This window comes from Sciurus vulgaris (genome assembly GCF_902686455.1).
Source record: "Sciurus vulgaris genome assembly, chromosome: 17".
Taxonomy (NCBI): Eukaryota; Metazoa; Chordata; class Mammalia; order Rodentia; family Sciuridae; genus Sciurus; species Sciurus vulgaris.
Window position 1 is genome coordinate 1,215,172 of NC_136478.1, and position 70,269 is coordinate 1,285,440.

The 70,269-nt window shown below is 52.8% G+C and overlaps 1 protein-coding gene across 4 annotated transcripts; it reads right to left on the minus strand.

Moving 5' to 3' along the window:
* Positions 1–2,548: 2,548 nt before the first annotated feature.
* On the minus strand, positions 2,549–52,285 carry ZC3H18 (zinc finger CCCH-type containing 18). Of its 4 annotated transcripts, XM_079119597.1 has the most exons (20): positions 52,110–52,285; positions 50,993–51,114; positions 44,230–44,840; positions 41,367–41,451; positions 40,551–40,622; positions 31,625–31,773; positions 31,206–31,298; positions 30,299–30,456; positions 25,502–25,619; positions 23,917–24,185; positions 11,524–11,715; positions 10,716–10,841; positions 8,144–8,248; positions 7,759–7,902; positions 7,241–7,306; positions 5,872–6,032; positions 5,529–5,728; positions 5,046–5,139; positions 3,660–3,756; positions 2,549–3,381 (listed from the first exon to the last, which is right to left on the minus strand). In XM_079119597.1, the coding sequence occupies exons 3-20, from the start codon at positions 44,824–44,826 to the stop codon at positions 3,183–3,185; spliced, it is 2,925 nt and encodes a 974-aa protein (XP_078975723.1). In that variant the 5' UTR covers positions 44,827–44,840; positions 50,993–51,114; positions 52,110–52,285; the 3' UTR covers positions 2,549–3,182. The 4 variants fall into 4 exon arrangements, with proteins under 4 accessions (XP_078975723.1, XP_078975721.1, XP_078975722.1 ...); XM_079119595.1 differs by lacking the exon at positions 50,993–51,114; XM_079119596.1 differs by lacking the exons at positions 50,993–51,114; positions 52,110–52,285 and adding an exon at positions 49,959–50,773.
* Between the last annotated feature and the right edge of the window lie 17,984 nt (positions 52,286–70,269).

Consider the following 70,269-nt stretch of genomic DNA (forward strand, 5'->3'; position numbering starts at 1 on the left):
GCGGGGAGGGACCCGCCTATTCCCAGCCAGCCTCCAAACCGAAGTCTGGAGCCCAGTGGGACAGAAGCAGGTGGCAGCTGCCCCTGCCCCGCACGGCCATCTCCTGCAGGAGAGGGGAGGGGTGCAGCCTTGTGCTCCTGGGAGAAGACGGACCGCGTGCTCTTGAGGCCCTGGCGGGACCAGGTCAAGTTTGCCGCAGCCTGTGTCCAGCCACCTCATGACCTCGAGTCGCCTGCCCCCACCCCGAGGGGTGTTGCTGCATTTTCCGTTTTTCCCCCGACCGGGGATTGAACTGGGGGCGCTCCACCCTGAGTCACACCCAGTGCTTCCCACTTTCACTTTGAGACAGGGTCTCGCTAATCTGCCCAGGCTGGCCTCGAACTGAATTCTGCTTCAGCCCCACAGCTGGGGTACAGGCGTGCGCCGCCGCGACCGGCTGCATTTTCCGTTTCAACAGCCCGCCGAGTGGGAGCCATCCCTGCGCAGGTGACCCGGGGACAGCGCCCGAGGGCTAGGCTCTCAGGACACTGCCCGAGGGCAAGGGCGCAGGGACAGGGCGCAGGCGGCCTCTTTTCCGTAGCGGAGGCTAGCTCAGAAGTCCGAGGTTGGGCAAGACTGGAGAGGCAGACCGAGGGCGGCAGAGGGGCAGCGGCCGGTCAGACCCCACCCACCCCAATCAGGCTCCGCCCAAGAGACCCGCCCCAAACTGGCCCAGCGCGCCAGGCGGGCAAGGCGTGGGGAAGACGCGCGGTAGGGCCGCGCTCCAGTCGGAGGAGAGCGGAGTGGTCTCCTTTTTTTCTTTTCGTGGGCCCGACTAGGGCAGGCTCCGCCCACCGGGGCAGGGGTCCCGGCGGCCTGTCCACCGGGCCTAGGTTGGGGCTGCACCTCCCGCTGGGCCTGGGTTCCTGCCAGAAACGCAGGACGCTTAAAGGGTGCAGGCGACGTCAGGCACAGCTGGCCTGTCACTTGGAGCACCGCACGCCCTGGAGCCCCACCTTCCCTCCAGAGGCCCCCTGTCCCAGTGCCCGCCTGGAATGTTCTACTTAGATGGGTGGGACGGTGAGGTCAGGGTACGGCCTTCGTGCTTCCTGGACCTCCATAGGCCACCCCACCCTGGCCCGAGGAGGTTGGACACCCAGAGCAGAGGTAGCTGCCACTGGCAGCAAGCTCAAACCCGGTTCTGGTCTAAGGGGACCTGACCATGGCTCCCAGGAACAGGGCGGGGTGGGGGCCCTGAGCAGAGGGGTCCTCTCCTGGTCTGCTGCAGGCTCTGGGTCCAGGTGTCCCCGGGCTGCGGCTCAGTGTTCTGAAAGCCATCCCTGCTGCTGGGTAGGCTGGGCAGAAGGATCTCGAGTTCAAAGCCAGCCTCAGCGATTTAGCAAGGCCCTCAACCAACTCACCAAGGCTATCTCTGTATTGAACAAAGGTGGGAAGGTCTGGGGATGTGGCTCAGCGGTTAGGCACACCGGGTACATGTTGGCCGCTGGCACAGAACCACCTCAGGACCTGGGATGTGGACATTAAGTGGAGCAAGTGGGGCAGGTCAGTAAGCAGCAGGCTCCCTGCTTCCAGCTCCACTCCACACCTGAGTGCCCGCATCCTGTGGAAGAGCAGCAGGGTACCTGGGGCCAGGACCTCAGGCCACCAGGCCACTGGGCTTAGGGCCCTGCAGACAAAAACAGGTCTGGAGCCTCCTGGAGGCCACAGGCGGAGCACTGAGCACCATGGGCAGGAAGCAGCAAGCTGCTTGTGACTGATCTCTGCCCTGGAGCGAGGCGAGGCGAGGAGTCACAAGCCTTGCCTGGGCCCCAATCCTGAGTGCACACACCAAGTCACAAAAAAGAAAGCAGGGTGACAACCAGCTTTGTAGCCCGACCTGGTCTACTGTCTCTGTCCATTTCTGGACCACCAGCTCACATCCCGAGGAAGCCCTGCTACAACCCCAGAGGCTGTCGACAGGCTCTTGGCTGGGGTGAGGGAGCAGCCAGCCTCTCCAGGGTGGGTGACCCCAGCAGGAAGAAGGCAGGCTCAGCCTCTGCGCCTGTTGCACCGTGTTCTCCTGCTCCACAGGGCAGGGCACAGGGCACCGGTAGAGCGCAGGGTGCAGAGTGTGGGGGACAGGGCAGAGCACGGGGTGCATGCAGGGCAGAGCATGGAGTGCATGCAGGGCAGAGCGTGGGGTGCAGGGCACAGGGCAGAGCACGGGGTGCATGCAGGGCAGAGTGCGGGGCAGGGCAGAGCAAGGGGTGCATGCAGGGCAGAGTGCGGGGTGCATGCAGGGCAGAGCGCGGGGCAGGGCAGAGCAAGGGGTGCATGCAGGGCAGAGTGCGGGGTGCATGCAGGGCAGAGCGCGGGGTGCAGGGCACAGGGCAGAGCATGGGGTGCATGCAGGGCAGAGCGCGGGGTGCAGGGCACAGGGCAGAGCATGGGGCGCATGCAGGGCAGAGCGCGGGGTGCAGGGCACAGGGCAGAGCGTGGGTGCAGGGTGCCCGCTGGAGGGCAGAGACAGGCAGCCTGGGCATACAAAACACCACGAAGGCCAGGAAACTGCTTATCAAAATATTTTATTTTAGGAGTTCCCTCAAAAAAAGACCCTCCACATTAGACAGACACCCCAATACCCTGGGCCTTTTTTTGGTCTTTTTTTTTTTTTTTTTTCTTTTTTCTTTTTAAATCAACTAAAACAAATTGATGCTTCAAATAAGACAGGAAACCTTTCCCAATCAGACTCCAGTCAAGAATATATATATACTTCTGATCCGGGCGGCAGGGGAGGAAGATGCTGCAGTGCTTCACCAGGTGCTCGCCGTCTGGTCCGGGCAGGTGAGGCGGCCTCCAGGAGGTGGAGCCCAGGCCGGAAGAGTCGCAGCTGGGCCGCGGCTGGCACTTATAATTTACATAAAACCATGCCTCGTCTGGGCGCTGCCCTGTCTGTCTGTCTGTCTGTCTGGTGGGACTTCTGCTCTGGGGAGGGACTGATTCGGTGTGGTGGGGGAGCTGGGGCTCAGCATCTTCTTCATTTTGTGTGTGGCTTCTTTTCCAGCTGAGAAACTTTTTTTTTATTCTTTTTTAATTTTTAAAAAGAATCACAGCCAAAATAAGACATTAACTGCAAAATCCAAAATGGCTGCGCTTACCCTATTGTATAAAAACACGAGTCACTCCAGGGAGCAAGCCGGCTCCTACACCTTCCCAGGGATCTTGGCCCGCTTGCGAGCAATGGCGTCCTCTACCGCCTTGAGCTGCTTCAGGAGCTCCTCCCGCCGGGACAGCGTGCTGGCCTTCCCAGACTTGGTGCTGGCTGCAGCTGTGTCTGTGGCCTTGCCGGGCACGCTGGTCACCTTGCTGGAGCTCTTGGACTGGGGTGACAGCTGGCGCTTCCTGCAGGGGTGGGAAGACAGATGTGTGATGCTTCCTGGCAGCGGGGAGCGTCCTGGGCTGGCCTGGCACACCTGACCATTTTGCTTGTTGTCCACCCTCTGAGATCCACCGCAAGACCTCTCTGTGCCCAGTGCCCTGGGCTTCTTAGGGAGCCAAGATCGGGCACTCCAGCTGCAACTGGGGCTGTGCTGGCTGCCCCTCGCCTCTTTCCTGGTGGCCTCACTCAGCAGCTGCTGGTGGGGCAGGGCAAGGTGCCGTGGGCTCAGGCGGGGACGCACCTGTCTGTGGGGGCCGGGGGGGCTTTGGAGTTCTGGCCTCGCTGCCGCTCTGGCTTTGGGGAGCTCAGCCTCCCGCCTGACTTCCGGTCCCGAGAACCTGGCAAGAAGGAACTGAGTGAGAGCACTACCCTGCTACATAGAGGCTGGCACCGAGGAGGGCCTTGGCACACACCACCTCCATTTTCATCGAGGGTTACACAGAAAGAGCCGAGGGAAAGAGAAGAGCAATTCGAGTGCTGGGCCAGGATGCTGTGGCCTGGGCCTGGAGCTGCTCCCAGCCTTGCCCGACCTTGGCATCTGGGAACACAGGATGGCAAGGAGGCATGCCCGTTTAAACACCGAAAGCAGAACCAGGAGACCGTGAGAGTTCTGTGCCCCTGCCACAGGAGGAAGCCCTGGGCCTGGGGGCTTGAGTAAGACTGCTGGAGGTCAGTGCCTGGCTCAGCCCACAGCGTGAGAATGAACCCAGGTCACACGACCCTAGGCAAGGACAGTGGGGTTGCTCCCATGCCGGCCCTCTGGGGTGTAGTCACCCTGGGTGCTCTGGCAAAGGGGGGCAGTTTCTTCCCCCTGGGCCCCCCAGCTGCAGGTGGCCACCTCCTTCAGAGAGCATGCCTGCATTTTTGGTCTACCCAACAGAACCAGTCGGCAAGACCTCCTCCCTGTGCTCTGCCTAGGCCTGGGCCTCTCAGAGCATGATCTGGGAACGGCTGGGTCCCCGAGACCCGTTAGGTCCCTGTGGTTAAACAGTGACATGGAGACACCATGTCCTTTCCTCACATGTCCCACCAGACTGGAAGTCTGCAAAGGCTACAGGCCAGGTCAGCCAGGGGGACCAAAGCCCCTGTCTTCTGCCAGCTAGGTGGTGCAGAGACTTGCAGAAGAGGAAGATGAAGGCACTCCTTTTTTTTTTTTTGAAGATAGTTGTTTTTCATAAAAAATGGTATTTATGTTAAAAGTTGGTGGTTTATTATTGGTAACTAATCTTTTTGTAGTGCTAGGGGTAGAACCCAGGGCCTCACATAATACTAGACAAACACTCCATCTTGAGCTACACCCCCAGCCCTTTTTAAAAAATTTCATTATTTTTGGTACTGAGGAGTAAACTCGGGCACTTTACCACTGAGCTACAACCCAGCCCTTTTAACTTTATTTCTGAGTCAGAATCTGGCTGCCCAGGCTGGCCTTAGTCTCCTAAGTTGCTGGGCTTAACACCACCTTAGGCCCTATTATTTTAAAGTAAATAAATATTTACAAAAGTTCCTTGTTCCAGTTTCCAGTGCTACACACACTGATGGATATGCCCCACAGTTCTTTGGGGCTCTCCTCGGTGGTTTTCAAGAGAAGATGGGAGCTGGGAACTCCCGGTCAGGGCCTGAGGCTCACCTCGGTCTGGGGATAAGTTGGCCCTCTTGGCTGGCGGACTCTGCCTGTCCTTGTCTGTTGGCTCATACCGCTTCCTGCTTCCTTTATCAGCCGCCTGGAGCAATACAGGACTGTGAGGTGGTAGGGCGAATGCAGCAGGACAGTGGCGGCTGCACCCCGCACATGGCGTGGCCAGTGACCTGCTGTGCCCTGCGTCCCTCTGGGCCCCCCCACCCACATGACGCGTGGCCCCTGCCACTGTCAGGGGACCCTCTGCTCCACGGGAGGTGGCCTGGGCAAAGCCTGGCGTGCCTGATGCTGCTGTGGGAACTGGCTGGCCACAGGGATCCTCAGAGGCCATCTGGGTCGCAGCTCCTGGTGGGTGACCGCCCAGGTGTGTTGCCTGCACAGGTCCAGGCTGCGCTGGTGTGTGCCAGAGGCCATTTGTGGGCCCTCTCTGGGAGTGGGGCAGACCCCTGGCCAGCACCCAGCCTCTGGCCTCACCTTATTCAGCAGTGTCAGCTTGATCTCCTTGTGGGCGACGAAGGAGCCCTGCTGCGGCTGCCCGGGGGCTGCCTGCTGAGGCGCCGAGGGCTGCTGGGAGGACTTCCCACCTGCTGGAGGCTTCGAGGACTTGGGCGGCTGCGTGGACGCTTCCCTTTTCCTCTTTTCTTCCTTAACACTGTCTTCCTTCTTCGATTTTCCTGCCAAGGACACACCCCTCAGTGTCAGGCGTGTCCCACGGGCTCCCATGTGCGCCTTGACCGCCAGGCGCCAGGGGCACCTACACGTGCTTCTCCCAGGCCTGTCCCGGGAGGCACCCCCAGAGCACCAGGGCCCAGCCTACCTCTCTCCTTCTTGGTCTGGGCTGGGGTGGGGGACCGAGAGCTGGCTGAGGACACAGGGCTGGCCAGGTCTGCATACATGTCCTCTGAGTCCACACTGTGCACCGAGCTGCTGCTCGAGGTGGCGCTGGACACTGAGGAGACGCTGCTCACACTCAGAGACCTGGACACAAAGGTACAGCTGTGCCGCACAGCCCCAAGCACAGAGCTGGGCTGCGGGCTGCAGGGAGGGGTGGCAGCAGGTCTCTATGGCCACCCTGACCCACGTTCCCTATTTATGGAAGGTGTACTCATGGAACCTGAGGCTTCAGGAGGACTCTGTGGAGTCAAAGGTGCTACAGTGAAGGGTGGCCACACCACTGTAGCAGGCCTCTGCTCCACTCAGGGTCCACTGTGTGCTGGGGAGAGACAGGGGAGATGGCAGCTGGGAGTAGTGAGCTGCTCAGGAGGCTGACAGAGGACTGCTGGAGAAACACCCATCTCAAAAAAACAAAAACAAAAACAAAAAAAAAAAAACAAACAAAAACCCCAGGAAAAAAAAAAGGAGAAAGGGAGCTGGTTTGAACCTATGGTAAATCAGAAAGGAGGTGGGACCTCACGACTGGGGGCTGGGTATGCATGCCTGTGGGAGCAGGCACAGTGCCTTCAGTGCCACGGTGGCCCCTGTCCTGCCCTGTCCACCACCTAGCACCAACACCGGCCAGGGCTTTCTCAGGGATCAGGCACCACAATGGCACATGGAAAGGAAAAAAGAGACCCAAGTATTTTCCAGCTTCTTCGTTGCTGAGGACTGAATGCAGGGGTGCTTTACCGCTGAGCCACGGTGTCCCCAGCTGTTTCTATTTTTTTATTTTTAATCAGGGTCTTGCTAAGTTGCTGAGGCTGGCTTTGAACCTGATTCTCCTGCCTCAGCCTCCCAAACTGGCTGGGATTGCAGGCGTGGCTGCTATGCCAAGGTTTTTCTTGTTTTCTTAAAGAAAAGGTTAATTCTTTAAAACATTCCAAACATGTTAAGAAAATCTGGACAAACGTACAAACTACCTGCTGCCTGGGAATTGAAAAAAAGGTCTGAGGCGAGGATCCTGAGGACTGGCTGGCTGCCCTTCCCATATGCCCTCACCTCCACTGGGGAGTGGCAGGCCCTGTCCTCAAGAAAGGGGCCTGTGCCAGCCTCCCTCTGCCCCTCTAGGCTGCACACTGGCTGCCTGGCCTCCTAGCCCACGGCCCACCTGGGGCCCACCCCATGCACCCTCGGAGCAGAGGCCTGCCAGGGCTGGGTGAGTCCCTGCACCCTCAGAGGAGCCATGTGGCCAGTGTGCCTGGGAAGGAACAGAGGCAAAGGTTGACAGGGAGTGGGACTGAGCGAGTGACCTGGATCGGGAACTGGAACCGCTGTAGCTGCTGCCGCTGCCGCTGCCGCTGCCGCTGAGCGTCCGCCTGCAACACAAGCCGCAGAGCCACTGCTCAGAGGCAGAGCCCAGTGCGAGGCCGTCACTGCCTGACACCTTTGTGCTGCTCACTTTGCTGCCCTGGAACGGGGTCTGCTTCTACTCTTTTGGCTGCGGCTTTCTTTCCAACTAAGAAACCAAGGATCTACAGACAGCACTTCGCAGCAGCCCCAATACAGTCCTCTCCCCAGGGCCTGGGGACTCTGGGCAGTGGTCACTCCATCCACTTTGCTCCAGGGAAACCGAGGCTCAGCTGGGGCACACGACCAGCCAAAGCCACAAAAGTCAGGGACAGGGTCTCTGGGTTTGGGCTCAGCAGTTGGCTTCTGCTACTTGGCCTGAATGCCCTGGCGCACGGTGGATTTTCATTTGGGCACCTGCTCCGCAGCAGCACCAAGGACACAGAAACCCCCACAAGGAAAACTGAGCCTGAGTGCTCACCTCCGGGGGGGGGTCCTGGCTTGTCGGTCCTTCCTCCTGGCTTCCCGGGGGTCTCCTGGTTTGGCAGGCTCGGGGGCAGGAGCAGTGGTTTTGGTAGCTTGTGGTGGGATGGGGGGTGGAACTGGCTTCTTCACTGACTTCTCTCTGTGTGACAGGAAGGCTCAGGGCAGGTCTGGGGACACAGCTGACGTCCCTGCGAACGCACTCACACCCCAGGACTCTGGCAGACAGAGGACTGAGTCCAGGGTCTGAGCCTTCTGCCTGCACCCAACTTCCAGGGGCCATGCTCGCAGCCGTGCCACACACTACAGCAGACAGCCTGGGAGGGGCGGGTCCCGAGACCTGGGCAGTGCGGACAAAGGGCAAGCCGAGGCTGCGGACTCACCCTGTCTTCCCTGGGGGTGGCGCCGGCTCCCCCTTGGTTCTGATGGGAGGTCTGTGTGGGGAAGGCGTGGGAGATGGGGACGGCGACGAGGAGAAGGACCGGGACCTGGGGAGCAAGGAGGACCATGAGAAGGAGGCCCAGCGCATGGTGTGTTCCTGTCCCAGCTGAGACCCCAGGATACAGCCCCAGTTCTCGCAAAATATCTGAGACTGCAACTTGGTTTCAGGTTACTCCGCTGTTTGTCAGAGACACACTCAGAGCAGAAAGAAGAGTGCTGAGCAGCTGCGTCCAGGAAGGCGTGTGTCTGCACGCAGGATGCGAGGTGCGGGTTGATCCCACAGGCCAGAGACACCAGTGAGACAGGAGCCTGACCTGGTGACCTGGCCACCTAGCCAGGTCTTAATGGGTGAATAGGGCTCTGGGCCTGCGCGGGACCAGAAAGGACAGGGGCGGGAAGTGGCCCAAAGCACCAGGAACAGGTACGGGCAACAGGTCCAGGAGCAGAGCAGGCAGAGGTGAAAGGCACCAGGCAGAGCTGGCAGCCATCTGCCACAAGCATCGGTGTCAGCAGGGTGGACCAGGTGCCCTGGACAGAATTCATGACGGTGCTGTTCGTGAGGGGAGAGGAGGAAGGCTCATGGCTTTCCCTGCTCAGCTGTCCCATGGAAGCCCCAGCACCCCCACAACCACCACTGCCAACAGCACCAGCAGCGACAGTGAGACCCCAGCAGGCTCCTGCACTCCCACCTGCTGCCACTTTTTAAAGACTGGGGTACAGGAAGCTGTCTGCCTATTCCTGTGCCTCACCTGAGGGAGGTCAGCACAGGAGGACCAGGAGGAGGCCCAACTGGAGGGGCCTCCAAGAAGCCCCTGCAGACCCGGCGGCAGCCCTGCCAGCTGCCTTCCAGCCTGGGCTCCCCTCACCAGCACGTGCTGTGCACCAGCAGGGGCTCCAAGCACCTCAGGGCAGCCAGTGCCCGTCAGCACCTAAGACCTTCTTCTGTTTAGTGGTGAGGATGTGAAGGAACGGAGCAGGGCGAGGAGACCACCCACAACGGGGTGTCGCGCCTCTAGGTGGCTGTGATAGACACACCCCCGGTCCCATGGCACTTGGTCAAACAGGTCCAGAGAATAATGGCTCTTCCCTGACAGCTCCATAGCTCCCTGTTTGGCCTGGGAGCCCTGAACTTGGTGTTCGATGTCTCTGCAGGGCTTTCTTCCTGGTACCCTGTTATCGTGGCCAGCTCCCCGCCCAGAGCAAAGATTAAAGATTGCAAAACTCTTCCCGGATGTGACTTCCAATGTCCAAAATTTCTAAAGGGCTCAGCTTGGTCTCAGGGTACGATCTTTCCTCCTCTATAACTCACCAGCCTCTTAATACGGTCCTGCACGTAGTTTCTCCAGTCTCTGAGGCTCTGACTGCCCTTTCCTGTCCTCCCACTCACGGTGAGGCCCTGTGCCAACATGGCTCAGGTGCTGTTGACACCTGAAGCAGGGACCTGCCAAGCCTGTGCCGAGGAGCACAGGGGCACCATGGTTGGCCTTGCAGCACCTCAGGAAGAGGCCCACCTTTCCCTGTCTCAGCTGCTTGCTGTTCTGCACCAGGCTCAAAATCTACAGGAGACAGGCAATATAACTGGCTCCACCTGTTTCCTGGCCCACAAAAAATGCTAACTGTACAGCTTTATGACCTCTTAAGGCCATCTTTTGATCTTCTATGCAGCTGCATCCAAAACTAAGACTCTGCCAGGAAGGGGCACCACTGGGTGGGACCCAGATCACCATAGTATGCACAGGCCAGCCGTCTCCAAGACACCTGGTGACAACGCTTGCCAATGTGGTGGCTGCACACGTGCCAGAGGGGTTCTCTGTCCGATGAATGGGACCAAGGTGCCCCTGTGCACTGGCCCCGGCTGGTCCTGCTGGATTCCATGCTGCTGCCTCTCCCAGAAGACCCCGCAGTGACAATGGTGCATGAAGGTTCATGCAGAGCCGAAGGTTGGTGCTGGCCCACCCACTCCCACTGGCACAGTGCTAGAAGGGGGCTGCACCCTCAGGTTTCCAACAGGCAAGCCGAGCTGGACACAGTACTGTGTATGCTTGTGGAATTTTAGAATCTTGTCTAAAATTCAAAAAGTGCCTGTTTTCAATGGGGAACATACAAAAATAAGCTAAACTTTCTAGAATTTTCTGGGATGGTGGAAGCTTTCCATGTCTGCCATTCAACATAGGTGCCATCAGCAGCATGTGGCCACTGAATACCAGGAATGTGGTGTGTGGTGTGTGGTGTGTGCATGGTCTATCTAGTGGCCTTCTCTGGGGACAGGTGGTTGGAGGACGTGGCTGTGCTCATGGTACCCATGTGACATGTTCATAGGAAAGGTTGCACCAGTTCTCAGACGTGGGTCCAGAAACTGCCAGCATCTTGCTGCACACCATTCTTCAGTCTGCTGACGGGCCCCTGGTCTGTGGGTGCTCAAGACGGCACCCACAGACCTGACTCCATGGCACACACAACTGACTGCTCGAGCTGGTTGCAAACACGTGCCGCCAGCCCAGCAGGAGGACGTACCTGGACCGGCTGCCTGAGAAGGAGCTGTGTCTGGAAGAGCGGCTGGAGTAGGAGCTGTAGGATGAGGACCGGGACCGAGACCGTGATGAGCCAGAGCCCGAGTAGGACGATGACCGTGAGGACGACCTGTGGACCAAGGAGAAGGTAGCCACCCCAGAGGACGCGCACGGCCCCAGTGCAGCTGGGGATATGCAGCTCCACGATGCTCAGAAGCACACATACTCACAGGCAGAGTCACAGACAGACACACACTGCATCCGATCCCCGTCCTGGGAGAGTGCGGCAGAAACCAAGCCTGGGCTCGGGATGCATGGGCAAGCTGCACACAGGCCCTTGCACACACGTGTGCCTTCCGCCTGTGCCCTGGAGCTGACCCCACGCTGGAACCGCCAGTTCCTGTGGAGCACTGTGGTCCACCAGCCCCCACTCTGACTCTTCTCTCGGGGTCACACCCAGAACATGGGTTTGGAGCTGCTGAGGCAAACTCCCTGAGAACCTAGCTGCCTGGGTCACAGGTATGCACAGTTCTGTCTGTAGCCCTAGAGCCTCCCTCCACAGGGACCTGGGTGGCCGACCAGCCAGCCAGCTAGCCAACTAGCCATCCTGGTGTTTGTCTTCCCTTCTGGGTCCTCTAATCTGCCCGCTTCTGCTCGTTCTGGGGGAAGTAAAGACTTACTGAGGTTCTCAGTATCAGTCCTACCTGGTATCCCACTGCCCTGCCCTTGGGCAACAATGACATACACACAGAGGCAGCCTGGCAGTTAATGGATGTTCACTGGCCAGTCAGCTTCCCAGGTTGCCTCTTTACCTGGAGGAGTTGGAGGCAGATGCGGATGAGGCCGAGGTCTTTCGACGCCTTCGTGCCCGGCTGGGGGAGACTGACACCCCGAGCTTCTTTTTGGGAGACTTGGACCGACGCCAAGGGTCCTTCCACTCATCTGCTCGCTTCACCTGTGGCCCCACAGAGGTGGCCTCCTTCTTTGGTGGCTCAGCTTGACGGCTGCAATCACAGAGTGGCAATGCTCAGGCTGCCTGCCTCTCCCCGCAGTGCTGCTTGGGGAGACTGAGGTGAGAGCATTAGAGGAGGGGCAACCTGGGGTGCAGCTGAGAGCAAACATTAGGACAAGGCACCAGGCCTCCACCCACAAGCTCGGCTCTGTAGGGAGAGGCCAAAGCCACGCACAGTGTCCTTCTCAGGGGAACATCAGATTTCCTCTTCACCACAATGGCAATCATCTTTTGCTGAGTATAACCACTTACTTAATTTTTTCCCTCTCTCCCTTTATTTGGGGGGTATGGGTACCGGGGATTGAACTCAGGGGCACTCAACCACTAAGCCACATCCCCAGCCCTATTTTGTATTTTATCTTGAGACAGGGTCTCACTGAGTTGCTTAGTGCCTCACTTCTACTGAGGCTGGCTTTGAACTTGCAATCCTCCTGCCTCAGCCCACCAAGCCCCTGGCATTATAGGTGTGCGCCATTGTGCCTGGCTACTTATTTAATTTCTATCCCCAGTCTACACTGTCAGCTGGGGACTAAATCTGACAGTCCAGAAATGTCTATCTTTAGTACTGGCACATAATAAATAATTATGAGATTAAAGAAACAAACATTACTGTTTTCAAATGCAATAAAAAGCATGTGAATGAACACATCCAGGTCTTAAACATTTTGTCTCTGACTTATGTGTGAAGAGATTGGTTAAAGTGCAGTCAGGGAAATACCCTGACTAAACCTCCAGCAGGTCCTGCAAAGAGTACTGGCTTCAGTTGTTGGGTGGGGCTGTAGCCTGGAGAGGGGATCTTCCTCCAGATCCTGGGGCCATGCACGTGGTCACGAAAGTGGGCACAGAAGGACCAACTAGAAACATGAAAGCCCAGACTCCACAGTGCCTGGCAGGTGGATTGTGGCTCTATCCTGAAGTTTTGACTTCTGCAGCCCTGGCAAGGGCTTGTGCTGGAGAGAAATGAGCAGAGACCCGCAGCCCTCTGCCTGCCGAAGGAAGGCTGGGTTCCCAGTGGGGAAGCCTGGCGCCACAGAAATACCTCACAATTCAAACAGCTTGCTCTGTCAGAAAGACAAAGAACCCAGAGCCTTAGGACTAACAGAAAAGAAGCTTAATTTTAATGATTAGAGAAAACCTGAAAATGTAAGTGCCTAATACAAAGGAATATGATCAGATGGAATCTATGTTTTCAGTAAAGAAATCACATAAGGTCATTTGAAATCTTTGGGATAGCAAAAATAAAAATAAATCCCTGTTGCCAATGTTTAGCACCTCTGTGCATTTCCCCTCAGCCCTGATTTCTTCCTAAGATATCTAGACACACTGTCTCTGAGCCTGCTGGTGGACTCCCCGGTTGGCCCAAGAGGGTTTCCATCTATGTTGAGACCTGGTCTCTGACTGCATGAGAATTCACTGTGAGATTTCTCACACTCTAACCATTTCTATGTTGGAGTTTCTTTTTTAAAAACACAAAAGCTAGTAAATGGCATTTTTAATATAGATCATAATAGCTTTTTTTTTTTTTTTTTAATTTAGGGCAAATTCCTAACAAATGGAATTAGTAGCAATTAGGAGGTTCTGGATTGGGCCCCAGGTACTTTTCCCTGAGGGTAAAGTCACTCACAGGGCTGGCAGCACTGGTCCCTGCACTGTCACTGCCACCACAGCAACACCCAGGTGAAAGCAAGCAAACCGGGAGCTCTCCCTGCAGCCAGGACGTGGCTGGCAACTGGTAAGGCTGGGCTTGCCCCTGAGCCTGGGTGTCTGCACCCTCTGCTGTCTCCAGCTTTGAGCCAGCTCTTCCTCATTGTCCTGTGACACTGGCTGGCTCACTGGGGCTGGGCTCTGGGCCTCGAACTTAGCAGACACTTGGTCAGCCAGTGTGCTTCCCTCCCTCGGGCACCCTTCTGTGCTGAGAAGGCTCCTCTCCGCTCCTCAGTCAAGTTCACCTGCCGTTTTCTTCCCAGCAATCCCCGATCCTCGCCTGTCCTAGGGCACGTTCCACGCTCAGCTGCGTTCCCACGTGTTCTGCGGCACCACCGCAAGGGCCCTCTCTTGCTGGTGCCACCTTTAGTGAATACAGACCCTTCTCTGCAGAGGCTTCTCATGGGCTCTGCTCTTCCACTGACCTGAGTTACTCTTATTTTTTTCTTGGTACTGGGGATAGAACCCAGGAGTGCTTAACCACTGAGCCACACTGCCAGCCTGTTATTTTTATCTTGTATTTTGAGACAGGGTCTCATTAAGTGGCTTGGGGCATAAGCTGCTGAGATTATAGGCATGCACGCTGCGCCCGCACCTTAGCTGCTCTTGTGCTAGAAGTGTGTCTGCACATAGGTCCGTGATATATTCAAAATCCCAAATGCTCTTGATTTTCAGATTTCTTGGTTCATCTTGCTTGTGCTCACCTAGAGAAGACCTTTGGCAGCACTGTGTCATTTATTGCTCTCTGAATCCCACTGGGCTTTGGATTGGAATGTTATAAACTTATTAACAGGTCAGGCGCAGTGACACATGCCTGTAATCACTGACTTGGGAAACTGAGGCAGGAGGTTCATAAGTTCAGGGCCAGTCTGTGCAAGTTTGCCATGCTCTAAGCAGGACTCCGCTTCAAAATGAAAAAGAAAAAAGGGCTGGGGATGTGGCTCAGGGGCAGCTGAGCTCAGGTGGCAGCTTACTTGCCTGGCATGTGCACGACCCTGGGCTCAATCCCAAGGACTTGCGCAACAGAGGAAGGAAGTGTACCTTGTTGGCAGCACCTTGTCATTTATCCTGTGTTTCTTTATGGCTATCAGTGAAGGGTAGCGGTTTTCTTCATAAAAGGTCCTGCCTTTCGCATTTTTACATTTGTAGGTGTCAAATTTGTATTGTTGAAGGAACCTCTACAACCAGCATCTTCTTTGTGCCTGGCATGGCTGTGACCAGCACCTGCCTATGTTATGTGGGAACATGGGAATGGCTGCCTGTGGGTGATCTCAGAACTTCTGTTCAATGACCAGCAGCCAGCAGGCACTGAGCCCACCACCTGTGGAGAAGCCAGGCCAGTCACAACACCCAGCACTTAGAACCTCCTCAAGGACATGCTAACTGAGGCCTAAGTCCCTGTTATCTCAGCCCAGACCTGAGGGCTAGTGTCACATCCACATCCAGGTGCTACCTGGAAAGGAATCCAGGAAGGAAGTGAAAACCTAGCTGCTGATTTCCCCGTGGCAGGCCACCAGGGAGCTGCTTTCACCTTTACACTTCCTGCATGTTCTCATCCTGAAAACAGGACAGGAAATGGAGCACTGTTTACCAAGGCGTGGCGAGGCTGCCTCTTCAGATGCGCTGTGATGGTGCTCGAGGGAAGCCATGGCCGATGCCACCCCCCATTCTCGCCCAGGAAAACCTGCCTGGCCTCTGGAGACGGGACCTCAGTGTCCTGAAGGCTCTCCCCTAGGCTGGGCTGCCATTGGGCCTCGATATCCTCACCACGGCAGGGCAGGCACTGGGCCCTGCATGCAGAGTGCCACGTGGCAAGCCCGTGTCCCAGGCATAGCAGCACAGCACACTCGTTTTTGTTTATGTGCAGCCAGACATTTTAATTTTACTTATTTATTTTTGCAGGACTGGGGATTGAACCACAGAGCTACACTGCCAGCCCTTTATTTTTTTATCTTGAGACAGGCTTTCACTAACTCACCCAGGCTGGCCTGGAACCTACATCCTCCTGCCTGAACCTCCTGAACAGCTGGGATTACAGTCACCATGCCTGGCCCACTTTTTATTGGATCACTCCCATGATTCACTATGGCACATGATTGGTGTTTGCTTTACAGTGATGACCTAAGATTTCCTTTTAAAAGGTATTTAAGTTAAAAAAAAAAAAAAAAAAAAGTGGAAATATTTAAAACATGTAAATAAACATAGATGATATCTGGTGACCTGAGCCACATCTGCCTGGGACTGCGCAGTTCCTCAGACCCGCCTGTGACTACTAAAGACAATGTCAACAAGCGCTAACCCTAACCGTCTCCAGTCCTGGGGGAGTCAGACCATGAAAAAACTGCTTCCAGATGTGGATGCACCACTGAAACCACCAAGGTCAATAGCAGGAGTGGGTCGGCAAAGCAGTCGACAAAGAATGCACAAACCCGCCACGTGGGAGAAAAGCTCCTGTGACACGGAGGGTGAGGCACGACTGTGTGCCCACCCTGGAAGGCGATTGGCACAGGTCATAGGGCCATGTGGCCAGGCAGCTCCTGCTCAGTTTTCTTCATTATTCCTTTTTCTTGTGGTGCTGAAGATTGAACCCACGGGTGCTCTATGACTGAGCCACAGCCCACACCCTTTCTATTTTTTATTTCAAGACAAGGTCTTGCAGAGTTGCCCAGGCTGGCCTCAAACCTGCCATCCTCCTGCCCCAGCCTCCCGAGTTGCTGGGAGTGCCAGCGCACCTGGCAGGGACTACTTTTAGTGACAGGTTCTCATCTCTTGATAGGTCTGTTAAAGGAGAAGAGAGACCCTCCCCGGCCTGGGTGCACACCAGGAGCCAGGATACGGTGCCAGGGAAGGACAGGTGACAGCGTACCTCTAACGACAATACTCCTGCCCCAAGGTGGCCAGATGGCCCTCCTGGGCTGAGGAGGAGACTGCCAAGCTGTACCTTTCCTTCCCAAGACAGCTTGAGAAACTTGAGGCTGAAGCCCTTCCCTCACAAAAGGACAGCCAACCCAGACAACCTGCACAGACCCAGAAAGCCAAGAGGACAAAACAGCAGAACACAGAGCCGCAGCTTTTGCAAGGGGCCTAAGAAAGCCCACTCAGCCACTCCTGACTGGCACTCCTGGAAGCAGCGGCTGGGAGGAAGAACACTGCTTGGAGATGACCTCAAGAAGGGCCAGAACAGGCTGGGATTTGCATACACACTTCGAGAGGAAAAAGTCTGCAGGTGATCTCTGACCGAAGAAGCAACCTTCTCCACAGGGAACACATGCTCTTATCTTCCAGCACTGTCCTTCGTCCAAGGCTGCAAGAGGCCTGAGGGGCAAGGGTTGCTGTGCTGCCCAGACAGTGAAGTTGCAGCATAAGTGGCCCAGGGCAGTACAGTGTTCTATCTGGCTGACACAGGGCTAGTACCAAAGGCGACAAGGCCAGATAAAACTGGTTGGCCATTCTCTTCTAAAATCAAAAGTGCTGAACATCTAATGAAGACAGGGAGGGGAAGATGAAGCCTGTGGTTCCTGCTGTGCACCTGTGCACACCTGTTCTGGAGAACTCCGGAGGCCCCCACCCCGTCTGCCAGCACTGGAGGAGCACTGGCACTCCTCAGGAGCACTGCTCACTGCCTGCCCAGGAAACCCGGAGGCCTGGAGCAGCCATGTGGCTTTTCTGGTCTTTTGCTGGGCCCTCCACCTTGGCCGCCGTGCACATCTGTGTCCTTTCCTTGGTTCCCAACGCCCTCCCTGACCCCCGCCACGACCATACACCTGACCAGGCACAACCTGTGGTGTCCCATGCTGGAGGCTGACTCTTGACAGTCAGGTACTCACCACCTGGCCCTCTCGGGGACCTACACATAAATGCTGCCACTACCAGAAAGCATGTGACATAACAGGTCTGCAACATGACAGAAGGTGAGCAACATGTGCCCAGAGCAAGTCACTCAGAAATCGCTGTCCACGCGCTTGAGGCAGCTGGACGGCCAGAGGTCTGAGTCCGGGTCCCGAACTCGAAGTGCCAGCACGGAACAGGGTTTTTCTAAGGCCTACGGATCCAGAGTCTGCTTAGGAAGGGCTGCCACTGTGATTGGATGGCCCTTCCAAGTGAGAGTCCAGAAGGCGGGGTGAGACAGAGAGGCTTTGCCCAGAGACCCACCGCTTCAATCCGGAGTTCGAAAGGCACTGGAATCTAAGCCTGGGAAACATGCTGTGGTGATGGCACACCCCACCCACTGCTTTCAGCTCCTCATGAACAGACGGAAAACATCCATCCCAACTGTTTCAAGTGGCGGGCAAGCATCCTGGAAGCACGTGTTCTGACCATCAGCACTGCCCTTGGCTCTTTTTACTTCTCTACTCCCCACCTGTGGTCCCCCCTACAGACCAGCTCAAGAGGCTCAGCAATGTGTTCTAACTCACGATGGTATCTGCAATATCTGTATGTACCCAACACCTGCAGATATCAGAGGCCTGTGGTTAGACGGGATAGCCAGTGAGCACTGCACTCATCCGTCAACCATTCACCACAGGGCTGGGCGGCTGCTGGAGCAACTCCCTGGCCGAACAGTCAGGAAGTGAAAAATACACGTTTCCCTGAAGACACTCAGGGCTCAGTGGCTCTCAGAGCCAGGCAGTTAAGCAACCCAGGACAGGTCAGAAAGGTGAGAGGAGGCTCATTAAATCCTCAGGGGAGTTTTTCTGTGACAACAGAAAGATCCATGACAGCATTAGGAGAGATCCCACAAAGACTGGGAAACTCTAACTTTGAGCAATCTCCACCCCTTGGCTCATTAGGAGGCAGCTAAGCGTGGCACAGGGCAGGCATGAGCGGGTGGGTGGCTCCAGAGTGTCACGCACATCCTGCCATCTGCTGACTGCCCGGGTGTTATCATCAGAGGAGACCTGGGCACCAATCATTACAACTCACATGAGCAAGTTCATGAGATCAGTTCCAACCTGCAAGACCTGCTCATCAAAGGGACTGTTCTGAAAGGTAGCAATGGAACCCGGCACATATCAGTACCAGTGCTGGGCAGGACAGCTGGCCTCAAGAACCCAGGGGGGGAAGCTGCTTGAGAGAAATGCAAGAGCTGGCTCTGGCTTGTGTTCTGCAAAGACAGTGGAGCCCAGGGACCAGATGCAGCAAATCTGAGTGACTCACCACACCTCAAAATAACCTGGACAGTAGGCCACAGAGCCTCACCCACACTGTTAAGGGCACGTCTCAGAAAGCCTGCAGTAAATCAGAGCACACACTAAGATCCCTAACCTGACTAGTCCCTTACCAGAAGGACAAAGGAGCACTTCTTGGCTTTTCAGGTCCCAAACGTGGTTCACCTGAAGCCCTGGGACACCTCACAGTGGCACATAAGTGTGAGGCAACCTGGGGGGAGGCAACAGCTGGAGAAGGAGGGCTGGACAAAGCAGTGCATGGGGTGCAGAACAGAGGTGACTGTGACCCTCACCAGGAAAACAGCATGGCTTCCTGAGAGCCAAGATCCAGGATGGTGAGCAGGTCCTTAGGGCAGGCGCTGCCTTGACCGGGCTAGGCCCACCTCCTGGGAACAAGAAGCCTACCAGCTCATGACCAGGGGCACCAACAGTTGCGAAGGTGAATGTGACCCAGCGCAACGCTCCCAAGACAGTGGCAGCCTGGGCAACTGCCACAGGAAGGCCCAATGACTGCTGGCATCTATGACTCTGTGCAGAGGCTGGTCTCAGCTCTGCTAGCTGAGCACACTCACCAGCCTGGCTGTACAGAGCAGTTTGAGGCTGGCAGAGGGATTTCCCCACCTACTCAGATGCATTTTATGGAGCTGGTGGGAAGGCTCTGCTCTAGTCTAAATATAGCCAGGCCCAGAAGTGGGCAAAAGGTCTGAGAGGCCCAGTTATGAAATACCAACATAAATAGTGACGCAAGGCCTGGGAAAAGCCACGCTGCAGCTTGCCAGCAAGGCCTGGAAGGGCTGGTCAGAAGTTCCCGAAGGATTCTGAAGACAGGATGGCCTCAGAGTGCAGAGCTGAGGGTGAGAGGCCACCCCCAAACAGAGACAAGGGCAACAGAGACAAGGGCAGAGCACCACCACCTGAACACCGGGCAGCAGAGCACAGGCTGAGTGGGCCCTGGAGGACTGCTCGGGCCCAGGGCCAGCACTCCTGCAAGAACACTCGCTGCCCTCTTCACGCCCCACACTACTCTGAGGCTAGGCACAGCCTTCCATGGCCTTTCCCTGGATGCAGGTCTGCTGTTCTCCTGTTTCAGGTGAGCAAAGTTCTATGTGATTTTAGGAGGCTGCCCCACTAACAAAAGGGAGGTCACACACAAGTTCTGCTTCCTGGGAGTCACCTCTCTGGAAGAGTAGCTGCACCCAATCTGGCTGGAAAGAAAAGAGAAAAAGGAACTCTGCACTGGGAATTCTGTCTGGATGAGATGCTGGCCTCAGGGGATGGCCAAAGCCAAGACCCTAAGACCTGCAATACCCCAGCACCGGGGAGGCAGAATTGATTCCAGGTGACCAGAGCCCTGGCCTTACTGACAGGGTGCTGGCTGGGGTGACACAGGAGCACAAGCCAGTGTTCTGGGAAGAAAAGAAAGGGACTGCTGGCTAAACTGAATGGGATTAAGCCAGGCAAGAAACAGGACACGGCTCTGTTCAGTCGTGAGGAAAACCACATCTGTTTTGGGATGAATGCCCTGAGTCCCAAGTGTCCTGAGCCTACCTGTGAGTTCAGATAGGCTCGGACAGCATGAATTCTCTTGAGGTCCACTGATGAGAGGATACCTGGGCAAGTCTGGCCTGCTGCCTGGTGGCCACGCCAACTACCTCCCAAGGACCCTGCGACTACCTCATTTTCTTCTGGGGACAGGGGTGCTGGAGACACAAGGCACCATAGCCTTGTACCTGCCTCCTGTCCCAGCTCACAATACCTGGCCACAGCAGACATGCTGCTGACCCCGGAGGGCCCCTGCAGAGCACACTTCACCAGCACACTCCTCTAGAAAAAGCACTGGAGCTGGAAGAGCTCTCAGTTTCTTGGATACCAGTAGGAGCTGTGGAGGGTTGCAGCTAGAGTAAGCACCTGCCTAAGCCACAGAGGTGAACTTCTGAGGAGACTCACGAATCCACAGCTCCACCTGGCACTGTCAAGAGTCCTTCTTGCTTCTGTGCTCCTGAGACCAATGGTCTGGACAGGTGTGAAAACAGCTATTGTATGGCTCCAGAAAGCAGAACAAGCTGGTTCTATCTGCAGAAATCCTTCTATAATTTTATCAGTCCTACAACAGTCAACTGAGTTGTACCAGGCAGAAATACAGGCTGCTACAAATATAAAACTCCTCAAAACATTTGTCAAATGTTAGTACCAGCCTGTCTGGGCCTCAGGATAGGCATTATGCTCCACGGGACAACGAGAAGTCTGTGCTGACACAGTGTCAGGGCACTAAGAGCTCTGGGGAGGGCACAAGTGGGGAGACCTCTCTTAGCAGGAATTTGAGCAAACCCTGCAGGAAGTGAGAGGCCACTGACCCAGGAGAGGGGAAGGCTGCCAGCCATAAAGAGGAGGCCATGGACCTTGTCTTCCCGGCAGTGGTCCAAGGGACTGAGTCTAGGCTGAAAATGCAAATGCGGCACGTTTTAGGAAAAGCAGGGAAACCAGTTTCCATCAAAAAAAAAAAAAAAAAAAAAAAAGGTTCAGGCCAGGCACAGAGGCACATGGCTGTAATGCCAGCTACTCAGGAGGCTAAGGCAAAGCCAGCCTGAGCAACTTAGTAAGACCCTGCCTCAAGATAAAATGAGATAATCACTCTATATACATGCATGAAAAGAATCTTTAAAAATATTTATCACTGTCAAAGAAAAGTTAATGAAAATAAATAAAAGTTAAAAAAAAAAAAAGGCAAACAGAAAAGAGAACACCAACATAAAAAAATAATAAAATAAAATGAGAAAGGCTAGGGATGTAGCTCACTGGTACAGTGCTTGCCAAACATGCAGGGAGCTGGATTCGATTCCCAGTACTGGGGGGAGGGCGGCGAGGGGGAGTCTGAAGCTCTGTGTGGTGCTGTGCACCTATAATTCTAGCTACAGCTAAGGCAGGAGGATTGCTTGAGTCTGGGAGTTTAGGGCCAACCTGGGCACCCAGTGAGAACCTGCCATGGAAAAGGCAGGGAAGTCTTGAGAGGGTCCAACCCCAAAGTCAGCACCAGCTTCTCTGCTAGAATGACTACACAGCCTTCAGAGCCACTTCAAGAATTCCTCAAAGCAGTCTGGAAGAACGAACTCTCGACGCATGAGGAATACGTGATTCATTCTGTATACTCTCTAAGAACGTTACTTGCACTACCACTGGGCAGCCCAGCATGCTAGGGGATCCATCGCTGCGCACTGGAGTGGGTGGTCAGCCTTGGTACCCACTAAGGCACACTGCTGCAATGGGACACAGCAGGGAGGCAAGGGGCCCATTCTTGTCCTTTGATGGAGAGTCAATTCTTCCAGATTCTAAAGGCTAAAAATGGACCTCTCAGAGCCCAAAGAAAGACTGTTATGGCCTGACACTGGGGTGGTGGGTCCTGCTGGGCTGCCCACAACTGTGAGTCCAGGGAGTCCAGCTGTACTGGCATGTGTGGACCAGGATTTGGATGTCTACAATATTTGAGTCAAAGAAAACACATCTGCAGTGCATGGACCTTGGAAGGGCTTGGGCCACCTCCCAAAAAGGAGCTGCTTTGATCCCCTCCCCACATTTTGCCCCCTGTCATGGAAGGGTGTTGACAGCAGCAAAGGATGGGGATGGGAAGGCCGTCATTATTAAGCTTTTTAGAAGAGGTCTTAGGACTCTCAGTATGTTCAACAAATGGTGCAGGGACGACTGCACATCCACACGCAGGAGGATGAGGCTGAACCCCTGCCTCACACTGACTGCAAAATGTACCTTAAGATGTCTCCATGGCTTAAAAATAGAAGCTGAAACTATGACACAAATTTTTAGGACCCTGGATCAGGCAATGTCATCTTTGAATGATACCAAAGCACAAGCCTTCAAAATAAAAACAGATACAAAGGGAAACTTGTGTTTCTGACGACGTCACTGGGACAGGACGACTTGAGGAGCAGGGATGCAGCTGTGAACCAGAGACCCAGTGAGGCTGCAGTGCAGGTGCAAGAGCTCTTACAGCCTAGCAGCACAGACAGCCAAACGGACAGATGGAGGGTCTGAGGAGACACAGCTCCAAAGACACACACGGCCAGTAAGCACAAGACAGGCCTGATGTCTTAGACACCAGGGAAGCACACATGGCCACCGCAGAGAGAGCACACTGTGTCTCGGCACACTCTGGAGGACGACCAAGAGACAGAATGGGTGTGTTGCAGAGTGGGATGGCAGTGCTGCGCCTGGGAAGACAGTCTGCAGACCCTCGTGAAGCAACACAGTTACCAAATGACCTTGCGACTCTTAAGTGCTCAGCCAAGAAGAAAGAAACTTAAGTCCACAAAACACTTGCACACTAGCCAAAAGGTGTAAATGTCCAATGTCCATTAACAGGTGAGTGGACAGAGAAAACGTGGCATGGCTGTGACGCTCACTCAGCTGTAAAACGGAATGAAGGGCTGAAAGAGAAATGCTGAAACATGGATGAACCCAGGATATTCTAGGTGACAGAAGCTAGATGCAGAAGATCACTGCCTGGCTCTGCCTGTTCCACACGTCCTGGACATGCAGACACACACAGGAAGCTGCCTGTGGCTGCCAGGGCTGGCAAGCGGGAGGCGGAGGAAATGGGAGTGACTGCCAGTGGGTAAGAGAGGTAAGAATGCGCTAAAATCATTTGAAGCGATGGCTGCACAACTTTGTGACTATACTAGCAACCACCAATCGTACGTTTTAACAGGTATGCCACAATTACATCAATTTTATCACAATAAAGCTGTAGAAAGTACACACAAACCTTTGCCTAGCTCTCTGATTTTCTACTTTCTTTTCTAGTATCCAAGTATATTCAAAAAAATGTGAGGGGCATCCCAAGTGCAACGCCTGCCCTGCCTCCTGGGCTCTGCCACACCCACACAGCATACACTCCTGCGCTCGCCCAAGCAGGTCTTCAGTCTACTTGCCACACACACAAGAACCCCAGCTGGCTCCGTGGAGAGACCTGTGCTGCTGGCCTTCCAGCTGCTGGAGCACCACATGGCCAGCGACACAGACACCCAGCAAGACTGCTTCCTGTCCCAAGCTCCGGGGGCCAGACTGCTTTGGAGCAGGGAACTCTATGGATTTAGGACAGAGGCGCAGTACACAGTGAGTGCTAAGCAGCAGCTGCCCATCAGAGCGCATCCGCTTCTCTGGCAACTGCAGGCATCGCCACGCCCCACAGCTCAACAGCAGCAGCGGCCATCCCAGCTCTGGGCAGGGGCTGCTGCTCAAGGTCTATGGAGGGATTGGATTCTGGGACCACCGCACAGGCTGGGGCTCCCTGCTCAGGACGGGGTGCCTACCTTGGTGGCTGTGGGGAGCGGGGCTTCGGCTTCTCCTTCTCCTTCTCCCGCTCCTTGTCCCTGTCCCGGTCTCGGTGCTGTCTGTCCTTCTCGTCGCGCTTGGCTCGCTCTCGCTCCCACTCCTCCTTCCTCCTCTGCCGCTCCTTGTCCCGCTCGCGCTCCCGTTCCCGCTCGCGCTCCCTCTGCCGACGCTCGCGCTCTCGGTCACGCTCCCGCTCGCGCTCGCGCTCTCGCTGTCTGTTCTCTCGCTCTCGTTCCCTTTCCCTTTCCTTCATTAAAGAGCCAAACACACACTGTGAGCGGGCAGTTGGATGGAAGCGCAGAGAAAAGTAGGGAGCAAGGCGAGCTTCTTGGAACATGTTAAAAAACAGGCGGTGCTGACCAGAGGTGCACGCTATGCCAGTGAGGCCACCCCAGCCGCCACCTCTAAACGTTGTCACCATAGTCTGGCATGAGCTTTGCATGGCTGGCTCTCCTGCATGTGACCCTGAGGACATGGCTCCATCCTCTGAGGAAGGAGCTCCCATGGCTGCCCATGCCACCAGGCGTCTGGAAGCGGGGCCTCCCTGCACCACCCTCAGTGCCGATTTCTTCACTCGCTCTGATGTTCAATGTCAGCACACCTGACAAGATTCTGGGCTTTTCTCCAGGGACATACTGTGTGCACTGTGGCCTTCCTGCTGCCCTCCACCCACCAGCAGAGGCGGATTGTGGTGGCTGCCCTGTGTAGGGACGGTGCACCAGCAGCCTGCAGCCCAACTCAAGGAGGAAGCTGCTCTGTACGGCAAGTGGGCACCAGAGGGTTGCCAGGAGGGTTTTCTGCATTATGGGGTTCTCTGCACAAGCTCACCATCTGCTGGGCTTCTGGGGTCGTGGCCACCACCCTCTGGTCCTGAGAATTCCTGGCTTTGTCCTGAGTCACAACATAAACCTGACAAGCTGCTTCTGAGGGACCTTTCCTGGAGTAGCCTTTCCGTGTCACCCCAAGAGTCTGGAGCACACAGGTCCATAGACACTGAGCTCTCAGTCAGAATAACTCAGGAGGAAGCACCAATGCAGACCAGTCCTCTGCCAGAACAAGAAGGTATGGTGGTCAGAGGTGCGTCCTCAGTCTGCAGACTAGAGTATGAGAGACGTGGCTAAGGAGACACCCAGAGGAAGCGCTCAGGAGGGCCAGAGTCCCTTGAAAACTGGCATCAATGACCTCATGAACAAGTCTAACTTTACAAACCACAGCAAGAACAGAGTCCAGGAAAGCCCCTGTTCAGGTTACAAGTGTACCCAGGGTACCCAAATCAGTCCTCTATAAACAACCGTATAAGCTTGAATTTAACCCTTTGGTCTCAATTAGCACTTTGTGCTGACAGAATAAGCTCATGTGAAAGTTTGTAAATGATAAGGGTGATCCTGGCCAGGTGCAGTGGTGCATACCTGCAATCCCAATAACTCAGGAGACGGAAGCAAGAGGTTGACAAGTTCCAGGCCAGCCTGGGCAACTGAGGTCCCATCTCATAGGCAGGGGGTGGTGGTGGTTTTAATGGGTAAATCAGTAATGTTCATGTCTGCATATCTGAGTCATACTTACTCGGTAATTATGATACGGCTCTGTTTCTGTATATTGCACCCTGAAATTCTCGTACTGTCCACCACGCCAAAAGCGCTCTATTTCATAATCATAGTAAGGGTCCGCATAAGGCTCCAGTCTGAAAAGAGAGCCAGTAAGAAGCACGTCTCATCACTTGGGAATACCAAAGCAAACAGACTAAGCGAGGCACAGGCAGTAGCACCCAGCAGCACACTACGGAGCAACACGGTGGGATGAACCACGCCAGGACTAGATATCTGCTAAGGTACTGCCACACCCAACAGTAGGCCCAAAGAGAAACCGCACAGAATCATGTTCACAGATGACAAACATCTCTGACAAAAACTCAAAACTCACTCCTGTTGAAAGTACTCAGGAAAATAGGAGCTCTTGGTCTCCTAACAAGATGGACACACACACCAAAGCTGGTATCTCGCTCAGCAGGCAGGCAGGGGCCGGATTTCCCTATACACTATAACAAAAGAGTCACTCTCCATGACCAGCTCACTGCGAGGCACTGCCAGAGGACCTGGGAGACTGCACAACACCATCTTACTCTGTAAGGAACGTGGCAACCTGAACAACCCAGAGAGCTGATGAATAAGGACCTCTGTGAGGCAGAAGATGGAAAGCAAGCACCTGGAAACCAAAGTCCTCGTGCACACAGGTAAGGACTAGTTAGGAGACAGTGAGTGCAGAAATTCATTCACAACACCAAGGAAGAAGAAAATTATTCAGGAACAAGATACGGTTAGCCAGAAATGTGCAAGGCTTATCCTGAAAAACACGAAGAACATACCAACAATGAGAAGCCTGGGGCAGGGCAGCTTGTTGCCCAAGCCAGTTCTTCTGGCACTCACTCATAAGCAGGAGCCCGTACCAGAGAACACCAATGAATTTCTTCATGGGGCTGGATAAGCAGATACCCAGGACACAAGGGAAAACAGACACATAAGCCCAGGCAAGAAAACCCTACAAAAGTGGAGACACCCTCTGAGATACCATAACATCCTAAAGAGCCCCCATTCATGTCATCCTGTGCATGAAAAATGATGGCCGAGGAAAGAAAGCAGGAAGCCCAGAGACAGAACCAAGGACACACACCATGGTGGCTCCTCACTGAAAGAGGACACCTGACAACCCCCTGGGGAGACATCAGATGACAGCACTCAAGAGCAGGCCCTGCCACACCAGCTGGAGGGGAGGCCCACAGCTCTGCTCCTGTCTAGGGGAGGAGCACACGTGGCCCAGATGGATCCTCACTGGCACCTCCAGGACAGCAGGCCACTCTCTGGGAGCTCTCCCCTTTAAGATCTCAAGGGCTATGGCAGAGACTAACCCCAAAAGCTCTGCCAAACACGGCAGAGACTAACCCAAAGGCTCTGTCAAACAACGCCTGCATTATTAATTCCAAATAGCTGACATCACTCAGCACTACATGCATGGTAGTCCTGCACAGCTCGGTAACACTTGGCGGGCCTGTGGTGGTACGCAGGCACTGTGGACACCCTGAAGTGGACCTGGACAGGAGAAAGCCAAGGGTCCCCAGACACCCATCAGGTCTCCAGGACCATGTGTTCTCTGACAGGAGGGCTGCACCAGCAAACCTGTTCTTAGAAAACCCACTAAGCTAAATGCAAAGGCCTCTCTCTTGCAGGGTTTCCTGGGGACATGGGATGGGCCAGTTGGAGACAGCAACAGAATGGGGCGCACACACTTCCTCAGCCGGGCTCTCAGTGGGGGCACGTGAGCACGCTTCTGTTAAGTGCAAGTTTGCTCACAATGAACTCCTCAGGCATTTTCCTGAAAAACGCTGAAAAACACCTGCAATGGACCTGGGAGGATATTTGCTCAATTCATTGATGTAAGACAAGTTCCGCTGAAGAGTACTGTGGTCTCCACAATCATTTTCCAAACTGTGTTCTGGGAAACCTCAATTGTCAATGGGCCTCGCCCATGGTAGGGCAAGGCTGGGCTTGCTGGCTGCACCTGCCAGAGGGGGTCATGCACTCCTGGTCTGTAAAGTCTCTGATTAATCACTGGGCAGTGCAGTGTCCTGCACATCCTCTGGCAGATGGCATAGACGCTCTGCACCACAGGTCCTCTGTGGGCCTGGAGCTCTGGGTGCACATGAGCAGGGGCCCATGGGGTGAAACTGCACCTCCATGCAAAGGAGGACCGAGGTCCTGGTTGAGAAGACTGTGGCAGGGGCAGACGAGGTGGTTTCTATCCGCAGTCCACTTAGAAAGAAGTACGACAATGTGCAAAGCAAAGCTGTTAGAGAATGTATAAGAATTGGAAGTTGAAAGTCACTTCACTTCAAAGACAAAGGCTCAGAAAATAATATTAAGGGTTCTAAAATATGTGCCTCTGCTTTTTATCTCAGGTTATAAAGTATTTCTCAAAGAAACGCAGTGCCTGCACCACCCCCTACATGCTACAGTAGAATAACCTTCCCCCCTGGCGAAGGAGGGCCACCTCAGTCAGGCCAGGAGACAGGAACTTGCTGGGTCCGCTGGCAGCATCCAGCTGCCACAGTTCTCTCCTCCCAGACCTGCCTCACTGTCCACAGGCCAGCTGGCAGCCCCTCAGTGTCAGGGTCCCGCTCCACCAGCCCTTCTTCCTAACTTCTCAGTTCTAGCAGCTTCAACTGGCACTGGCTTCCTCCATTCCATGGTACCCAGTCTCTCCTGGTTTTGCAGCCAAATGGTCAATACATATCCCACTGGCCACTCTTCATTACAGGAAGTGGGTGTCTGGCTGGAACCCTGACTGGCACTATTCCCCCAATGTCCATGATAAGCACTAGGGTGCTTCTGCAGAGGTCCTAATTCACCAAGCCCAAAGGGGCCTGGCACAAAAGCTCCTAGGTCAACTCTGAGCCCAGAAGATGCCAAAAGCCAGCTTGCCGGACGCGGGGGCGCATGCCTATAATCCCAGTGGCTCGGGAGGCTGAGGAAGGAGGACCAAGAGTTAGTTCAAAGCTAGACTTGGCAATGGTGATTTGCTAAGCAACTCAGTGAAACCCTGTCTCTAAATAAAATACAAAATAGGACTGGGGATGTGGCTCAGTGGTCAAGTGCCCTTGAGTTCAATCCCAGTACCGAGAAAAAAAGAAAAGAAAAAAAGGAAAAGCCAGCTCTCAGGTGCTGACAAAAACCTCACCCCACCTGTGGAGCTTCAGCAGCTGAGAGCCTTTCAGCAGACACCTGCAAACACAGGGCACCAAAACACAGGGCAGGACTAGAACCACCTGCTCCCGAACCAAGGCCCACGGCCCCTGTGAAGCGCAGGGTCTGACATCAAACCTTGACAACGGACCCACCTCCAGCCAGCCAGATCTCACAGGTCCCCATTACAGCTAGGGAAATGGAACGGGAAATAGGGTGTTGAAAGCCCTTCTTTCCTCACTCTAAACAAGCACACGTATTTGGAGTGCTCTGTGCTTCTTGAAGTCACACCACCTCCCGAACCCTCACCTACACACTAGAGGTGGGAATGACAATATTATCATGCACACCTTACACAATTTGAAGCTCCTGAGCATCAGACAGCTGGGCCATCCTTGCTTCCAACTCAACAGTCTTTCTGCCATTTGCCATTGTCCACCTGCAGAACTTCACACGCACGTGGTAACTACAGCAGACCTCATCTACAGAGACACCTCCCAAGATGCCCTGCAGGCAGCACTGAAACCACACACAGTTTTTCCTTCATACCTGTGATGCAGCCTAATCTATAAATCAGGCACAGTAAGAGGTTAACATAATAAAGCAGACTATGACCAGAGTTATTTAAAGCTTGTGAACTGTTTACCTCTATAACTTCCAAAATAAATTTTTGACCACAGGAAACAAACTGCATAATGCAAGCTGTAGGTAAGGGGCTGTGTGCCTTTGGTCTCTACCCTGGGGTCCTGAGCATGGGCCCTGCTGGCAGGACTGGTACCACACACAGTCTGGGTCTGCCTTCAAGCTCTGCTGACACTCCAACCAGAAACCACATGAGCATGACTCAGGGCAGATGCAAAAGGAGCACTGCCCCAAGACCAGGCAAAGACAAGTCGGGAGCCACTGGGCGGGGTGACAGTCATTCCGGGGACCCATGCCCTCACCTCACTGCTCTGCAGGCAGAAAGCTGGCTCCTTTCTACCCCATGAGGGTGAGCACTGCCCCTGGGGTAGAAGCCACAGGGGAAGCAGCCCTCTTCAGGCTGCCTGAGTTCTCAGGTCTGCCTCACTCAACACCATGTGCTGTCTCCATCACGAATGTTAAACAGCAGCACTAACTGTGTGGGGGGCAGAAGTGATACAGGCAGGATGGACAGCAAGGAGGCCACAGCCCCCACACTCTTGAACTACAGTGGCAAACCTCACACCTTTCCTGGCTCCTGGTAACCAGCAGAGTAGGGAGACAGACAGACTTCAGGACAGCTGCGAAAGCCCTCAGAGCTGTAGGAGCCACGGGAGGCATGTGACCCAGCCACAGGGCCACAGGCAGAGCTGACACCTGCTCCAGAAGCCAGCAAACACGGGGAGGCGAGTGCAGAGGAATTAGCTCTGGGTTGCATTTCAGCTCCTTCAAGGATGGGTGGCACTGGTGCAAAGGGTGATTTGAGATCACATGTGGCAACTCCCACCTGATCATAGCTCAGCTGAGGGCCACCTGACCACCCGCTCTTTTTAGCTGGGGATCAAACTCAGGGCCTTGTGTTTGCTAGGCTTGCTTTGCCACTAAACTCTCTCCCCAACCTCTTGATTCTCTTGCAAAAGGGAGGAAGAGAGAGAACATTCCTTACGCTGTATCTCTGACATCTCTTGGGACCCGAGAATTCCAATCTCGGAAAACTTCATTTTCTTTGTCAAACTCGCGTTCATCTTCACCAATGGTCACCGTGAACCTTTTCTCTTCAAAATCAGGCTCCTGTTCTTTTCGAATGGTTGCTTTTTTTAAAACCTACCATTGGAGGAAGAAAGAAGTCAAGGTGGAGCGGGAGCACTTGGCCACTGTTAGGAACACAGGAACTGCGACACCCCCCAGGAGCAAGACTGCCGAGGCTGCTGGTGAGGGGCAGACACAGGACCCACAGGACCAGCGCCTCTCTGGGAAGGGCAAGAAAGTGATGCTGTGGCTCGCATATGCTCAAGTGAGACGCCGCAGAGCTTGTCACTTCTGTAAACGGTGCAGGGACAGGACCAGGGAGCTCCAGAGGCCCTCTGATGATGAGGACCGAGTGTGGTGAGCAGGCACAGGTGCTGCAACCTCAGGGGTGCAGAAGGAAGGCTTTGTCTTCCTCTCCTTGGAGAGTGACCCCAACACTGAGTAGGGCCAAGCTGGGCAGCGAGAGGAGCCCTGAGGGAGCAGGCAGTGGGCCTCAGGGGCGTGGGGAATGGGCCCTGGGCAGTGGGTCCCATGGAGAGTGGTGGGGGCTGCCTCACTGGGGAGGTGGCTGGAGTCAGCTCCCAGTCTGCTGGGCCACCCCAACCACCTAAAGATGGCATGCCTGTGTCCTGGGCTTGGACTCCCTGGCCTCCTGTGACCTGACCTGCCTCACAGAGATAATCAGATATCATTTCCCATTCTTTAACTCTTAAAGGAACCACAGCAATATTCCCATAACTTCCAAAGCTCTAACAAGTCTTTGATTCTAGCTCAAAGCAAGCCCACCACAAGAGCCTTTCCTCAGGGTGCTGCTGGACTGTTACCTCCTTGGCATGCCGGAGTCCTCGCTCCCAGGCGCTCTCTGTTGGAGGTTCTGGAGGGGGTGGAGGTAAAATTTCATCAACTACTGGCCCACCCTATTAAAAAATGAGAATGGAAAAGTTGAAAAAGCAAATAAAACTTTGAAATCCAAAAAGATATGGGAGCAAAAACATCAACTGAAATACAAGCTGGTTGCACATGATTGGCTCTCCCGCCCAAGGCTCAAAGCATCCCCCAAAACGTCCAGGGCCAGTCTGGACGTTCAGATGCAGAAGCATCTGAAAGGGCCACTCTATGCCTCTCCCCAGGCAGAAGATGCCTTGTCCATGAGGCATACACTAATTTGTCATAAGCCTGACATTCACAGACAGCCCAGATGTTCAATGTGCTAGCAATTAAAGAAGAAGAGGTGTTCACGCACCCAAGGGTTGGCAGGCATCAATGGGTGAGGTCCAAGAGGCGGGGCACCATTAGGCGGGAAAGGGTCGGCTTTGGTGATTAGGGAGTAGTTCCCCTTGTCGTTCACTCCAGGGTGTATAAACCTACAATTCATTCCCCAGGTACAGTTCCCTATGGAAACAAAAGTCAGGTCAGCAAGGGTGCCAGTAGCCTAACTGCATGGATAGTGGCTGGCATGAGCAGCAGAATGTACTGAAGACCTGAGATGGTCTAAACGGCCAGCTAGTGCTCCAGCGGTCTCTGGATGAGGAGATGGGTGAGCCTGGAGAGGCCCAGAGCCAGGTGGCTGCAGTCAGGGTTACCCGACCTCCCTGCCGCTCTGTAAGCTCCACAGCAGGCAGGCTGGGTGACCTGGGCCCATGGCTCAGCTGAGAACTTCCGAGAGACAGCACTCCCTAGAAGAGGAGAGGGACCCCTGGGCACCAGGGGTCCCCAGGCCCAGTTTCAAAGTCACTCTGTGAGGTTTGCATGCAGTTAAACTCCACATCTGTAGATTCCACATTCATAGTTCTCCAAATGCAGAGTGAAATCATTCTCTGTATCACTACTGAACATTTACAGACTTTTCTCATCATTATTCCCTAAACAATAAGGTATGATAACTGTTTCCATAGCACTCACGCTGTGTTGGGCACTACCAGCAATCTGAGCTGACTGATGATCTAGGAGGGCTGTGTGTGGAGTCTCTGTGAACACTATGCCACTCTATACCAGGACTTGAGCACCTGCAGATGTTGGAATCCATGAGGTCCTGGAGCCAACCCCCTGTGGATACTGAGGGACAACTGTGCATATCAACTATCTGAGCATTAATTAAAACAGAAAATTCTAAGAGCTCTGCAGACTTGGGATTCAGTGCAGAGACACACTGCAGGCTTCAGGCAGCCTCTGTAGGCATACCCTGAATGCTGTTTTGATTCAAAAAACACTCATACTGAAGTAGAAATCAATGGGAAGCACTAACAATTACCAGAGTCCTGCAAGTGTGTCTCAGGGTAATCTTTGCCATCTCCATGCACTTGTACTTCCTTATCAAAATTCTCAAAACCATTCTGGGATATTTCTGAGACTTAAAAATGTGTGACAAATTAAAAACAGACTGATTATAATAAAAGTAGGCTTTTATACTTTGCTCACAAATAATCAAAACTGATTCTCAGCAAAAGAAAGACAGGATTATTAAGGGAAACCAATAGATTTTTCAGCGTAAAATGTATGATGCCTTATCAGTGACTGAACTGCTTTTTTAAAATTTATTTTCTTAACAGGTAGAATATATACAAGGTTCAAAAGCAAATATCGGGGGGCAGCTGGGGAGATAGCTGTCGGCCGAGTGCTTGCCTTGTAAGCACAAGGCCCTGGGTTTGATACCCAGCACCAAAAAAAAAAAAAAAAATTCCAAAAGCAAATATGGCTTATAGCATCTACATAGTTTTATAAAACATTTTTGCTGGGTAACATGTAGCTTGATTTTAAGTAATTTAAAAATATATATTCAATCCTAAACATGATATTCCATTTGAATGTTTCTGTCAACAAATCATATTTTTAATTAAAAAAGAAATAATCATTTGGTATTTAGGAAAAAGCCAAACTTTATTTTTAGGCATTATGAATAAAGCTTGCATTAAAATCAACTGAATACAACATAATAGCATGTTGATCTAAATTAAACATGAAATAAAGTATAGTTAAAATTGCTTCTCTGGAAATAAAAATATGACAAAATAACTTAAAAATTTCTAAAGGTATTTAAGAGAACACAAGTAAGTCAAAAGAGGCTGGAAACATTCTTCTGTAATGCCTGGGGATCCCCAGGCCTCAGAGGGCTCTGAAGCAAGACTGCACAGTCGGGCATGGAAGAGGTCATAAGCACTGTCCACTTCACAATCTGACCGAAAACATCCATGCCACAGTTAATGTTGTTTGTTATTAAAATATAACAAAAGTGCACCATAGAAAAATTTCAAGTACAGAAAAGTATTAACGGTATGAGCCACGCTTTTCTGCAATTTCCTTATTATATACATCTGGGTGGAGGATGAGTAGATATTTGATATTTTTCCATATTCACAAAATTTTCAAAACAAAACAAAAGCACCACCCACAGGCCCACTGCCAAAAGACATCTCATGGCACTCCTGTTGCAGCAAAGAGGAACGGGGTGCCAGAGATGTGAGCGAGCCACAGAGGAAGGTGCAGTGATAGCGTGGTTGCCAGGCTGCCTGCTGCTGGGTGCTAAGCCAGCACCCTGCTGAGAAAGGTGCTGACCCCTGACCACCCAGCAAAGAGGAAAAGGGCTCCAGGAAGAAGGACAGCTGTCCAGCAGAGCATCCCTAAGCCCATCGCCCTTTGACAGCAAAGTCTGGAAGGTGCACACTTAAGTGCTGGGGCTAAGGGAGAGGAAGCCTGATGCTTGAATAGCATATCACTGCCACGATTTAAAAAGCAGTTTGTTTAAAAAAAGACAATGGAAGCAAAACTGCAGATGTTTCAGAATGGTAAGGTCTTCTGCTGTGTTGCTCTGGTTTGCTTTTGCAGCAGTGGGGACTGAACCCAGGGTGCTCTACCACTGAGCCATGCCCAAGCCCGTTTTATTTTTTATTTTGAGGCAGGATCTTACTAAGTGGCACAGGCTGGCCTCAAACTTGCCATCGTCTTGTCTTAGCCTCCAGAGCTGCATTACCGTCTGATCACAGACTGCGCCACCACGCCCAGCTGGTCGTCTGCTTCTAAATGGAACTTCCCGAACACAAAACACGTGAACTGCAATTCTGAGTGCACAAACAAACGCTCACACTTCCTGTGTGAGGACTCTGCAGGTGGACGTGGAGACAAGCTAGAGGGGAGGAGGGCAGAGCTGTCACGGACGGGCCAGCAGCTCCTTTACGCCTCCAGTCTCTAAGTGCCACCCTCGCACACGGGGCATCACAGGGAAGGAGTGTTCTTTTCTCAACTGGAGGGTGGGTACCTTGGCAAATAAATTCTTTTATTTGGCTTTATGCTCCTATAAACAATGTACTACTTTACATATACAAAATGTTTCATGATAAAACAAGCATAGGAATGCTGAATTGAAAAAAAAATACCCACAACTCTAAAAGGCTGTCAGTGAAGTATCCTTCCTACTCCATGCCTTCAGGGTCCTGTGCCAAAGCAGCCCTCAACTTACTGGGACCAACCAACAACTGAATGACGTACACTTCCCAGTTTCCCATGAACACAGTGTATACTGTTGAACCTTGCTTTTTTTTCACCAAATAACACAGCTACAAAAAAGGAACCCATAGCCTTAATAGCAACAGACCCAAACTGCACCAAGGACACAGATACAACGCACATACAAGAACCTACAGCAGGCCCCTCAGCAGAAATCCAGGAAGCTAACTAGGCAACAGGAAGGGGAAGCTATGCCTCTGGCCTGGTAGCTGCTGGCCAGGCTCCCATGTCCAACAACCACGGAGCCCGCTCTCCTAGTGTGAGGGCACCAGGAAGAGCAAACACTGTGTCTGCTGAGTGCGACTGCATGAGAGCGTACGTGTGTTTAGGTCCACCAACTGCTGGATTTTCAGTTTGTGCTTTGTTTTGAACAATCTACCCACCCCCTCTTCAGACCCCCATTCTGTATTTGCAAAGGTCCTGCTAGGACAGCCAAGGGATGCTGCAACGTGTCTGTTCCTACACAAAGTATGTGCTTCATGCTGGGACTGTAAGAAGAGCCTTCAGATGAATTTTCCTCAGTCTTCTTTCCCCTTAGCCTGCATAACTCCAAGCAGGTAATAAACAGAGGTTGTCTGGGTAAAGAAAAGGTCAAAGTGCTTTAGTGGTTTTTATAAAAACACTTCACAAAAGGAAGTCAGAATATACAAAAAACTAAGAACTAAGCTTGAGGGCCAACCAAAGAGCTATGAATCTGCATGTGAGCTGGTCCAAAGCCTGGTGGACTTCTGCACACCGTGTGCACCAGGACAATACGAGGACTCCGGGTCACCCTTCCTCAGCACACAGCAGAGGCAGAGGCTGGCAGATAACCAGTCTGACCCAGTGAGATTCAAGATGTGTGGAACTGAAGAAATACTCACATGGCAGCTGAGAGAACCAGAACAATTTCTCAACTGCTTCTTTAAGGAACATGGACTTGAAACCAGCAGTTCTTTAACTTTTTGGTCTCAGCACCCTAGATGGCCTGTTTATGTGGGTCATTTCTATTGATATTTACTGTATTCAAAACTAAATGAGAGCCCCAAAGATATTTCATTAATCTACTTAAAAATAAATCAAATGTCTGACAACATGAATATTCTATGACAACATTTTTTGGCCACTCGGTGAGAGGAGTGGCATGAGGTCTCTTCTTGTGGCTCCGTCTGCTGACAGCAGGTGCTTCATCTGCTTTTGGGCTTCAGGTGTGGTGCTGGGTGTTTTGGTTGAGGTAGGTGAGCTTGGCTGGCCCCACATAACTGAAGAGATGCCCACTGCTGCACAGATGCTCCTGCTGCTGTCCCCACAGGTTCCACACCTGTGCTATGCGGTGGAACCCAGTACTCATGAAGTCTGTCTTCAACTGAGTGGGACCTCTTCCCTGGCACGATTCTGCAGCACCACCCAGTGGTCAGCTGGAGAATTTACCATGCACTAGGAAGAGGAGCAGTCAGTGGCAGATTCCAATTTCCCCAAGGTCTTAATTTCATTGGAGTGTAGGTTTTAACACTGTTCACAAACCAACCATTGTTCTTTTTGAAATGAGGGGCCCAGCTCCACAATGCTATGGCACATCTGTCTGCCATTCTTTCCAGGCACTGCCCCATCACCTGCCACTCAAGCACTTGAGACTCAAGTGTAGGATGGGGGCTCCTAGGACAGGGGCTCTGTGCACAAGGCCATCCCATTGTACCAAGTACTGAAAAGATGCACACTAAGGGATCTTCTTGGGGTGACGGAAACGTTCTACAACTGGATTGTGGTGAGAGCTGCACAACTTAGCAAATTCACTAAAATTCAACTAACTGTACACTTAAAATGGGTGAATTCTGCGGCATGTAAGCTGTACCTCTATGTTTCTTTTTTCAAAAGACCTTCACTCAAGTGTAAAATGAAACTGAATTATAATGCTTACTGCTATATGAGACATGGAATGAATTGGCATTCTTACATGAGAGCACAGGGTAAATACCTTACCACTAGCACAGCCTTAGTATCAAGGAAACAGTTTTAACCTGTGGGACGTCTCCTGAAAGGGTCTCAAGGACCCCCAGGGGTCCACAGTCCATACTCTGAGGCCTGCTGCTTTAAACACAAAAGAGAATGCAGGGATTTGAAGATGAACAAAAGACATTTCTTAAGGAAAATATACAAATGGCCAAGCACCTAAGTGGCTAAACATACACATTAGGAAAATGCAAATCACAACCACAGACACCATCTTGCACCCACTGGAAATGCTACTACAAAAAGTGAAAACGATACTGTGGAGGGTGCGGAGACACGGGGGCCCTGTGCCCACAATGGTGCGCCCACTGTGGACAGTCTGGCAGTTCCTCAAGACATTAAGAGCAAGACTGTGGTGCTCAGAGGCAGTGCTGCCTGGCATGTACCAGGCCCTGGGTTTGACTGCTAGCTGCACCAAAAAAAAAAGTAGAATTATATGATTTGCAATTCCACTTGTTGTCTATATGCAGAAGAATTAAAAGAAGGGTCTCAAAGAGATATCTGCACACTTGCTCTTGGCATTATCTACAGCACCAAGAGGTGGAAGCAAGACAAATGTGCAATGGTAAGTGAAAACAATGCTTGTTGTTCAGTGAAACATTACTGGTCTTAACAAGGAAGGAAATTTCAGCACATGCTATACACAGATGAACCTGGCAAGTATGCTCTATAAAACCAGCCAGTCACAAAATGACAAATGCTATTGATTCCACTTGCATGAGGTACCCAAAAAAAGTTGGGTCCATGAAGACAAAAAGCAGAATGGTGGTGCCAGGACTGGACCGCAGAACAGGGATTGTGGTCTGTTGGGTACAGTTTTGGTGCTCAGAGCTGACAGTGTCCTAGAGATGCTTGATGGGGAGGTTACACAGCAACTATCTCAGTGACCCTGGACTAAGATGGTAAATTTCACGTCATGTGCATCTTCCACAATAAAAAATACAATAACACGGGCAGAGACAAACGGGCTGGTGCTTGTTCACAGAGGGACGCACTGGAAACCCAAAGCAGGAAAGTTTAAAGAAAGTGCTTCTTGCTGAGTGTGGTGACACACACCTGTAACCAGTGACTTGGGAGGCCGAGACAGGAGGATTGCAAATTCAAGGTTAGTCTCAGCAACCTAGCGAGACCCTGTCTCAAAATAAAAAATAAAAAGGGCTGAAGATGTGGCTCAGTGGTTAAGTACCCCTGTGTTCAATCCCCAGTAGTAAAAAGTAAAAAGAAAAAACGAAACAAAACAAAAAACCAAACAAACCACAAATGCCTCTTATTCCTTTGCGTATGGAACTCTGTGTCCTGATTTTAAGAGGGAAAAACATGCCATACACAAAGGGTCAATTCTTCAAAATGTTTAAAAGCTGTGTTTCTAGTGCACTTTGTTGTCAATGGTCACAAATACCAATGTGTGCTCTGGGCAGTTAAATGATTTATCTATGGATCACAAGTAATCATGGGAACATACCTTGCACACCTGTTAAAAGTGTATGATCTAGTAGTTTTTAGTGTACTCTCCAAACTGAGCAGCCATCACCACCACCAGCTCCAAGGTTCAAGAAGGAAGCCCTACACTCATCCACTCTCAGCTCCCCTCCTCAGCCCGGGGACCTGCTAGCTCTGGACACTGATGTACATGGAGCCACACTGTGCTCTCAGGGGCCATGCATGCTGGCTCTCCTCTGCATGTCCTCAAGTTCCTGCAGGCTGCAGCAGGCACTGTTCTCTTCCCTGAGGTCCTTTCCTCTATGGCTGCAGAGTGTTCCACTGCACGGATGAACTCCTCAGCTATGGGACACCTAGGAGGTGTCCTGTTTGGGAGGTTATGAGTCCCTATGGCATGGCCATACGCCTTCCTCTTGGTCAGACACCCAGGAGCAGCAGTACAGGGTCATGGGGTAACTAACAATGTCCTCTACCTTCTGAGCAGCAGCCAGGATCTGCACCAAAGCAGTGGCACCATCCTACACTCACCCCAGCAGTATCTGAGGGTGTCGGCACACTCGTGTCCTTGCCCACAGAGCTTTGTTACACTTTCAAAGTAACTTCTCTTGTTCCTGAAGGTAAACTAACTCATCTCAATTCAACACCACACTTACAAACTGCAGGCAAGCAAAACACCTACATCCAAATACATTTCTCCTAAGAAAAAGCAGATGTTTTACAAAATGGAATCAATTATTTCCTTTCATACATCACCTTACAGAATAACCAACAAGAAAAGAGGTAAATATGCTTAAGAATGCTCCTCAGCTGGGCACGGTAGCGCAGGTTGGTAATCTCAGCTATTTAGGAGGCTGAGGTGCAAGTTCAAGGCCAGCCTCGGACACTCAGCAAGACCCTGGCTCTGAAAAGAAAAAAAAACAAAACAAAAAAACCAAAAACAACTAAGGTCCAGGGATAGGAGTATAGCTCAGTGGTAGAGCACTTGCTTAGTGTGTATAAGGCCCTGGGTTTGATCCCCAACACTGTGGGAAGGGAAGAAAAGAACCATTTTTGAAAGAAGTGAATGATCATGTTCAAATAAGCTACAAAAATGCCATTGCCCTAGCTTCCGCTCTCTTGACTGCAGAAACCCCTTTGCATGACCTCACTTGTGGACACTCATGCTCAGCATGTAGTCTAACCCACCCTGCCCGACCCATGAGGTACCCAGGAGGCGATACCCCTGCCCTTATATGCTAGGCGCCTTCCCCAATATTCGGATTGCATCTCCAGTGACGGCTGTGCCACATCTCTTCTGTGCTTCTGTTGTTAAATGCTGAGAACCAGTTCAGCAGTGTGAGCCCCGCTTGCTGGTCCAGAGCCTCCACTCAGGGATGGTGGGTCTGCTGTCTGCTGCTGTGGGACCTGTGGGCCAGTCCTAACCAACTGACCCCACTTCTGAGCCATGCAGCCACCAGAGAGCAGGGCAATGTGCAGATGTCTGTAAGCAGTGCTAATTCAAAGTAACTGCAGATGTGTGTGTGTGCGTGCAGTTTTCTCTATCCTTGTATCTAGGAATCAGAGATGGTCTGATGCCATTTAATCTCACACCATTATGGAAAACAGGTCTTCTAATTACACTTAACTTTTCTGAAACACCAATTCTCGAAATGCTCAACCTTTTAAGGAACTAATATGTGATGCACACTGCTCCATGTCCTCAGGCTGGCTGTGGTGACTGTCACATGATGGTCACTCCAGGCACATGGCTGTTGGCTTTAGGTGCACAGTCCATGCTCACCCTGCAGGACCACTTGCACTCCGGGGCCATCACATGCACATATGACTCAGATGGGCCAACTGTTTTCACTTGGCAAAACAAGCATACAGACAGTGTAGAGCACACACCCAGAGGAGCAAGCCTGACCAGGGTTCTCAGGAACCCCACATCAGGGCATTTGTAGGGCTGAGGAGCGGGTTACTTAGCGGCCAGTCTCAGTGCAGATTGCCCTATCTGCAAGATGAGACTCTATTCCCCCCACCCTACATCAGTTCCTGCCTCCTCCCAAGCAAGCCACCACAGCCTACGCCTCCTCCATTGGCTCTCGTGCCTCTTGAGGAGGGAGGGCCGGCCACAACAGCTCTCTGCCCCTTGAAGCCCCACTCCTTACAGCCATGATCTGGATCCAGGTGGAAGAAGTCTAGCCCCTGGAGCAGGGGCTTTAAGGGACTAAAGAGAGTGAGTATGGGATATTTTGTACCTTTAACCTGGCCTCTGAGTGGTATGGAATTTGGTATTGGTGGAAGAAGAGTGGATAATGGTGTCACAACATCTGGAAAAGAAGTACAGGAAGCTCTTGTGAGCTTTAGACTGCACACACAGGCTGGCCAGTGAGCAAGTCATCCAAAGGCAAGAGAAAACCATCCTCCTACCTGGCCAAGGGAAACGCTCACGAAGAGAAACATGCCCATTAGAGAAACCCTTACAAACTGAAAATTCTCATCTACATTCCTTAACATCCCAAGACTTTAAAACTAAACAGTATCACCATGCTGAAGGGTTATGCTACATGCTGACATGTGGATAGTCCAGATTGCTAAGCAAGGTTTTAGCAGACAGCCCCTACTGCCCAGCTACTCAACTCCCACTGTCCTCTGCAGAGTGCCTATGGCCTCCAGAGGCCTCCCTTCCATTCTCAAGTCCATCCCGTGAAGGACGTGCTCCTGATACATCCTGCAGGAACTGGTCATCTCTTACAGAGGTGGGGGACGTTAGCACTGGTGCCAGAGCACTGGGCCTGACAGAAAGGACCCCTCAGAAAGACAACGGCTGCTGCCTGTTTGTCACAGGTCTACTGTAAGTGTGTGAAAGTGCAGGCCGGCTCCCTCCACGGCAGTCTCCTAAGCAAGGAGAGGACCAACAAAAGGGTCTGCTGTTGAGCAGCAGCAGCACCGCTCATGGCCTGGCCTCAAGAGCAGCAGCCGTGCACAGCAGGGCCTAAGAGGCTGAACCACCACCTGGGTCCCAGGAGCAGACAAGGTACTGCAGCCTGAGCAAAGCCCAACCCAGACATTACCTTTCATGAAGAATCGGCAGGTGGGGCGAGGCCTCACCTTCCTGTCACTGGGGTCCTTCACTTCGCCTTCTTCCAGATCATCATCCTGGAACAGAAGACACTCGTCTTAACAAGGTAGGGTGACCTGCCCCTTGCACCACCTTCACCTCAGGGTGGTACGGCAGTTGAGTTTGGGGAATACTGACATTTTCCACAAGGTGTGTCTTGGCCACTCACCAACTCACGTCAGTTTCCCCAACCTTGGATTCCAACCTACACCACAGGGATGGTCTCAAAGCCCGCCTATCAGCCTGAGGGCCAAGGAAGAATGTTGGGTAACAGTGTGGGCTACATGAAGCACTGCACATGTTACTCTGCCTCGTGGCTCAGGCTCAGTCCAGAGTCCCTAACCTTATTATCCAATTCTAAAGTGACGCAGGAGCTTTACAAAGGCCAAAGCCTGGCTCCTAGCCCAGGGGTTCTAATGAGCAACCAAGACTTGAACTGCTCTGTGCTCCCTAATCACTCACTGCCCCAAGGCCTATGCCCACCAAGCCTCAGCCAAGATTCCCACCTGTGCCTCTCAGCTGAGACTCCTCCTTGGATGCCCCAGCCCCTCCCCACAGCCCTGGCACCAGAGGGAGAATGGAACAAACATGTCCCCTACCCTTCCCAAAGGGATGGTATATTCCAGGTGACTGAAGGTCTGCTAATCAAATGACAAGATATAAAGGCAGAACAAGGAGTCCTGACAGGAGGTCTTGAGTTGGTAACACCAAGGTAAAGACCCATGAAGACCAACGAAGCTGCTTATGGCATATGAGAAGGAAGCCTGGCCAGGGAGAGACCACCAGAGGTATGAGAGAATGAAAGATCAGCAGGCAGTTCAAGGACATACACCAGCAGACGCACTCCGCACTGGATACCTGGAGGGCTGGCCCTGGCGTACAGATTGCCCTCTACGTGCAAATGGTTCTCCAGTGTAGACTTTCCTCCACTTCCACTTCACGTCTCTAAGTCCCTCAACTTTAATGTGCCCCAAAGCAGTGGGATTCAACTATTTGCTCAACAGTCACCAACAAGCTGCCTACAGTGTGCCAGGCCCTGGGGACAAGAGGTGAATCAGTCAAGTGGGTCCCAATCTAAGAGCCTCTGCTCTTGGGATGGACCTGAGGAAGCAACTGACACCCCGGAATCTCAGTGGAGCGAGACTGGCTGCAGCCCACATAAGGATGGGGAGGCATCCAGGATGCAGATTTGGGCAGGGGACAGCAGGGGAAACCAGCAGAACTCCTTGGGTAAGTCAGGTGTGCTCTGATGGGGGCAGAAACTACCAACCACAGCACATGCCCACCTACCTGGCCAGTTAAGGCGTGCCCTGCTCTGCCTAGCACACCCACAGCATGTTATCATGGGCCTGGCACATGAAAGGGAAGGCCTCCCCTGTTGCTGAAGGACACTGGTCACAGTGCAATGGAGCTGAGGGGTCCTTGCAGGAGGCACAACCAAACAAACAACAAAAAACCCCAAAACACGCCACAGGATCTAAATGGGGCACACACTGTTTCTAGGGGAAACCAGCAAACCAAGGCTATGGCATTGTCCAGGGCTTGCCAGGTGCACTTCATCTCCTCACGGTCCATGATCTCAGTGCAGGGAGCTGCCAGCACCAAGGCCCTCCACCTTCCCAAGGAGGCCCAACCACCTCTGATGAATCCCCGACACAAAGGGCCTGAAGAGTACCTGGTGACCGGACTGGCCCCACTGCACTCCTGCTGGCTTTGGACAAGGCTTTTCTCTCCAAAACACCAAAGACTCAAACTCACAGGCAGTCACAACCATAACCTCACCCAAACTGATGAACCTGAGTCTCACAGTACCTTTTCTCTTTGCCAGCCCCGGGGTAGAGGTGAATTTCCCAAAACCAGAAGCAGGGACAGCAAAACCAGAAGCAGGGACAGCAAGGAAACCTGCGCAACACAGTCCTGACAAACCCCTGACAAGGTCACATTAAGCATATCATTAATTAAGGACATCAACAGTGAGAAGACAAACCCTCAAATCCTGAGCCTGCAGCCACACACACGCCAGAGGACACGTGCTCTCAGGACCAACACCAGTCAGGCAGCACCCACCACCCTCCAACTGCCCAGCATGGCCAGGGCAGCAGACCACAGCCCAAATTGGACAGAGTCCACACAGACCAGCAGGCTGCTGGAAAGGGTACACGTGTCAACCCAGGATTCCAGATCTAACTGGTAGGCTTCCCTCTCCAGCCCAGCCCACCTCTGAAGATGTCCAATACATCTTCCTTCAACTGCAATGACAAGGATGAGCAGAATCTCTTCCCAGGGAATCCCAGACTTCCCATCTGCTCTGTCCCTTGAGGTCAACACTTCTTTTTTTTTTTTTTGCGGTACTGGGGATCGAACTCAGGGCCTTGTGCTTGCGAGGCAAGCACTCTACCAGCTGAGCTATCTCCCCAGCCCGTCAACACTTCTAAGAAATACTGCTCAGACTTCAGGCTGTTTTCTTCAAAACACTGATTCAAGTTCTTCAACATCATCACCTGCCATGAAACTGGACCGAATGAGTCTAAGGTCAGGTTACTGGTATTCCTTCTCCTGGCCCAAAGGCCAGACTCACACTGCAGTGGGGCCTGGGTGTTTTCAGGGGGTCCACAGAGACTGCTGGCTGCCACTTGGCAGCAAAGCTTTCTTGCACAGACCTACCTGCAGTCTCCATCTCCAGCATGAGTGCTGGTGTTCCGCACGGCTGCCCACCACCCACCTCTAGGAACGAGGACCAAGAGGAGTCCTTATCTTGCGGTAGCAGCCCCTCTGGGGAGCAAGCCCTGCTGACTCAGGCTGCTCTTCATACTCACGTCTATCTCCCCGTCATCGATCTCTCCATCATCGTCCTCTTTTTTTTTCTCCTTGGCAGCCTCTGGGGGCTCCCTTTCCCCCACACTCTGGACTTCAGGCTTTCCCTCCTCTGCAGGAGCACCTTCCCCCTTCTCGTCCTCCTCGGCCCCAGCCTTCTCAGCCTCATCCTCTGGGGCAGCAGGAGCCGGCTCCTCAGGGACCTCCTCATCATAGTCTAACTCATGCTCATCCAGCTCCCTGGTCACAGAGGAGGCCTCATCCCTGAGGTCACTTGCACGGTCCTCCTCGCCATCATCTGCTTCCTCCTCACACGGGGAGCCTGCTGGACCCCTGTTCAGCTCATGCGCCTCAGAGTCCTGATCCTGGGACTTGGGCTCACTGGCTTGGTCCTCCTCATCAGAGCGGTTCTCCTCCTCCTGGCGTGGCACCCTGGCTGTGTTCTCCTCATCCTCTAAATCGGAAGCCCTTCCCGCAGCTCCATCCAAATCCTGATCAGACCCACTTTCCCTTAAAATGTCATCATCAGAAAGTGCCGGCTGTTCCTCTTCATCCTCTGGGGAGCGAGGATTCTGTTCAGGGCTCTCAGCCACATCCATGGGTACCCACGGTTCTGGGAAAGAAACAAACACAGGCTTACAGCATGGAGTGGGATGGAGAGTAAACCCTATCCTGTTCTCCTAGCTCATGCACCTGAAGGAGAAAGTGGACCTGCACTGTGCATGGCCCACAGGGCTTCCCCCAAACCCACAAGCCACTCTGCAGAAAGACCCCACAGGCTGGACCACACTCTACTTAAGTGGCACTGCTCCCTTTTCTTGGCAATCTGGGAACATGAGACGTGGCCCAGCACAGCCCTTCACTCTCAGGTGCAGCCCCTGAGGTTAACAGACAGTAAGCCACAGATTGCAAAGGAGAGCTATTTGGATTCTTAAAGTACTTCTCAAAGGCAGTAAGATTTTCATGGATCAAGGGAGCACAACTCGAAGGCACATGTCTGGGGTCATCCCCAAAGGAATGGAGCAGGCCAGTAGTTTGTAGACCTGGAGCCTTTCCTATTGCTGAATGCAATTCTCAAAGCACAGCCTTCCTTTGCCTCAGTTCCTCAGGTGGGCACTCTTTAAAGAGAGCCTCCAGGGGCTGGGCTTGTGGCTCAGTGATAGAGTGCTTGCCTAGCACATGTGACCACTGGGTTCAATACTCAGCACCACATATAAATGAAATAAAACAAAGTAAAAAAAAAAAGGGGGGGGGGGTCTTTAAAAAAAGAGAGTGAGCCTGCATGTTGTCACCACAGACTTGTGCACTCGGCCTCCAGCAGGTGCCCACGGTAGTGCTCGGAGTCCAGGGACATGCCAGAGTAGCACCACCATTCCATATTGGTGCATGCTGTGGTAGAGAATTCCGGCAGAAAACTTCACACACCAAGTCATGTGTTTACAAAAGGCCAGCAGCATCATTTTAGAAGACTGCACTTCTGTTGCTACTAATCCAAATTTAATTACAGAGCCAATGTTTTCTTATTTTCCCATTGAAGATTCATGGAAAGCACACTACTCCATTTGTTTCAAAGGCAGTTTGCCTAAGGTGGGGTCAGAGTGTAAGTACAGGGCACCAAATACGATTGGTCTGTAAACCAGTATTTCCAACCCCCCAACCAACAGGCAAGAATTTGATATTCATCTGATTCTTCATTATGTGAAGCTGTTCAAAAAGGTTTTTTTGAGGCAAGGGTCTTACTGTGTTTCCCAGGCTGGTCTCAAACTTGCAATCCTCCTGCCTCAGCCTCTCAAGTAGCTGGGATTACAGGTGTGTACCATTGTGCCTAGACTAAAAAGTTTCTGTTTAAAATAAGGGGTGTCATAGTCAGGCTGTTCTTGATCTGCGAGATCTAGAAAGAGTTTATTCATTCCAAGATCATTATGAGTTTAGAGATAGCAAGTCATGCTCAATTTACATATTTTATATCTTTTAAGTTATTTATACAATTTTATATTTACATGTTAAAAGTAAAAATGTAGCTTTTAAATTTAAATTTATGTTTTCAGTACTTTTTTTATTATCATTAAATTTATACTTTTAAAAGGAAAGCCTGTTTAAAGTTATTGCAAAGTGCTGAGCTCGTATCTAAAACTACAGTTTCTTTTTTCTTTTTAAAGTATGTGTATATACACGTATGTATATACATGCAGTTAACAGATTACAACAAGTTGAAGCACTTAAGATTTACCACATTATAAAAACACAATAATTAACCATCATATAAATTCATAAACCAACCAATCTAGCCTATGTTACTCCAAAACTGTAAGACAGTTTTGAAAAAGATCACTTCTGGTTTCCTAACTACAGTATTCAGAGGTAGGACTACTGAAAGGAATTACTAAAAAGTCAGCCCTGTAGTGGCAAACTATGCTGGAAGGAGAAAGGCGAGGAGCCCACCACCCAGCTCCAGGTCTCCATACAAGGCTGTAGTTGAGCCGTCAACTCCTGCAGCGAGGGCAGGGTTCACCATTAGCAGCCAAAAGGAGTGGAACACAGCCTGGGCCAGGGCCTCCACGCTCTCTTCTCCCACTGCTCAAGACCAAAGGCTCATGTGTGCATGTGGTGGTAGGGTTACAGCAGTTAGGTGCTAGCACCAAGCTGGCAGTACCTCCTGCCTCTGATTATTAGTGACATGAACAAAGTAACTACGCATAAGATTTCCTTTGTGCAGAACATCCTACACCTAGCTTTGTATGTTTTTTATTACATTTATATTTTAAAACTTTCCCCAGAGAAGGGCAGAGATTTTTCATCTACCAAGCCGCCTAGGGTGGTACCTAGTACCTATAGGAAGTCAGTCCTGCTGATGGGTTATTGAGTCTTAGATACCCCACTTAAAACCTGACAAATTCTCCTGCTCACATTTTATAGCTAATGGCAACCTTGGAAACAAAGTTATCTCTTAAATCAACTAACTGTTAGGCAAAACTAAATGTCCCCTCAAACTAGATTAAAAATCACAAAATTGATACTCTGCAGAAAACACTGGCCAAGCTGCTGCGGGCCTTGCAACATACTATCCTGGGCATAGCAGGACCACAGCCTCTTATAACCTGCTAACAGCTCTTTTCTGGAGCCCAAACTAGCTGGCAGTTTGGTTTCACTGTCATCATTAGGTACAACCAAACTGTTTCTTATATTTTGGCAATCTTAAAACTCTGTGGTCAGAAATTAAAAAAACAATACTTAGCTTTGAAAATCTGAACTACTGCCAGTGGGCCAGTCAAGAGTGGGGAGACTGCCTTTTAGTTTGCCAATGGGGCTTCTGAGAATTGTAGGCCTCATTCTGCTGCTTCCTAGGTTTAAGATCCTGGGAAGTTATGTGAACTTGCCAGACATCAGTTTCCTCATTCAAAAACCAGGGATAACAGAAGCCACTTTGTGAGGTTGTTACAACTTTCCTTGATGATGTAATTGATAATGTGCCAGGACGTGCTCCATACCTTCTATTTATTTTTATCTTTTTTTAGAACTATTTTTCAGTTGGCAATGGACCTTTATTTTATCTATTTATATGTGGTGCTCAGAATTGAACCCAGTGACTTGCATGTGCTAGGCAAGCACTCTGCCACTGAGCCACAACCGCAGCCCTTATTTTTATCTATTTTTTACTTTTTTAATTTACTTTTTACTTATTTAGTAGCACTGGGGATTGAATCCAGGTGCACTACCACTGACCTACACCATCAGTCCTTTTTTAAAAAATTTCAGATGGGGTCTAGTTAAACTGACAAGGTTGGCCTTGAACGTGTGGTCCTCCTGCCTCTGCCTCCCAAGTAGCTAGGATTATAGGCATGAGCTACCACGCCTGGTTTGATACATTTTAATTTAAACTGACTTAGAGTGAATGTAAGTAAATGTAATCCTCAATTTAGAAAAATCATACTCTAATCACTCCTGCCAAGCTTCAGCTCAAGTCTCCTGGAGCATTAGGAATAGATATTTTCCCCCTGCTTCACTTGACAAACACCACAATAAACCAATAGCCACTATCATACTGAGAGGTTTCTGCCAGCCCTGACTAACCCACTTCCCAGTGTCATTCTCAATCCTCAACCTTCCCAGTGAGTGCTGTTCCCCTTTCCCAGGTAAGGACACCAAGGCCACATAACTCCTGTGTGGCTGTGCTGGGGCTGTAGTACAAGCCTCCTCTGGAGCAGGTGCTCCTGGACCATGGGCAGCATGAGCTTCTGCTCCCTGCTTGGGAACCAGACACACTTTTAGCCACTATTTCTACAGAGTAGTGGGACCCAAATTCTAAACTTATTTTATAAATTCTTTCCTAGAAAACAGCCTATTCATACATTGGAGTCTTTTAGTAAACCTAAACTAGATTCTGCCTGTTTGGTGCTGCTGAGCCATCTACAACCCCACCTCTGTCATTCCAGAAAACCACAATTTCATATAGAAGGCAAGGTTACTAAATGATCCATATGGACTACTACTCAAAAAACACTGATGACCACACAAAGAGGCAAATGGTGACACTGGCCATTCATGATTTAAACCCATCTGAAGCTTAAATACCAGGAACTGGAGACTAAAGATGAATCCAAGGCACCTCACCTTCATGCTGAGTTCACAGAAAGTATAGCCAGAGTTAGATCCCAGGGCAGCACTGTGGCAGGTAAGATATTTCAAGAAGCACTTATGAGCCTGCAAGCCCTCCACGGTAGAATGTACAGTAGATCAACTTTTCCTGACCACTGAGGGGTTTTTGGCAATCACCACAAAGTGGCAGAACAAATGGCACCAAGGGCACCTGACACTGTCCCAGCTTGTCAGAGGAGCTTTGGGGGCACGTGTGCCACAGACTGCTTTAATAATCTAATGACAGGTAGGACCCTCACCCTAGATATGTAAATTTCTGTCTTACTTCAGGGAGTTCCAAACCCCCAAGGACCACCCCAGGTTAAGAACTCTTGCCTCTGTATAGCGTACATCATTCTGTTACAGGCTGTTACATTGATTTATTTAAAAGCTGCTGGGAGACCCCCTTACCTGCTACTACAGTTTGGATCCTAAGTGTTCCCCCCATCCAACTAAAGGCCCATGTTTTAAAGCCTGGTCCCCAGAGAGGCACTACTGAGAAGTGCCAAAACTTCTAAGTGGGGCCTAGTGGGAAGTCTTTGGGTTGCTGGGGTGGGCCCCAAAGTGGACTGTGAGACTCTGGTCTCTTTTTCTGTTCCCTGGTTTGTGATGAGGTAAGTGTTCTTATTATACCACATGCTCTGACTGTGATATGTTACCTTGCCAATCATGGATGGGAAACTCCAAAACTGTGAGCCAGAACAAAACTTTTCTCTTTGTAAGCTGATTATCTGGGAAATTTGTTATAGTGATGGAAAGTTAACACACCCACTATGGAGTGTGGGGGTTCGGACTCATTTCCTGGTCCCTGAACTCAGCCAAGAGCTGGCAATCAATAGCCTAGTTACTACAAAACATACTATCTAAACTGGAACACACTTCTGAGACTAAAGGGGGAACCATTAGCAAACCTAGGTGGCAGGTACAGGACTGCCCTGGTGTACTGGGACACAGTCACCCCTAGGAGGCCCTAACAGGCTTCTTGAGGGAAGGAAGGAATCACATTATCTTCTTTCCCAAAGGACCTCCTGGAATTTTACTGCTGTAGTCCACTCAGGTGAACACTTTCCAGAGCAAAACATGCTAATGAATCTACCTGTTTATTAGAAGCCGAGTCACACCTGTGCACGGAAGAGATGGCACCTCAGTAGGAATCAGGAGATGGCTTGAGCTCCAAGCCCTGCTCTTGGCAGGTTAACTGTCTCTCTGAGTGTCAATATGCAGATATCTGAGTGGTACTCTATGCCAGGTGCAAGGAAAGGAAACATGTAGCCTATTAAGTGCAAAAAATGAAACAGAGGGTCCTCTGGTTAAGCTCACCAAATCCCAGGTTTATAATTTTTGCTCAGTTTGGTCTCTTACACAACCACCACCCTGTAATCCAGAACTCTTGGTGAGGTTGAGAGCTCAATCTTTGGTCCTCCAATCCACAATGTTGAATCTATCCAGGGAATGAAATGGCAAGTGTCCACTGTCCTGTCTCTGTGCCAACTGCACTTGGCAGATGATACTTGATACATGGTCACTGAATGACAACACTCTCATTACCTAAGGAACTGCTGCATACGACCAGTATACAACTTAGACACAGAGTGGGTGCCACCTCTCCTCTGAAAAGTCACTTTGGAGGCTACACTCCAATTCCAATGGCACTGTTGACCTGCTTAACATTTTTTGGAACTTCTCTTTTTGAATGAGCTTTGTAGTCTGCAGAACACTCTCTGGGTGCCCTCAGGGGTGGCAAATCCTCCTCCTTGCAGGTGGGGCACTTTGAAAAACTACTGCAAGTCACTCAGAGCCTGGTCTGATACCAAGCCAGGTAAGATATCTCTTGGTCAAACTTGGGGGGTGACTATTGAATGAGACCAATTTTCTGATAAGGCTTACATATTTACTACTAGGTAAGGAATTCTGAAGTGGTGTTGGCAATATAATCTTTTGGGATGATTACTCTTAACAGAGCAGTCCCACTTTGAATGCCTAAGTTCTGATACATCTGGCTAAAATTCTGATGCTTAATTTAATGGACTTAGCAATGACTAAAGGAAAGATGACAAGGTTAGGGGCAGATACCATTCCCAAACTGACAAAGCTCAACCACCAAAAACTCCCTGGTAAGAAAGTACTCACCTTGAGATGATCTGGAGTGTGATAAGGTGAAAAATATCTTTAAACATGAGCAAGGTCACAGTTTACCTGTCTTTCTGGAGTGCTTCCACAAAGCTCTCTCACAATGTTTGAGCATTTCCCATCTACAACAGAAGAGTTCCAGGCTTTGGGACACATTTGACTGTTGACTGGTTCCAGAGCCAGCTGGGCTCCACATGTGTGCTCAGATTTTAAATTTATAGGGAAAGGTTCTCCTCCCAGGGCTGGAAAGTGGGAATCAGCCTAGGTCCAGGCCCACCCTGAGAATCCCAATCACGGAACCAAGATAGGCAATGCCACACTGATGAGGTTCACAGGAAAAACGACGAGAGCCTTGTGACACCCCAAACAGAACTTCAGGTGCCAAATGCTCTCTTCCATTTCCCCCAAATGGGTCTGAAGAATGACCCACTCTTGCAAATGAGTTTGCTAAACGAAGCTCATTTAAAATGATCAACCACTGGGCCCAGTAAACTCTACTGTCAGAGTATTCGGGAAAACTCAAGTTCCAGCAGGAGCGAGACCGTAAGTCCCGAAGTCTTATTTGCTTCCAGCATCATAGCTGCAGTTACTTTATATCAAGGACCCGGCATTTCTGAGCTCCCGATCAAAGGGGCAAGAAAGTTACACATTCCTAGGAGCCCAGAGCGCGTCTTGGGGCGCAGTCGGCACGTCCAACCCGCGCACACTCGGGAGCTGCGGGAGCAAGTTCCAGCAGGCTCCAAGAGCTCCACGTTCCCCGAAGAGCCCATCGACAGTCCGGGCGGGCCTTCTCCCGGGCGAACCAGCGTGCTCTCTCCCCGCTTTGTGGGCGGCAAGCATGTGCCACGCGAGTGGCCCGGAAGGGAAATGACAGCTTCAGGAAAATCCACTCCGCCGCGGGCGGGAGGCAGCGCGCGAGGGCGCGGGGCCCGGGCGCCCAGGCCGCGGGCCGGGCTCGCGCCCGTCTCGGCGTCCCGCCCCGGCTCGGCTAGCTGCGGCCCGCGGCTGCGCACGGCGGGGGCGCGCCCGAGAGCTGCGGAGGCGGCGCCGGGCTCGGGGCCTCGCTCCCGCCGCCGAGGCGGCCTCCCCCCGCAGCCCGCCGGCCGCGGCCGCTTACCTCAGCGCGAGGGCGGGGAGGGGGCCACGGCTCCGCTGGGGTCGGGGCGGCGCGGGCAGGACGTCCCTCGGCCCTTCCGCTCCTCACGGGCTCCGGCTTCAGGCGCGACGCGGGCGGAACAAACGGGCTCCACTACCCGCGGGGGCCGGCCATTGTGCGACGTCATCCGGCCGCGACGGCCGTCCTGCGGGCCGCGGGCTTCCCTCGCTCGCCCCGCCCCTCGCGCTTCCTTCCGGCCTCCGCGCGGGCGCCCACGGCGCAGGCGCGCGCGTCGCCCCGCCCCCGAGGCGTGTCTCTGCGCCTGCCGGCGGCCCCGCGGCGCCTGCGCAGGGTCGGCGGTGACCTGAGGCGGGTGCCGCGAGCGGAGATCGGGTGGCGACTGGGTGGTGCTGGGAGCGTCTGCTCCGCTGCTTCGTGTGGACAGCTTGACCCTGCTGGTGGTCTCGGCCAGGCGGTTCTCGCGCCCGCGCTCTCAACCCGGGGGACGCGGGACAGGGGTCTGCGGCCGCCCGGAGCCTGCTGCCTGCCCGGTGCGGGCGCGGGCTGGGCTGCCCAGCGAGTGGCCTGGTCCTCTGGCCGCCCAGCCCGCGCACAGCGGAAACAGCCCCAATGCCCGTGAGCTGCAGGAAGGACAGAAGTCGCTCTGTCCACCCAGCGTTGCCTTCCATGCGAAGGAGAGCGGTCCTGACGTCCGCTGCGCAGGATGCACCCCGAGGACATGCTGGCGGGGTGGTCGCGGAGGCCGCGACTCCCCGCTTCACCTGTGAGCGCTAGCCTCCAGTTCCTAGGTATTGGAGGTAAGGCCTCTAAGAAAATAAGGCTAAATGGAATGAGGTCACAAAGGTGGGGTCCTGATCCATGCGATTAGTGACCTTGTAAGAAGAGACACCAGAGGGCTCTTTCTTGCCCTCTCTCCGTTTCTCTTTTCTCTCTTCCCGGCCATGTGAAGATGCAGTGAGAAGGTGGCCCTCTACAAACCAAGAAAAGCCCTCACCGGAACCCACAGTGTGGTTCTAGCATCCAAACAAAATAAATATCTGCTGTTTAAGTCACCCTCTAGGGGATTTTGTAACCCAAGATAACTCATCTATTTATTTATATGAAATATCCAGAATAGGAAAATTTATATAGTCAGGAAGTAGAGTGGGAGGCATGGAGAATGTTTATTGGGTACAAGTTGCTTTGAGAGATAACGTCTGTTTGATTAGGGAACAGTCGCACAACTTTGAATATGTAAGACCCAGTGAACTGCATGCTTTGAAAGGGTGAGTTTTGCTGCATGTGGTGGTGCACACCTGTAATCCCAGCAACTTGGGAGGCTGAGGCAGGAGGATCACAAGTTCAAGGCCATCTTGGGTAATTTAAGGAGACCCTGACTCGAAATAAAGACTGGGGATGTAGCTCAGTGCTAGCATGCACCTAGGCCCTGCATTCAATTCCCAGTACCACACACAGAAAAAAAGAGAGTGTGTGTGTGTTTTACGATGTGTAATTATTTGTCAATAAAGCTGATTTTTTTTTTTTTTTTTTAAAGAAAAATGAGAGATAAAGGTTAGGGGAGAAAGGGAGAGGGAGAGATGGGACAAGTCTGCTTTCCAAATGAATCTTGAATTGTCCTTTCCTCTGTGCTGTCCACCGCTGCCGCCATCACCTCTGCCAAGGTAAATGCCACAGTTTCCCTACTGTGGCTTCTGCCACTGCCCCATCCTCTCCCAAGCATCCAGAGCTGCCTTTTCTAAATCTCATGTAGGTTTTGGTCTCTCGCTTCAGCTTGAGACCCCTGCAGAGGTTTCCTCTGGACACCAGGTAAAACACAGACTCCTGAGTGTGATGCACCATGCTCCTTATGATCTGGCCTTGTCAGGCTGAAACTTGCCTTCACACCCTGGCTTTCTCCACATTTTTCTCTGCCCCCAGATCTTTGCACAGCCATTCTGGTTGTCAGGAACGTGACTCCCACCTTTCTCCTTTGCATGGCTTGCATTTGGTCATTCTTCAAGTCTCTCAGCACCCACAGGCTCTCCCCAGGAGCCCTCCTGATGCTCCTGACCAAGACAGGGTTCCATGCCACCTGTACTTGTCACTGGAGGGAAAAGAAAGCCGGGGTGAAGTTCATAAATGATGCTGAACAAAAAAGTCAAGTGGCAGAAGAAAACAAAGATGATTATATTAGTTTAAAGTTTAAATGAACTTTTGGGAGGTTGTGGGGCAACTGGGATCCACTGCTGCTGGGAGCGTAAATGGTGAATCATTCTAAAAACATCTAAAAGGTCAAGAAGTACTAGTACGAGTTATTTATTTTTTGGGTACCAGGGATTAAACCCAGGCATGCTTAATCACTGAGCCTCATCCCCAGCCCTTTTTAATATTTTATTTTGAGATAGGGTCTCACTAAGTTGCTTAGGGCCTTGCCAAGTTTCTGAGGCTGACTTTGACTTGTGATCCTCCATCCTCAGCCTACTGGGCTGCTGGGATCATAGGCATGCACCACCACACCCAGCAGTATGAATGCTACTGAGATAAGAAAAAATGTGAGAAAGACAAGTTGAAAATAGTTGCCTTGTGGAGTGGAAGGGAGGGAAGGACAGCTGGCTTTTACGTCCACATTGAACGAGTGATCTGTGAAGTGTCGGGGAGTTTTTACAAAGTGGACACCAGGCAGCCCCACCTGACTGTTGTCAGCCCTCCCATGCCTGGCATACCTCCTAGGGCAGACTTGGAAATTTTCTTCCAATTCCCTTATTTCTAGAAGGGGAGACCGGGCCAGGAATTGCTTGCCTGAAGTCACACTCTGGCTTAGCCACTGAGCTCACACTTAAGATCAGATCTCCCAGCGCCACTGTGTGAAGCTGCTTCCAAAGAGGAAGATGACGGCACCGCTGAAGGGGAGGGGAGCACGGCCCCCTGAGCAGGAGAGTAGATAGCATGTGGGTGACTTTTTATTCACCTATTTACTTATTTTGGTACCAGGGATTGGAACCAGAGGCACTTTACCACTAGGCTGCACCCTCAGCCCTTTTTACTTGTTTAGTTTTTGAGACAGGCCTTACTAAATTGCCCAGACTGACCTTGAACTTGTGATCCTCCTGCTCCAGCCTCCTGAGTCCCTGGTGTTACAGGTGTGCATCACCATGCCTGGCTCATGTAGGTGATTTTAACTCGTAGTTGATAACTCCTTCCAGTCTGTTGCAGTTGAATGCCTTTTCTCTGGTTTTCAGTGATCTGGTCCTTTTTGGTAGCATGCCTGGTAACTTTATTTAACGCTGGATGTTGTAGATCAATTACCATGAGAGGGCCTGGGTAGTGTCACCTGCTGTAAAGTAGGTGAGGCTTTCCCTGTGCTGGCAGTCAGCCCATTAGGGCTTGCTCTGAGGCTTTACAGAACTGGTCTGTTTTTTGTGGGGAGCGAGCCCTTGCCTCTGAGAGCAGGACTTCTGTGCTCTCATGGGAGAGCCCTGGGATGCTACCCAGGTCCTGCCTCAGTGGGCTCAGCGTCAGCCTGATCCTTGCACAGAGTGAGTGCTGGGACGCAGCAGTTGCTCCTCCCGCAGGAGCTTCTGCTGGCTTTGCAGTTTCCAAGGCCTGGTGCAGGAGGGATAAGCCGTGACCTGTAGGGAATCTGCACCAAGGTTTCTGAACTCCACTCCAGTTTTTCCCTCCTAGGTTTGCCTGACTCCAGTCCCTGTTTCTCAGCTCAGCCAGGCCCAGAAGGTTGTCTGCTTTCTCTCCTCTGACACCAGTGTGGGGAAACCGGGGCACCGGGTCCCCTGTTCCTTTACTCAGACCCCAGGCCTGTGGTGTGGTGCCCTGCCGGCCTCAGAGCTTGTAGGTGTAGGCTCATGGGTGTGTCCAGCCTCAGTTTTCTTTAGCCAGAGGGTCAGCCCTCAAGCAGTTCTGTCTGCAGGCAGCATTTTTTATGTTTATGGGTGCGTTATGATCGTACTTGATAAAGGGGCCATAGTGCTATGTTCCAAGGTGCACGTAATTTGGTCCAGCGTGTGCCCCACTGTCTCCTCTCCCCCGTCTGCTTGCTCTGCTCTCCTTATGTTGTTCTTGTTTTCATTAATGCATTGTAACGTGCGAGATTTGTTGTGGCAAAGTCCTGTGGTTTCATTTCTCGGTTCTCCCCAAGCCCTCCCTCCATCCCCTGCCTCTTGGTCTAGAAGCAGCATTTTAGAGCAGTCCCTGTCCTAATTCCTCAGATGGCCAGCAGAGGGCGCACCTGCCCACCCAGCCTCCGTTCTCAGGGCAAGCAGTTGTGGGTGGGGCTTGGAGAAGCGTTGCACCCTAGGTTGTGTGGGACCCCCGGCCCCTCCCCACTTTTACCACACTCCTGCTCCCCAGGCCGGGAGATGGTGAGAAAGGGTGGGGCTGGCCCAGCGGGAGGTCTGAGGGGTAGAGGTGTTATCTGACCCTACCCAGCCTCCTCCTTGCCCTGGAGACCTGCAGGGGCCCCACTCTAGTCCTCACAAGCCATTGCTGCAGCCCTGCCTCCCTGACAGAGTGAGGCCCCCAGGCACTTGGGCAGGATTCCTGGCCCTTACCTGAGCCTGGTAAGGTCCCTGGAGGGCCACAGCAGGCCAGGGAGGGAGAGTCAAAGAAGGAGTGTCACTCTGCTCCCACCCCGTGGCTGGGGGTCACTGAGGCCTGGTTACAAACTGCGCCCTGAAGCTCTGCTCTGTGTTGGTGTGGACCAGGAAGCCACCCTGTGATCCAGCCAGGGCCTCCCCACGGGGGCCCTCAGCAGAGCCCTTTCTGGAACAGTGGCTGTGGTAGCCAGTGTCCAGAGGCCCAACAGACCCACCCTTCTGTCTGTGCTGCCTGCCTCTCCCAGGCAGCAGATGCAGGGGAGTGGTGCTGAACCTTAGGGAGGCCTGTGGGGCTGTGTGGGCAGTCTGGCTACTCTGGAGAGGCCTCCTGGAGAGGACAGGGCCCCAGGTACCCCAGCCTCATCCCAGAAGCTGAGCACCTGGGAGGCGCCTCTGCAGCCGCCTTTGCTGCTGCCTGGCAGGGTGTTGGCTGCAAGTCTCCTGGCGCATACAGGGGTGGGCATGGTGTGAGAAGAGCTGCAGCTTGTGCAGCATGAGGACTGGGGCAGCGGCAGAAGACAACCTAGGTTGTGGCCACGGAGACCACCACTCTCTTGTCCTGGTGGATGGAGGAGAAGAGGCTGCAGCTTCCAGTCCTGCTGGCGAATGAGTTTTCTCCTTCTCGAGGGTGTAAGGTGATGACCTCCTAGTTGTGAGGCGTCACGTGGATTGGTCAAGACCTTAGCATGGTCCCCAGCGCATAGGAAGTGCTGGATAAATTGTGAGTGTCATTGGAAGTCTCGCCGTTGCTCCGAGCTCTGGGACTTGGGGCAGACCACTTGCTGTGGACTCATGAGTCACTTCCACATGTGGGAGCCTGGGGCAGATGGCCCTTGGTTCCTTTCTGCTCCAGGTCAGGTTGTGCCTTGGTTTCTCTGTGTGATAAATGCAGCTGGGGTGATTTCAGCACCTGCTGGGGTGGACAGCATCCCAGAAGCTGTCCCTGGGGCTGAATTCATGAGGGCCACCTGGAGGAGGAGACAGTGGCAAGTGAGGTGGGCTGGGGTGGCAGCCGGGATGGAGAGATGGGGAACCTGCATCTGCTGGTGCAGCCTGTCTTGCAGGCAGCTCCCTGTGGGTTGTCGATTGGGGGTACTGGGGGTCCACAGTCTGCCTGGTGTGGTTGTCCCCTCTGCCACCACTTTCTCTCCCATCCTCATCCGTCTCCACTCATCTCTGGGGTCCTGACTTCAGCTGGGTCCTGAGAGTCACGTCAAGTGGATGGAAGGAGCATCAGCTGGAATTCCCATCCAGGGTGCTCACGGCAGCCTCGTCCTGGCCCACAAGTGGAAGCAGCCAGGAACCTGTTGATGGGGTTGTCATTGCGAGGATCCTAGTGCAGCCTGACCGTGACCATGTGGGTGGGTGCTTCCCGATCCAGCCCAGCGATGGGATGGATGCATGGTTATATCTGGTCTAGTCCGATCCCACACAGTGGTGAGAGGAGGAGCTGCAATTACATGACACAGGTGGAGCCCACACAGTTGAAAGGCAGTCTGGCATTGGGTGTCATCTGGTGGTGGTGGGCTGGCCTCAGGGACGCTCTAGTGTCGGCCTTATTGCAGTGTGCCACGATTTATATGTGGTGGGTCTCCTCTGCACACTGCACTTCAGAGTATTAAAGTAGAAGGCGAAAGAGGCTTAGGGGATCATTGAGTTTTCTAGGGGAGCTAGTTTCTTAAAATCCACGTCCAAGGAACCACCCTGGGAGCCCTGGATTCTGTGAATCTAGGGTACAGCTGGGGAATCTGCATGGCGGCCAGGTCTCCACTTGGTTCCAAGGCCTGGTCCTGTGGCACTGGACTGGACTGTGCATTTTTAAAATCTCTTGGCCAATGGTATTGGCACCAAAATAGGTAGATCAATGATACAGAATAGAGGACACGGACACAAACCCAAATAAATACAATTTTCTCATACTAGACAAAGGTGCCAAAAATATGCAATGGAGAAAAGATACCCTCTTCAACAAATGGTGCTGGGAAAACTGGAAATCCATATGCAACAGAATAAAACTAAACCCCTGTCTCTCACCCTGCACAAAAATCAACTTACAATGGATCAAGGACCTCGAAATCAGACCAGAGACCCTGCATCTTATAGAAGAAAAAGTAGGTCCAAATCTTCACCTTGTTGGCTTAGGATCAGACTTCCTTAACAGGACTCCCAAGCACAAGAAATAAAAGCAAGAATCAATAACTGGGATAGATTCAAACTAAATAGCTTTCAGCAAAGGAAACTATCAGCAATGCGAAGAGAGAGCCTGCAGACTGGGAGAAAATCTTTGCCACTCATACTTCAGATAGAGCACTAATTTCCAGAATATATAAAGAACTCAAAAAACTCTACACCAAGAATACAAATAACCCAATCAACAAATGGGCTAAGGATATGAACAGACGCTTCACAGAAGATCTATCAACAATCAACAAACATATGAAAAAATGTTCACCATCTTTAGTAATAAGAGAAATGCGAATCAAAACTACACTAAGATTCCATCTCACCCCAATTAGAAAGGTGATTATCAAGAATACAAGCAACAATAGGTGTTGGAGAGGATGTGGGGAGAAAGGTACACTCATACATTGCTGATGGGGCTGCAAATTAGTGCAGCCACTCTGGAAAGCAGTGTGGAGATTCCTTAGAAAACTTGGAATGGACCCACCATTTGACCCAGCTATCCCACTCCTCGGCCTATACCCAAAGGACTTAAAATCAGCATACTACAGAGATGCAGCCACATCAATGTTCATAGCTGCTCAATTCACAATAGCCAGATGTGGAACCAACCTAGATGTTCTTCAATTAATGAATGGATAAAGAAACTGTGGCATATATATACAATGGAATATTACTCAGCCATAAAGAATGATAAAATTATGGCATTTGCAGGCAAATGGATGAAATTGGAGAATATCATGCTAAGTGAGATAAGCCAATCTCAAAGGACGAATGATATCGCTAATAAGTGGATGATGACACATAATGGGGGGAGGGAAGGGTTAGTATTAGGGTTAGAGTTAGGGTTAGGGAGGGGGGCAAGTATGGAGGAAGGAAGGACTGTATAGAGGGAAAAGAGGGGTGGGAGGGGTGGGGGGAAGGAAAAAATAACAATGAATCAACATTACTCTATGTAAGTTTATGATTACACAAATGGTATGCCTGTACGCCATGTACAGAGAAACAACATGTATCCCATTTGTTTACAATAAAAAAATACATTATAAAAAAAAAGAATAATAAAATTATGGCATTTGCAGGCAAATGGATGAAATTGGTGAATATCATGCTAAGTGAGATAAGCCAGTCTCAAAAGTCCAAAGGATGAATGATCTCACTGATAAGCAAATGATGACACATAATGGGGGGGTGGGAGGGGGGCAAGAATGGAGGAAGGAGGGACTGTATAGAGGGAAAAGAGGGGTGGGAGGAAGGAAAAAATAACAGAATGAATCAAACATTACCCTATGTGAATGTATGATTACTCAAATGGTATGCTGTTACTCCATGTACAAACAAACAACATGTGTCCCATTTGTTTACAATAAAAATAAATTAAAAAAAAATATCTCTCGGCCATTAGGAGAAGTAGTCTTGGGCCCAGGACCCCTCAGTGCTGTTTGAGGACAGTACCAGCTGTCCACCTGTGGGAGAGCTGCACATCAGCCCCAGCAGGAAGGGCCTGGGCACGTCCGTGCCTCTGTGTCTCACGTGGGTTCCTGTCCCAGCCCCTCTGCTCCAACAAGCTACTCCCCTTCGTGCCTGGGTCTCCTCCCAGACCTTCTGTGCTGTAGGGACTGCTCAGTGTCATCCCTCTGCTCCTTTGGGTCCCAGACCACTGGGGGGCCCCTCTGGAGGCAGTCGAACACCAGAATCACCTTCGGATGCCAGACCTCCGAACACCCCCACCCCCTCCCTGCCAGTCCCAGCCTGGCCTCCCGTGGACAACAGGACCTGGAGACCTTGACCCAGCACCTCCCCTGGCCCTCTCTGGGTCTCTTCCTTCTCTCTCAGCCAGGGATTGCTCAGCTGGCTGGCCGGCCTTCTGATTGGCTGACGCCTGGGTCCTTTGCAGCCTGGTGAACTCCGGGGAGCCACCTGCAGTCCAGCGGGGGCAAGGGTCCCTACACCCTTCTCACAGGTCCCCTTGCTGCAGAGGCCTTGTCTGTCAGTGCAACTGACGCTGGGCTTTGGGCTCTGCAGGGCAGGGGTGGAGGGAGCTGGCGCCAGAAGCGGCGGCTGCGGCCGTTGCCTGAGGAAGTCCTCTGAGGGCAGGAGCCAATCTCCTCGCCAGGTGAGTTCCCTGGCTTAGAAACTTCTCGTGGGGCCTGGGCTGAGAAGCAGTGATCCCAGCTGCCAGAAGAGGAGAAGGTTCTGTGGGAAGACAGGAGACGGGGGCTGTGGAGACGGGGCTGCAAGGGTGGGACCCTAACCCTACTGGTCTGTGTCTGGAGGAGCCACTGTGGGTCCAGCCTCCAGAGGGTCCCCTCGGGCTGCCAGGAGAAGGCAGCCCCTAGGTGGAGCAGCAGGGCTTTGGCTGTCATTGGCTCCTGCTAAGTGCACGGGGCTGGTTTTCAGGAGTGAGGGGATGGGGTCGTGTGGAGCTGTGCGTGCGCTCAGGTGTGTGGTGCGTGGCTCGTGGGTGTGAGTGCAGGCCTGTGCTGGGGAAGGAGCTGCTACAGGGCTTGCACGTGTGTCTGGCCCTGCGCCGCGGCCCGGGGTGTGCACATGTGTGGCTGTGGCGCAGGTGTGTGCTGTCCCGTGTGTGCGTGTTGTCACGTGCTGTGCCCCAGCATGTGCAGGTGTGTGACAGCGTCCTCAGAACTCCAGCTTCTCCCTCCCGCTACCTTGTCCTGCAGCCCTAGTTCTTGCCTGACGGTGGGCCATGGGGCACTGCTGGTCAGGAGGAGCTAGCTCCCTGCACTGTCCAGTGGCCCTGGGGCTTGGCCACCAAGCTCTGCACCTGCCTGCAGGGGCGCCCAAGAAGCGGGCACTGCTCCTGCTGCTGCGGGTGTGAGTGGTGTTGCAGGCCTGTGCTGTGCTGTGCTGTGCGGGGGCCGTGTGCGTGTGTGATGTGAGTTGTGTGTGCGTGTGTGTCGTGTGTACGTGTCTGTGCACTCAAGCCCTGGGGTCTGCCTGGTCCTGGCTTGCTGAGCAGGTCTGACCTGACCAGCTCACTAGGTCCCACGTGCTGCCTGGTGCCGGCCCAGGGTCACACCCACCTGGCGACCCCCTTGCTCAGTTGGCGCCCTGCGTGTCCCCAGCACAGCAGCCCTTCACTGGAGGAAGGAGAGTCCCACGGCTGTTTGGGACTCGGCCTCTGCGGCTGTGCCTTCCTCCCCTCAGCCATAGGCCAGGCCTTGTGGACATCACAGGGTGTAGTGCCCCCTGAGGGCACTCCACACAGCGGCCATCGTCTCTGCCGGCCGTTCCACTGTCGCCTCCACCTCCAGCCCTGCCTCCAGGAGCCCCACGCACTGGGCCCACCTGTCCCACACCTCAGGTATGGCTCCATGTGCCCGCAGCCCGGCGGCCTCCTCCTTCCCCGGGCCTCATGGCTTCCTCCCTGTGTCCTGCGTGCCTCCTCCAGACCATCTCAGGTTTGTCCATGCCTCTCCACAGACACCACCCATCCAGGCCCTGCCCTTCTACCTGGACTGTTCAGAAGCCGCCCCACCTGGCCTCTGCCTCTGGGATCTGCGGGTCCCACCATTTCTGGGAAACCCTTTTAAAGACACAGTCTGGTGGGCTGGGGAGATATCTCAGTCGGTAGAGTGCTTGCCTTGCAAGCACAAGGCCCTGAGTTCAATCCCCAGCACCATAAAAAAAAAAAAAAAAAAAAAAAAAAATTGTGTAAATCCCACTGGAGGCTTCCTGCTGCAGGAACCCTTACCAGGGCCCATGAGACCCACTGACTGGGCTAGGGACACCTCTGCTGGGCCCAGCACACGTAGCCACAGGATAGCACGTCCAGCAAACTTGCCCACTCACCACCACAACCAGCTGCAGGGAGTGTTTTACCATCCCCCACCAGACTTAAGGGGAAACTGAGGCCCAGGATTAGTGCCTGGTGGCATTGACTACTTAGCAGATTCGAGACCCAGAACCTTCTAGGCCTTACCTATCTCCTCAGTGGCCACAATGTCCTTGGCAAGCAAGTGCCTGTCCTTCAGGCTTCACAGATGAGACATTGGCTTAGGGATGCTGGGGGATGTGTGACTAAGGACCATGGACAGCTGGGTGCTCAGCAGCTGGGCCAAGGGCTTGGCAGCTGTAATGCACCCATGAACTCCTGCATGGGAAGGGCTCTTACCTGTGTTTACACGAGAGCAGACGGAGGCCTGCAGAGCAGCAGCATTGCTACCACTAGCCAGGATGGCCAGGCTAGCATGGGTTCACCTGTTCTGTCCCCTCGACTGGCTGAGCAGCATGCTCTGTACAGCTTGGCATCACCGCATCCTGTGCCAGCTGGTCACAGGCCTGCAGCACCCGTGGGGCCCGTCCCACCCAGTGGCTCCCTCCCAGCTGTCTCCTCTTGACCCCTCCAGGCATGTCCAGTGCCACGGAAGCTGTTGGCAAAGTGGACACCCCAGGAACGTCTCACTGGCCCACAGCCATGCCACCCTGAGCCTGCCTGAGTACAGGCCATCTCCATCCTCTTGGTGCTGCTGGTGTGCTCTGTGGGCATCACAGGCAACGCCATGGTGGTCCTGGTGGTGCTAACTGCTCTGGACCTGCGCGCGTCCACCAACTACTACCCGGTGAGCCTGGCCCTCATGCTGGTACCTCATGTTGGCTACCCAACATGTCAGACAGCATGGTGGTACTGTGGGTCTATGGGCATGTGGGCTGCCTGGGCATCAGTGTCTCTTGCTCGGTCCTGGCGTTTGCTGTGGAGAAGTAGGAGCCCTTGCAAGCAGACCCCGTTCTCCTGCTTCATCTTCCCCACCACAAAACCGGGGAGCCAGGCTGCAGGCAGGGGTCCCTGGCAAACTGAGATTTGGCTGAGCAGCAAGGTTTGTTCCCGTTGACCGAGAGCATCTGTCTGGGTCTTGGAGCACCGAGGGAGGAGAGGAGGTAGGGGCTCCCTTGTCGACGGGTGCTAGCCTCTGTGGCAGTCAAGGGAAGCCCCCGTGCTCTTGGCCCCACTTTCCACCTGGAGACGGGCACTTGGGCAGCTCTTCTCCTGAGTCTCCACGCTCATGGGCAGAACCATTTCCTGGGGGACGGAGGGGCCACTGAAGAGACTGCAAAGGAGACGGCTTTCCTCAAGGACAGCCCGAGAGGCGGATGCCACAGGCATGGTGCCTCCCTCACGCTCCCCCGGAGCGGCACAGCGTGGAGGCCTGCGGCCGGGTGGGCTCGGAACCTCAGTCACTGAGCCTGGTGTCACCACCCTTTCCTTGGCAGACATCTGGACACCAAGTCTCTCCCAGGGTCCCAGGGAGCCCCGGGTACCTCTGCAGCCCAGCCACCCCTGGTCACCAGGGTCAGCCCATTTTCTGAAGGCCGTGGGCCACCCCAGACCTGCTGGTCCAGTTCATGGCAGGACAGACAGTCCCTCCCTTATCATCCAGGACTGTGCTCATACAGGGCTTCCAACCCTGTCCTGACCAGAGAGGGTGGGCCACAGTGTCCCGCCAGCCTCTGAGCAAGCAGGTTGCGTGGTGCGGATGTGGGATGCGGGTCCAGGCGGCTGGCCTTGTCCTCTGTGGCACACAGGCTCTGCCCACCTGGGCACATGGCCCTGCGCTTTGTCTAGCAGAGCATGGTTGCTCAGGTCAGAGCTGCACCTAGCAGTTCTCCAAGGATGCTTGTGGGCACCTTGAGTCAGGGCATCAGGCCCTGGTCATGGTGACACCAGGACGGAAACCTGGACAGGAGAGGATGGGCGCCTCGGCCCCCTAGGCGCCCAGCTGCCCACCTGGGCCCCAGGCAAGTGGACAGTGATGTCTACCTGACTGATATCTTTACTCTCAGCACTGGTTCCAACCCGTCTGTCCTCCAGGAACACCTGACACCAGGGCCAGCGTCGCCACCCTCCCTGGCCGCCCCTCAGCCCAGGCAGCAGATATGCGGTCAGCCCCTCAACAGCAGTGGTGCTCAGCATTGGCTTCCCCTTCCTCCCTTCTGTGCTGGAGCGGTGGGTTGGCACGGCCTCCCCGAGTCCTGGCCTCGGGACGGTGCCTGTGAGGATCCGGGGCTCTGATCTGCCGCACTCCTGGGGGGCTCCACGTTCATAAGAAGGAATGACAGAAGCAGCACAGTGGAGCCCGGCCCTTGGCAGGAAGAACGCGGCCAGCGCTTCTGGAACAGCAATGGAGACTCCACCAGCCGTTTTGGAATTCACACTCTCGAGAGAAGATGAGACTTTTGGAAATCCTTTGTCCACCACTGGGTGCCACAGTGGCCCTGGGGCAGCAACTTCTCTGGGGAAAGTGGTGGGATGCCAGTGCTGTGTTTTGGTGCCTGTGGTGGAGTGTCAGCCACCTTTGGGAGGACCCACGTGACTTGGCAAACTTACGTTTTTCAAGTGCCCCAAGGCTGGATGTCCAAATCACGCCTGAGCAAAAGGCCCATTCAGGCTGCACAACAGACCGGTTGGATTTTCCCGTACCAGAGAGCAGGAGCAACGCGACCACAGGCTGCACTTAAGGTGCTTCCAGAACCTTCCATCACTGAGCTTTGGCTTGCCCTCCGAGGGCCAGGAGCACGCGTAGAGTCCTCAGCCTAGATTCTCTGCGTACAAGCCATCCAGGATGACGCCTCGCAGGGCATCAAACGCAGACAGATGGAACCTGCTGCCACCAGGCCCGGGTGAGCGTTGGAGAGCACTCTCACTGAAGCTCTTACCTTAAAGACAATCGTTTTCTGTAAGAACATTTGGCATGTTAGCATGTGATGGGTTCATTCCTGTAATTTTTAAATAAAGTGAATATTTACAAATTCTCAGTGTTCATCTGTAGCAATATTTGTTTGTTTGTTTGTTTGTTTGTTTTGGTAGCAGGGATTGAACTCTGGGGTGCTTAACCACTGAGTAACATCCCCAGCCCTTTTTATTCTTTTATTTTGAGACAGGGCCTCACTAAGTTGCTGAGGCTGGCTTTGAACTCACAATCCTCCTGCGTAAGCCTCCCCAGTTGCTGGATTTACAGGTGTGCGCCACCGGCTTGGCATGATGTTTTTTCTTAAAGATACAATACTTCTAGATAAAACCCACACAGTTCAAAGCTTTGGGATTATCAGTAATTTGTAAGAGTGCGAACGGCTCAGACCGACACATCTGAGACCCATGCAATCAGATCATAGCTGGGAATTAAACTTTTAACCCAAGTGTTTTACCCAGATGTATTTTTCTTGCTTTAAATATTGAATTTTAATTGCCAAACTCATTTAAAAGAATCAACTCGAAAGGTCAAAAGGTGCTGCTTTTCCTTTTCTCCCCTTCTCGTGTGCGAGGGAAAGCGGTGGGCAGCAGCCAGTGCTCTGTGGGGAGCCCCCGGGCCTCCTGCGGGAACCCCCCAGCCGAAGCAGCCAGAGTCTCGCGCTTCGACGCCCTGGGTGCTGCCCTGCAGTCCTTTCTTGTGATGATTTTGTTTTGTTCTGGTGTGCAACACAGTTATCCACATATGTTAAGTAAGGGGTAACTTAAAAAATAGCATTAAAAACACCTCTGTTTCTAACACAAACAGCCGAAAACTAGCGTGCACAGTGCCTGTCAGATACGAGTCCTTTTTTTTCTTAATATATATTTTTTAGTTGTAGGTGGACACAATACCTTTATTTTATTGTTTTGTGGTGCTGAGGATCGAACCCAGGGCCTCACGTGTGCCAGGCAAGTGCTCTACCACTGAGCCACAACCCAGCCCTGGTACTGCATTACCTTTTCCTTCTGCTTTGAAGGCAGGACCGGCTGCTGGACTTCCAGCAGGATGCTCAGCTGTGCCCACCTGTTCTCTGGGGTCCCTCCCCTCTCCATCCCTCCTCTTGTTCCTCCCACTTGTAACTCCCGAGGTCAGCTCGACATCCTCAGGACACCTGTGCAGAATCCACCCCGGGGCAGAGCATGGCTTCCCACGTGTGCCAGGGACACAGGCATCAGAACACTCAGAGGAGAGCCAGGCGAGTTGGTGCACAGCTGTGATCCCAGGACTCAGGAGGCTGAGGCAGGGGGATCAGAAGTTCAAGGGCAGCCTGGGCAACCTAGTGAGACTGTGTCTGAAAATATTAAAAAATTAAAATCAGATACTTAAAGCAAGAAAAATACATCTGGGCACAGCTCAGTGGTAGAGCACCCCTAGGTTCAGTCCCAACACTGAAAAAATAAGAGCCCAAATCTCCAGGAGGGCGTCTCAGACTGGACGGTCAATGCTTGCCCTTGAGGATCTCGTGTTCCAGGACTGAACACGACAGTCACCACCATCTTAAAGTGGCGATGGCACGTGCTCTTTATGGAAACTAGGGAGACCAGGGAAAGTGACAGGAGCTCTGAGTAGTTCTCCTTCAGAAGGTGCAGCAGCTTCAAGCTCAGCCCTCACTTGTTTCCCGGCAAGCCACGGCGGAGGCCCCGGCCTCTTGGTAGACCAGGAAGGCGTGGGGTTCCTGCGGTTGCCAGCACCTGGTCGAGTCAGAACCCCCGCTCCTTCTCACCTTCATCTGTTGTGGAACTAGAATCGACAGCCCCTCTCCTGCCAGCCCAGAACCCCCCCGCCGGTCGTGGGGAGGGGAAGGACACAGGCTCCAGGCACAGTAACGCGTCCTTGACTTTGGGGCCTGGCTGCGCTGAGTGTCAGGCAAGGCCCATCCGAGAGCCGGGGTTGTTGGAGGGAGTCTGTGTTGGCACCCGCCTTCACCTCAGGGAGGGGTGAGGCTTCTCGGCCCCACCCCTACGGGCACCTGACTTGGGCTCAATCTTAGTCAGCTTTCACCCGACCTGACCCGCACAGCTGTACAGGAGGAGAGGTTCATTTGAGGGCTCATGGTTTCAGAGGTCTCAGTCCATAGACAGCGGCTACATTCCTCAGGGTTGGAGGCGAGGTAGGACATCACGGCAGAAGAGTGTGGCAGAGGGAACCAGCTCACGTGATGATCAGAAAGCAGGGAGAGAGACTGCACTCTCCAGACACAAATATACACTCCATACCACATCCAGTTCCCACCTCCCCAGCCACACCCCACGCCTCCTAACCCCATCAGCAACTGACTCACTGATTAGGTTAAGGCTGAGATGCAACCACTTCTCCTCCAAACCTTCTTGCGTTGTTCCACATGTGAGTTTCTGGGGGACACCACATCTAAACCACAACAGGTTCCCTCCATGGGACACTACAGGAGAGGGCTCTGACTTCTCGTTTGTGGCTCAGAGGGATAGCTCTCAGGCCCTTGAGGAAGTCCCTGGATTGCAAAACTAGCTCTTATTTAGCTTTATAGAAGTATTCACATGATTCTAAAGAGGCACAGAAGTAAGAGGTCATTTCTAAAGCAAATGTACTAAGAAAAGCGAAGGAAAAATCTTCCCCTTTTGCAATAGGGAGATGTAAAGCATTTCCCGGTTTTTAGTTCATACATGCACTTCCCTACCTTCCAGGATGTCTGGAGAAGGGTTAGAAGGTTTGTGCCAGATTGCATCAAACTGTGAGCAGAGCTGGAGGGGCAGGCGGCGAGGATGGAGAAGCAGGCCCAGGAAGGAGGCAGGAAGTCGGTCGGCTGAGCCGGGGGCCTGCCCAGTTGTCACAGGTGCCTGAGGGTGCAGAGGCTCTTCCTGCTCAGGGCCCGGGGGCCAGGAGCTGGCTGTGGGTGTGCCTGGGACTGTGCCAATGGCAGAGGAGAGAGCGGCCAGCGGGCCTAGCGCGGGCTCCCAGGGTACAGCGAAGCAAGACCACCTGAGATAAGGCCTGGGGACAGCAGCCGACTGCGCAGCTGCAAAACCCAGCAGGAGGGAGGAGGCAGTAAGAGACCCATCGCTGAGCCGGTCACCTCTGACTGGCCCTCTGGGACTGCAGCACAGCCTCCTGGTGCCCCCCCTGCCCCCACCCCAGTGAGCTCTGTCCAGCGGCAGAGAAGAGCCTGGCAGGGCCAGGCATGGGCCTCCCCCTGCAGGGAGGTCTGCGTGAGGCCCAGGGGCACAGACGTGTGGCTGACAGGGAGCGTGGAGGGCGCTCAGCACACCTGCCCTGCCTGGCAGGGCAGGGTGGACCAGAACCGTGTCCTGAGTGGAGCCCCAGGCGGCCGCACCCCCACTGGTTGGACATCTGCACTGACAGCTGTGGGGGACAGGCGGTGGGCACGTGCCACACAGCTTGCAGGTGGCTGCAGACGTGTGAGGAACGAGGCTTCCGGCCAGAGAGCAGCTGCAGGCTGCAGGCTGTGGGAGGCCGGACTGGATGCTGCCTGGGACCCAGCGCATCACTTCACGGGAGATGTTGTGGGGAGAGGCAGGCAGCAGCAGGGCCTCCCTCAGAGCCACTGCCTAGCCCTGGGGGCGTCCTTGCCCGTCACAGGAGCTGCCCCACCTGTGCCGGGTGCAGCTGGCCAACACCTCCACTGAAGCAGTGCCACCTGTCACTTCCCCAGACTTTTCTAAAGACTCCACCACGCCCCAAGAAGGGGCAGTGCCAGCGACACTTGGTCCCAGTCCGGCATGCCTGCGGCCACCCAGACCAGAGCATGTGCACGGAGAGGCCTGTGTTCTCCACCCTGCACCATGTGCAATTCCATAGCCACCTGTCACCTCCTGACTGGCAGCTCACAGCCCTGTAATCTTCTATGGAAGCTGGAACACTGTGTGTGGTCACTTTATTGGATCATGAATGTTGTTACCTCCCAAAAGCCGTCAGCTTGCTTGTCAGAGCTCTTCATTCACACGGCTTAAAAATGGTGTCTTTAGTCAGGCATAGTAGCTACCCTGTAATCCCAGCAACGGGAGGCTGAGACAGAAGGATACATGTTCAAGGCCAGCCTGGGAGATTAATGAGAACCTGTCTCCAAATACAAAATAAAAGGGCTGGCAGTGTAGCTCAGTGGTAGAGCTTCCTTGGGTTCAATCCCCAGCACTGAAAAAAAAAAAAACATGGTTGAGGAGCGGACAGGAGCAACGGTGGTGACTTCGGGGAATTCTTTTCAAGGGCTGGCCAGAACGTGTTCTCACTTGTCATCTGCACGTGGGTCTGTGAGGCCACGGAACCTGACCAGGCCTCCAGCCTGGTCTTCCAGATGCCTTAGGTGCCTGTGGGTGCAGGACTGGTAACCATGATGTGGGACTAGTAACTGTGATGCAGGACTAGATACTACGATGCAGGATTAGTAACCATAGTATAGGATTAGTAACCACATTTCAGAACTGGTATCAGTGATGCAGGACTAGATACCATGATGCAGGATTAGTAACAGTGGCACAGGACTAGCAGTTGTGATGCAGGGGTCATCCTCACCTGACCCAGGAGGCAGGGTCTGTAAACAGGCAAGAGCAACCAACCAAGGAGAAGTTCCAGCCCACCCAAGGGCGGCCACGACACACGACCCCAGACCAGGGTCTTAAAGTGACAGATAGTTATTCTCTCGTGCTCTGG

What these genes read in the sequence shown, in the direction of transcription:
- ZC3H18 (XM_079119595.1), bottom strand. Translation starts at nt 44,826, where the DNA reads ATGGATGTGGCTGAGAGCCCTGAACAGAATCCTCGCTCCCCAGAGGAT. An exon ending in GGTTCCAGTTCCCGATCCAG is followed by an intron (nt 6,033 to 7,240) that starts GTCACTCGCTCA and finishes CTTTGTGTCCAG; the next exon opens with GTCTCTGAGTGTGAGCAGCG. An exon ending in CCCCCGGCCCCCACAGACAG is followed by an intron (nt 3,382 to 3,659) that starts GTGCGTCCCCGC and finishes CCACCCCTGCAG; the next exon opens with GAAGCGCCAGCTGTCACCCC.